Below are 72,089 nucleotides of genomic sequence, written 5' to 3'. Positions count from 1 at the left end.
TATATGAGGACGGGATATGGGGTTGGGATATGATAATAATATATGAGGACGGGATATGGGGTTGGGATATGATAACAATATATGAGGACGGAATATGGGGTTGGGATATGATAACAATATATGAGGACGGGATATGGGGTTGGGATATGATAACAATATATGAGGACAGGATATGGGGTCGGGATATGATAACAATATATGAGGACGGGATATGGGGTTGGGATATGATAAAAATATATGAGGACGGGATATGGGGTCGGGATATGATAATAATATATGAGGTCGGGATATGGGGTCGGGATATGATAACAATATATAAGGACAGGATATGGGGTCGGGATATGATAATAATATATGAGGACGGGATATGGGGTTGGGATATGATAATATATGAGGACAGGATATGGGGTTGGGATATGATAACAATATATGAGGACGGGATATGAGGTTGGGATATGATAACAATATATGAGGACGGGATATGGGGTCGGGATATCATAACAATATATGAGGACGGGATATGAGGTTGGGATATGATAACAATATATGAGGACGGAATATGGGGTTGGGATATGATAACAATATATGAGGACGGGATATGGGGTTGGGATATGATAACAATATATGAGGACGGGATATGGGGTCGGGATATGATAATAATATATGAGGACGGGATATGGGGTTGGGATATGATAACAATATATGAGGACGGGATATGGGGTCGGGATATGATAAAAATATATGAGGACAGGATATGAGGTTGGGATATGATAATAATATATGAGGACGGGATATGGGGTTGGGATATGATAACAATATATGAGGACGGGATATGGGGTTGGGATATGATAATAATATATGAGGACGGGATATGGGGTTGGGATATGATAACAATATATGAGGACAGGATATAGGGTTGGGATATGATAATAATATATGAGGACGGGATATGGGGTCGGGATATGATAACAATATATGAGGACGGGATATGGGGTTGGGATATGATAACAATATATGAGGACGGGATATGGGGTCGGGATATGATAATAATATATGAGGACAGGATATGAGGTTGGGATATGATAATAATATATGAGGACGGGATATGGGGTTGGGATATGATAACAATATATGAGGACGGGATATGGGGTTGGGATATGATAACAATATATGAGGACGGGATATGGGGTTGGGATATGATAACAATATATGAGGACGGGATATGGGGTCGGGATATGATAACAATATATGAGGACAGGATATGGGGTCGGGATATGATAACAATATATGAGGACAGGATATGGGGTCGGGATATGATAATAATATATGAGGACGGGATATGGGGTCGGGATATGATAATAATATATGAGGACAGGATATGGGGTCGGGATATGATAACAATATATGAGGACGGGATATGGGGTCGGGATATGATAATAATATATGAGGACAGGATATGGGGTCGGGATATGATAACAATATATGAGGACAGGATATGGGGTCGGGATATGATAACAATATATGAGGACGGGATATGGGGTTGGGATATGATAACAATATATGAGGACGGGATATGCGGTTGGGATATGATAACAATATTTGAGGACGGGATATGGGGTTGGGATATGATAACAATATATGAGGACGGGATATGGGGTCGGGATATGTTAACAATATATGAGGACGGGATATGGGGTTGGGATATGATAACAATATATGAGGACGGGATATGGGGTCGGGATATGATAACAATATATGAGGACGGGATATGGGGTTGGGATATGATAACAATATATGAGGTCGGGATATGGGGTTGGGATATGATAATAATATATGAGGACGGGACAGGGGGACGGGATATGATAACAATATATGAGGATGGGATATGGGGTTGGGATATGATAACAATATATGAGGACGGGATATGAGGTCGGGATATGATAATATATGAGGACGGGATATGGGGTCGGGATATGATAACAATATATGAGGACGGGATATGGGGTCGGGATATGATAACAATATATGAGGACAGGATATGGGGTTGGGATATGATAATATATGAGGACAGGATATGGGGTCGGGATTTGATAACAATATATGACGACGGGATATGGGGTTGGGATATGATAACAATATATGAGGACGGGATATGGGGTTGGGATATGATAATAATATATGAGGACGGGATATGGGGTTGGGATATGATAATAATATATGAGGACGGGATATGGGGTCGGGATATGATAATAATATATGAGGATGGGATATGGTGTTGGGATATGATAACAATATATGAGGACGGGATATGGGGTTGGGATATGATAACAATATATGAGGACGGGATATGGGGTCGGGATATGATAACAATATATGAGGACGGGATATGGGGTTGGGATATGATAATAATATATGAGGATGGGATATGGGGTTGGGATATGATAACAATATATGAGGACGGGATATGGGGTTGGGATATGATAACAATATATGAGAACGGGATATGGGGTCGGGATATGATAACAATATATGAGGACGGGATATGGGGTCGGGATATGATAATAATATATGAGGACGGGATATGGGGTCGGGATATGATAATAATATATGAGGACGGGATATGGGGTTGGGATATGATAACAATATATGAGGACGGGATATGGGGTTGGGATATGATAATATATGAGGACAGGATATGGGGTCGGGATATGATAATAATATATGAGGACGGGATATGGGGTCGGGATATGATAACAATATATGAGGACGGGATATGGGGTCGGGATATGATAACAATATATGAGGACGGGATATGGGGTCGGGATATGATAATAATATATGAGGACAGGATATGAGGTTGGGATATGATAATAATATATGAGGACGGGATATGGGGTTGGGATATGATAACAATATATGAGGACGGGATATGGGGTTGGGATATGATAACAATATATGAGGACGGGATATGGGGTTGGGATATGATAACAATATATGAGGACGGGATATGGGGTCGGGATATGATAACAATATATGAGGACAGGATATGGGGTCGGGATATGATAACAATATATGAGGACAGGATATGGGGTCGGGATATGATAATAATATATGAGGACGGGATATGGGGTCGGGATATGATAATAATATATGAGGACAGGATATGGGGTCGGGATATGATAACAATATATGAGGACGGGATATGGGGTCGGGATATGATAATAATATATGAGGACAGGATATGGGGTCGGGATATGATAACAATATATGAGGACAGGATATGGGGTCGGGATATGATAACAATATATGAGGACGGGATATGGGGTTGGGATATGATAACAATATATGAGGACGGGATATGCGGTTGGGATATGATAACAATATTTGAGGACGGGATATGGGGTTGGGATATGATAACAATATATGAGGACGGGATATGGGGTCGGGATATGTTAACAATATATGAGGACGGGATATGGGGTTGGGATATGATAACAATATATGAGGACGGGATATGGGGTCGGGATATGATAACAATATATGAGGACGGGATATGGGGTTGGGATATGATAACAATATATGAGGTCGGGATATGGGGTTGGGATATGATAATAATATATGAGGACGGGACAGGGGGACGGGATATGATAACAATATATGAGGATGGGATATGGGGTTGGGATATGATAACAATATATGAGGACGGGATATGAGGTCGGGATATGATAATATATGAGGACGGGATATGGGGTCGGGATATGATAACAATATATGAGGACGGGATATGGGGTCGGGATATGATAACAATATATGAGGACAGGATATGAGGTTGGGATATGATAATAATATATGAGGACGGGATATGGGGTTGGGATATGATAATATATGAGGACAGGATATGGGGTCGGGATTTGATAACAATATATGACGACGGGATATGGTGTTGGGATATGATAACAATATATGAGGACGGGATATGGGGTTGGGATATGATAACAATATATGAGGACGGGATATGGGGTCGGGATATGATAACAATATATGAGGACGGGATATGGGGTTGGGATATGATAATAATATATGAGGATGGGATATGGGGTTGGGATATGATAACAATATATGAGGACGGGATATGGGGTTGGGATATGATAACAATATATGAGAACGGGATATGGGGTCGGGATATGATAACAATATATGAGGACGGGATATGGGGTCGGGATATGATAATAATATATGAGGACGGGATATGGGGTCGGGATATGATAATAATATATGAGGACGGGATATGGGGTTGGGATATGATAACAATATATGAGGACGGGATATGGGGTTGGGATATGATAATATATGAGGACAGGATATGGGGTTGGGATATGATAATAATATATGAGGATGGGATATGGGGTTGGGATATGATAACAATATATGAGGACGGGATATGGGGTTGGGATATGATAACAATATATGAGAACGGGATATGGGGTCGGGATATGATAACAATATATGAGGACGGGATATGGGGTCGGGATATGATAATAATATATGAGGACGGGATATGGGGTCGGGATATGATAATAATATATGAGGACGGGATATGGGGTTGGGATATGATAACAATATATGAGGACAGGATATGGGGTCGGGATATGATAACAATATATGAGGACGGGATATGGGGTTGGGATATGATAAAAATATATGAGGACGGGATATGGGGTCGGGATATGATAATAATATATGAGGTCGGGATATGGGGTCGGGATATGATAACAATATATAAGGACAGGATATGGGGTCGGGATATGATAATAATATATGAGGACGGGATATGGGGTTGGGATATGATAATATATGAGGACAGGATATGGGGTTGGGATATGATAACAATATATGAGGACGGGATATGAGGTTGGGATATGATAACAATATATGAGGACGGGATATGGGGTCGGGATATCATAACAATATATGAGGACGGGATATGAGGTTGGGATATGATAACAATATATGAGGACGGAATATGGGGTTGGGATATGATAACAATATATGAGGACGGGATATGGGGTTGGGATATGATAACAATATATGAGGACGGGATATGGGGTCGGGATATGATAATAATATATGAGGACGGGATATGGGGTTGGGATATGATAACAATATATGAGGACGGGATATGGGGTCGGGATATGATAAAAATATATGAGGACAGGATATGAGGTTGGGATATGATAATAATATATGAGGACGGGATATGGGGTTGGGATATGATAACAATATATGAGGACGGGATATGGGGTTGGGATATGATAATAATATATGAGGACGGGATATGGGGTTGGGATATGATAACAATATATGAGGACAGGATATAGGGTTGGGATATGATAATAATATATGAGGACGGGATATGGGGTCGGGATATGATAACAATATATGAGGACGGGATATGGGGTTGGGATATGATAACAATATATGAGGACGGGATATGGGGTCGGGATATGATAATAATATATGAGGACAGGATATGAGGTTGGGATATGATAATAATATATGAGGACGGGATATGGGGTTGGGATATGATAACAATATATGAGGACGGGATATGGGGTTGGGATATGATAACAATATATGAGGACGGGATATGGGGTTGGGATATGATAACAATATATGAGGACGGGATATGGGGTCGGGATATGATAACAATATATGAGGACAGGATATGGGGTCGGGATATGATAACAATATATGAGGACAGGATATGGGGTCGGGATATGATAATAATATATGAGGACGGGATATGGGGTCGGGATATGATAATAATATATGAGGACAGGATATGGGGTCGGGATATGATAACAATATATGAGGACGGGATATGGGGTCGGGATATGATAATAATATATGAGGACAGGATATGGGGTCGGGATATGATAACAATATATGAGGACAGGATATGGGGTCGGGATATGATAACAATATATGAGGACGGGATATGGGGTTGGGATATGATAACAATATATGAGGACGGGATATGCGGTTGGGATATGATAACAATATTTGAGGACGGGATATGGGGTTGGGATATGATAACAATATATGAGGACGGGATATGGGGTCGGGATATGTTAACAATATATGAGGACGGGATATGGGGTTGGGATATGATAACAATATATGAGGACGGGATATGGGGTCGGGATATGATAACAATATATGAGGACGGGATATGGGGTTGGGATATGATAACAATATATGAGGTCGGGATATGGGGTTGGGATATGATAATAATATATGAGGACGGGACAGGGGGACGGGATATGATAACAATATATGAGGATGGGATATGGGGTTGGGATATGATAACAATATATGAGGACGGGATATGAGGTCGGGATATGATAATATATGAGGACGGGATATGGGGTCGGGATATGATAACAATATATGAGGACGGGATATGGGGTCGGGATATGATAACAATATATGAGGACAGGATATGGGGTTGGGATATGATAATATATGAGGACAGGATATGGGGTCGGGATTTGATAACAATATATGACGACGGGATATGGGGTTGGGATATGATAACAATATATGAGGACGGGATATGGGGTTGGGATATGATAATAATATATGAGGACGGGATATGGGGTTGGGATATGATAATAATATATGAGGACGGGATATGGGGTCGGGATATGATAATAATATATGAGGATGGGATATGGTGTTGGGATATGATAACAATATATGAGGACGGGATATGGGGTTGGGATATGATAACAATATATGAGGACGGGATATGGGGTCGGGATATGATAACAATATATGAGGACGGGATATGGGGTTGGGATATGATAATAATATATGAGGATGGGATATGGGGTTGGGATATGATAACAATATATGAGGACGGGATATGGGGTTGGGATATGATAACAATATATGAGAACGGGATATGGGGTCGGGATATGATAACAATATATGAGGACGGGATATGGGGTCGGGATATGATAATAATATATGAGGACGGGATATGGGGTCGGGATATGATAATAATATATGAGGACGGGATATGGGGTTGGGATATGATAACAATATATGAGGACGGGATATGGGGTTGGGATATGATAATATATGAGGACAGGATATGGGGTCGGGATATGATAATAATATATGAGGACGGGATATGGGGTCGGAATATGATAACAATATATGAGGACGGGATATGGGGTCGGGATATGATAACAATATATGAGGACGGGATATGGGGTTGGGATATGATAACAATATATGAGGACGGGATATGGGGTCGGGATATGATAATAATATATGAGGACAGGATATGAGGTTGGGATATGATAATAATATATGAGGACGGGATATGGGGTTGGGATATGATAACAATATATGAGGACGGGATATGGGGTTGGGATATGATAACAATATATGAGGACGGGATATGGGGTTGGGATATGATAACAATATATGAGGACGGGATATGGGGTCGGGATATGATAACAATATATGAGGACAGGATATGGGGTCGGGATATGATAACAATATATGAGGACAGGATATGGGGTCGGGATATGATAATAATATATGAGGACGGGATATGGGGTCGGGATATGATAATAATATATGAGGACAGGATATGGGGTCGGGATATGATAACAATATATGAGGACGGGATATGGGGTCGGGATATGATAATAATATATGAGGACAGGATATGGGGTCGGGATATGATAACAATATATGAGGACAGGATATGGGGTCGGGATATGATAACAATATATGAGGACGGGATATGGGGTTGGGATATGATAACAATATATGAGGACGGGATATGCGGTTGGGATATGATAACAATATTTGAGGACGGGATATGGGGTTGGGATATGATAACAATATATGAGGACGGGATATGGGGTCGGGATATGTTAACAATATATGAGGACGGGATATGGGGTTGGGATATGATAACAATATATGAGGACGGGATATGGGGTCGGGATATGATAACAATATATGAGGACGGGATATGGGGTTGGGATATGATAACAATATATGAGGTCGGGATATGGGGTTGGGATATGATAATAATATATGAGGACGGGACAGGGGGACGGGATATGATAACAATATATGAGGATGGGATATGGGGTTGGGATATGATAACAATATATGAGGACGGGATATGAGGTCGGGATATGATAATATATGAGGACGGGATATGGGGTCGGGATATGATAACAATATATGAGGACGGGATATGGGGTCGGGATATGATAACAATATATGAGGACAGGATATGAGGTTGGGATATGATAATAATATATGAGGACGGGATATGGGGTTGGGATATGATAATATATGAGGACAGGATATGGGGTCGGGATTTGATAACAATATATGACGACGGGATATGGTGTTGGGATATGATAACAATATATGAGGACGGGATATGGGGTTGGGATATGATAACAATATATGAGGACGGGATATGGGGTCGGGATATGATAACAATATATGAGGACGGGATATGGGGTTGGGATATGATAATAATATATGAGGATGGGATATGGGGTTGGGATATGATAACAATATATGAGGACGGGATATGGGGTTGGGATATGATAACAATATATGAGAACGGGATATGGGGTCGGGATATGATAACAATATATGAGGACGGGATATGGGGTCGGGATATGATAATAATATATGAGGACGGGATATGGGGTCGGGATATGATAATAATATATGAGGACGGGATATGGGGTTGGGATATGATAACAATATATGAGGACGGGATATGGGGTTGGGATATGATAATATATGAGGACAGGATATGGGGTTGGGATATGATAATAATATATGAGGATGGGATATGGGGTTGGGATATGATAACAATATATGAGGACGGGATATGGGGTTGGGATATGATAACAATATATGAGAACGGGATATGGGGTCGGGATATGATAACAATATATGAGGACGGGATATGGGGTCGGGATATGATAATAATATATGAGGACGGGATATGGGGTCGGGATATGATAATAATATATGAGGACGGGATATGGGGTTGGGATATGATAATAATATATGAGGACGGGATATGGGGTCGGGATATGATAATATATGAGGACGGGATATGGGGTCGGGATATGATAATAATATATGAGGACGGGATATGGGGTCGGGATATGATAACAATATATGAGGACGGGATATGGGGTCGGGATATGATAACAATATATGAGGACGGGATATGGGGTCGGGATATGATAACAATATATGAGGACGGGATATGAGGTCGGGATATGATAACAATATATGAGGACGGGATATGGGGTCGGGATATGATAACAATATATGAGGACGGGATATGGGGTTGGGATATGATAACAATATATGAGGACGGGATATGGGGTTGGGATATGATAACAATATATGAGGACGGGATATGGGGTCGGGATATGATAACAATATATGAGGACAGGATATGGGGTCGGGATATGATAACAATATATGAGGACGGGATATGGGGTCGGGATATGATAACAATATATGAGGACAGGATATGGGGTCGGGATATGATAACAATATATGAGGACGGGATATGGGGTCGGGATATGATAATAATATATGAGGACAGGATATGGGGTCGGGATATGATAACAATATATGAGGTCAGGATATGGGGTCGGGATATGATAACAATATATGAGGACGGGATATGGGGTTGGGATATGATAACAATATATGAGGACGGGATATGCGGTTGGGATATGATAACAATATTTGAGGACGGGATATGGGGTTGGGATATGATAACAATATATGAGGACGGGATATGGGGTCGGGATATGTTAACAATATATGAGGACGGGATATGGGGTTGGGATATGATAACAATATATGAGGACGGGATATGGGGTCGGGATATGATAACAATATATGAGGACGGGATATGGGGTTGGGATATGATAACAATATATGAGGACGGGATATGGGGTTGGGATATGATAACAATATATGAGGACGGGATATGGGGTTGGGATATGATATTAATATATGAGGACAGGATATGGGGTTGGGATATGATAATAATATATGAGGATGGGATATGGGGTTGGGATATGATAACAATATATGAGGACGGGATATGAGGTCGGGATATGATAATATATGAGGACGGGATATGGGGTCGGGATATGATAACAATATATGAGGACAGGATATGAGGTTGGGATATGATAACAATATATGAGGACGGGATATGGGGTCGGGATATGATAACAATATATGAGGACGGGATATGGGGTCGGGATATGATAACAATATATGAGGACGGGATATGTGGTTGGGATATGATAATATATGAGGACGGGATATGGGGTCGGGATATGATAACAATATATGAGGTCAGGATATGGGGACGGGATATGATAACAATATATGAGGACGGGATATGGGGTTGGGATATGATAACAATATATGAGGATGGGATATGAGGTTGGGATATGATAACAATATATAAGGACGGAATATGAGGTCGGGATATGATAACAATATATGAGGACGGGATATGGGGTCGGGATATGATAACAATATATGAGGACGGGATATGGGGTTGGGATATGATAACAATATATGAGGACGGGATATGGGGTCGGGATATGATAACAATTATATGAGGACGGGATATGAGGTCGGGATATGATAATATATGAGGACGGGATATGGGGTCGGGATATGATAACAATATATGAGGACGGGATATGGGGTCGGGATATGATAACAATATATGAGGACGGGATATGGGGTTGGGATATGATAACAATATATGAGGACAGGATATGAGGTTGGGATATGATAACAATATATGAGGACGGGATATGGGGTCGGGATATGATAACAATATATGAGGACGGGATATGGGGGGTCGGGATATGATAACAATATATGAGGACGGGATATGTGGTTGGGATATGATAATATATGAGGACGGGATATGGGGGTCGGGATATGATAACAATATATGAGGTCAGGATATGGGGACGGGATATGATAACAATATATGAGGACGGGATATGGGGTTGGGATATGATAACAATATATGAGGATGGGATATGAGGTTGGGATATGATAACAATATATGAGGACGGGATATGGGGTCGGGATATGATAACAATATATGAGGACGGGATATGGGGTCGGGATATGATAATAATATATGAGGATGGGATATGGAGTTGGGATATGATAATATATGAGGACGGGATATGGGGTTGGGATATTGATAACAATATATGAGGACGGGATATGGGGTCGGGATATGATAACAATATATGAGGACGGGATATGGGGTCGGGATATGATAACAATATATGAGGACGGGATATGGGGTTGGGATATGATAATAATATATGAGGTCGGGATATGATAACAATATATGAGGACGGGATATGGGGTCGGGGATATGATAACAATATAGGAGGACGGGATATGGGGTCGGGATATCATAACAATATATGAGGACGGGGATATGAGGTTGGGATATGATAACAATATATGAGGACGGGATATGGGGTTGGGATATGATAACAATATATGAGGACGGGATATGGGGTTGGGATATGATAACAATATATGAGGACGGAATATGGGGTCGGGATATGATAATAATATATGAGGACGGGATATGGGGGTTGGGATATGATAACAATATATGAGGACGGGATATGGGGTCGGGATATGATAACAATATATGAGGACAGGATATGGGGTCGGGATATGATAACAATATATGAGGGACAGGGATATGGGGTCGGGATATGATAACAATTTATGAGGACGGGATATGGGGTCGGGATATGATAACAATATATGATGACGGGATATGGGGTCGGGATATGATAATAATATATGAGGACGGGATATGGGGTTGGGATATGATAACAATATATGAGGACAGGATATGAGGTTGGGATATGATAATAATATATGAGGACGGGATATGGGGTTGGGATATGATAACAATCTATGAGGACGGGATATGGGGTTGGGATATGATAACAATATATGAGGACGGAATATGGGGTTGGGATATGATAACAATATATGAGGACGGGATATGGGGTCGGGATATGATAACAATATATGAGGACAGGATATGGGGTCGGGATATGATAACAATATATGAGGACAGGATATGGGGTCGGGATATGATAACAATATATGAGGACAGGATATGGGGTCGGGATATGATAACAATATATGAGGACGGGATATGGGGTCGGGATATGATAATAATATATGAGGACAGGATATGGGGTCGGGATATGATAACAATATATGAGGACAGGATATGGAGTCGGGATATGATAACAATATATGAGGACGGGATATGGGGTTGGGATATGATAACAATATATGAGGGACGGGATATGCGGTTGGGATATGATAACAATATTTGAGGACGGGATATGGGGTTGGGATATGATAACAATATATGAGGACGGGATATGGGGTTGGGATATGATAACAATATATGAGGACGGAATATGGGGTTGGGATATGATAACAATATATGAGGACGGGATATGGGGTCGGGATATGATAACAATATATGAGGACAGGATATGGGGTCGGGATATGATAACAATATATGAGGACAGGATATGGGGTCGGGATATGATAACAATATATGAGGGACAGGATATGGGGTCGGGATATGATAACAATATATGAGGACGGGATATGGGGTCGGGATATGGATAATAATATATGAGGGACAGGATATGGGGTCGGGATATGATAACAATATATGAGGACAGGATATGGAGTCGGGATATGATAACAATATATGAGGGACGGGATATGGGGGTTGGGATATGATAACAATATATGAGGACGGGATATGGGGTCGGGATCTGATAACAATATATGAGGACGGGATATGGGGTTGGGATATGATAACAATATATGAGGACAGGGGATATGGGGTCGGGATATGATAACAATATATGAGGACGGGATATTGGGGTCGGGATATGATAACAATATATGAGGACGGGATATGGGGTCGGGATATGTTAACAATATATGAGGACGGGATATGGAGTTGGGATATGATAACAATATATGAGGACGGGATATGGGGTTGGGATATGATAACAATATATGAGGATGGGATATGGGGTTGGGATATGATAACAATATATGAGGACGGGATATGAGGGTCGGGATATGATAATATATGAGGACGGGATATGGGGGTCGGGATATGATAACAATATATGAGGACAGGATATGAGGTTGTGATATGATAACAATATATGAGGACGGGATATGGGGTCGGGATATGATAACAATATATTGAGGACGGGATATGGGGTCGGGATATGATAACAATATATGAGGACGGGATATGGGGTCGGGATATGATAACAATATATGAGGACGGGATATGTGGTTGGGATATGATAATATATGAGGACGGGATATGGGGTCGGGATATGATAACAATATATGAGGTCAGGATATGGGGACGGGATATGATAACAATATATGAGGACGGGATATGGGGTCGGGATATGATAACAATATATGAGGACAGGATATGAGGTTGTGATATGATAACAATATATGAGGACGGGATATGGGGTCGGGATATGATAACAATATATGAGGACGGGATATGGGGTCGGGATATGATAACAATATATGAGGACGGGATATGTGGTTGGGATATGATAATATATGAGGACGGGATAATGGGGTCGGGATATGATAACAATATATGAGGTCAGGATATGGGGACGGGATATGATAACAATATATGAGGACGGGATATGGGGTCGGGATATGATAATATATGAGGACAGGATATGGGGGTCGGGATATGATAACAATATATGAGGACGGAATATGAGGTCGGGATATGATAACAATATATGAGGACGGGATATGGGGTGGGATATGATAACAATATATGAGGACAGGATATGGGGTGGGATATGATAACAATATATGAGGACAGGATATGGGGGGTGGGATATGATAACAATATATGAGGACGGGATATGGGGTGGGGATATGATAACAATATATGAGGACGGGATATGGGGGTCGGGATATGATAACAATATATTGAGGACAGGATATGGGGGTGGGATATGATAACAATATATGAGGACGGGATATGGGGTTGGGATATGATAACAATATATGAGGTCGGGATATGGGGTTGGGATATGATATCAATATATGAGGACGGGGATATGGGGTCGGGATATGATAACAATATATGAGGTCGGGATATGGGGTTGGGATATGATAACAATATATGAGGTCGGGATATGGGGGTCAGGATATGATAACAATATATGAGGACGGGATATGGGGTTGGGATATGATAATAATATATGAGGACGGGGATATGGGGTCGGGATATGATAACAATATATGAGGACGGGATATGGGGGTCGGGATATGATAACAATATATGAGGACGGGATATGGGGTCGGGGATATGATAATAATATATGAGGACAGGGATATGGGGTCGGGATATGCTAACAATATATGAGGACGGGATATGGGGTTGGGATATGATAATAATATATGAGGAGGGGATATGAGGTTGGGATATGATAACAATATATGAGGACGGGATTATGGGGGTTGGGATATGATAATAATATATGAGGACGGGATATGGGGTCGGGATATGATAACAATATATGAGGACGGGATATGGGGTTGGGATATGATAATAATATATGAGGACGGGGATATGAGGTTGTGGGATATGATAACAATATATGAGGACGGGATATGGGGTTGGGATATGATAATAATATATGAGGACGGGATATGGGGTCGGGATATGATAACAATATATGAGGACGGGATATGGGGTTGGGATATGATAATAATATATGAGGACGGGATATGAGGTTGGGATATGATAACAATATATGAGGGACGGGATATGGGGGTTGGGATATGATAATAATATATGAGGACGGGATATGGGGTCGGGATATGATAACAATATATGAGGACGGGATATGGGGTTGGGATATGATAACAATATATGAGGACGGGATATGGGGTTGGGATATGATAACAATATATGAGGACGGGATATGGGGTCGGGATATGATAACAATATATGAGGACGGGATATGGGGTTGGGATATGATAACAATATATGAGGACGGGATATGGGGTTGGGATATGATAATAATATATGAGGACGGGATATGGGGTTGGGATATGATAACAATATATGAGGGACGGGATATGGGGTTGGGATATGATAATATATGAGGACGGGATATGGGGTTGGGATATGATAACAATATATGAGGACAGGATATGGGGTCGGGATATGATAATAATATATGAGGACGGGATATGGGGTCGGGATATGATAACAATATATGAGGACTGGGGATATGGGGGTCGGGATATGATAACAATATATGAGGACTGGATATGGGGTCGGGATATGATAATAATATATGAGGACGGGATATGGGGTCGGGATTTGATAACAATATATGAGGACGGGATATGGGGTCGGGATATGATAATAATATATGAGGACGGGATATGGGGTCGGGATATGATAACAATATATGAGGGACGGGATATGGGGTTGGGATATGATAACAATATATGAGGACGGGATATGGGGGTCGGGATATGATAACAATATATGAGGACGGGATATGGGGTCGGGATATGATAATAATATATGAGGACAGGATATGGGGGTCGGGATATGATAACAATATATGAGGACAGGATATGGGGTCGGGATATGATAATAATATATGAGGACGGGGATATGGGGTTGGGATATGATAACAATATATGAGGACGGGGATATGGGGGTCGGGATATGATAACAATATATGAGGGACGGGATATGGGGTTGGGATATGATAACAATATATGAGGACGGGATATGGGGTCGGGATATGATAACAATATATGAGGACGGGATATGGGGTCGGGATATGATAATAATATATGAGGACAGGATATGGGGTTCGGGATATGATAACAATATATGAGGACAGGATATGGGGTCGGGATATGATAACAATATATGAGGACGGGATATGGGGTCATCTTCCAGCTACAGTAATGTTGTATATATCATTGTACGCTGTGGGATTTCATGCAGATTATACACACGTAATTAATAATAAGCGCATTATGATATTAATAACAATACGTAATAGATCGGCAGCATCTTGCCCATTTATACCGTACATGATGGGGACACGGAAGGATTCACAATTTATACCATAGAACATGGAAGTGCAGGAATGAGATGTCTGCGGAAGGAATTCTCTGATAGACACGTTCTGACCATTTACTCTGGATACACGAATTCCAACAGGTATGAACATCCGACGAGAATTATTATGTCATTATTGAAGCTTTACAAACATCCCCGGCTCATTCCACACGAGTCCTGAGCAAATCACCTGATTACTTTTATGTATATATAGATGTTTTCTTTTATGTATATATAGGTTTTCTTTTTGTATATATATGTTTTCTTTTATGTGTATATATATATATGTTTTCTTTTATGTGTATATATATGTTTTCTTTTATGTGTATATATATGTTTTCTTTTATGTATATATATGTTTTCTTTTATGTATATATAGGGTTTTCTTTTATGTGTGTATATATATATATATATATATATATTTTTTTTTTTTCTTTTATGTATATATAGGTTTTCTTTTATGTGTATATAAATGTTTTCTTTTATGTATATATAGGTTTTCTTTTATGCATATAAATGTTTTCTTTTATGTATATATATATATATGTTTTCTTTTATGTATATAGAGGTTTTCTTTTATGTATATATAGGTTTTCTTTTATGTGTATATATATGTTTTCTTTTATGTATATATAGGTTTTCTTTTATGTATATATATAGGTTTTATTTTATGTGTATATATATGTTTTCTTTTATGTATATATAGGTTTTCTTTTATGTATATATATAGGTTTTCTTTTATGTGTATATATATGTTTTCTTTTATGTATATATATATGTTTTCTTTTATGTATATATAGGTTTTCTTTAATGTATATAAATGTTTTCTTTTATGAATATATAGGATTTATTTTATGCACATTATTGTAGATCTTGTAGTCAATCTGTCCCTTGGAGGGTGAAGAGTTAATAGGAGAGAAGGTGGAGATTTCTCCCATGTACTAGTATATAAACCCTCCCCTGTGGACAGATCGACATCACCGAAGAAGAGCGTATGCACTCAAAACGCGTCTGTTGGTATGGTCGGTTTTACCTGTGCCCAGTGATCTTCAATAAAGCTTTTGTACCGCAATGCTGGATCATCGTTTTTCTATTTCTAGAGGAGGCCAGTGAGCATGCTCTATGAGAGAGGAGGAGGGAGCCAGTGAGCATGCTCTGTGAGAGGGAGGAGGAGACCAGTGAGCATGCTCTGTGAGAGGGGGAGTAGGCCAGTGAGCATGCTCTGTGAGAGGGAGGAGGAGGCCAGTGAGTATGCTCTGTGAGAGGGAGGAGGAGGCCAGTGAGTATGCTCTGTGAGAGGGAGGAGGAGGCCAGTGAGTATGCTCTGTGAGAGAGGAGGAGGGAGCCAGTGAGCATGCTCTGTGAGAGAGGAGGAGGGAGCCAGTGAGCATGCTCTGTGAGAGGGGAGGAGGCCAGTGAGCATGCTCTGTGAGAGGGAGCTGTGACCTCTCCTACCATGAAAGGTGCATCCTCTAATGATAATGAGATGACCGACCCCCGCTTTTTAATGATATTTAGATGACTCTGCTGACTCCTCCCTCTAATTATAATGAGATGACTGCTGACCCTACTCCCTAATTATAATGAAATGACTGCTGATCCCGCCCCCTAATTATAATGAGATGACTCTGCTGACCCCACCCCCTAATTATAATGAGATGACTGCTGACCCTACTCCCTAATTATAATGAGATGACTCTGCTGATCCCGCCCCCTAATTATAATGAGATGACTCTGCTGACCCCACCCCCTTATTATAATGAGATGACTGCTGACCCTACTCCCTAATTATAATGAGTTGACTCTGCTGACCCCTCCCTCTAATTATAATGAGATGACTCTGCTGACCCCGCCCCCTAATTATAATGAGATCACTCTGCTGACCCCGCCCCCTAATTATAATGAGATGACTCTGCTGACCCCCACCCCCTAATTATAATGAGATGACTCTGCTGACCCTGCCCCCTAATTATAATGAGATGACTCTGCTGACCCTGCCCCCTAATTATAATGAGATGACTCTGCTGACCCCTCCCTCTAATTATAATGAGATGACTCTGCTGACCCCGCCCCCTAATTATAATGAGATGACTCTGCTGACCCCACCCCCTAATTATAATGAGATGACTCTGCTGACCCCGCCCCCTAATTATAATGAGATGACTCTGCTGACCCCTCCCTCTAATTATAATGAGATGACTCTGCTGACCCCCGCCCCCTAATTATAATGAGATGACTCTGCTGACCCCGCCCCCTAATTATAATGAGATGACTCTGCTGACCCCGCCCCCTAATTATAATGAGATGACTCTGCTGACCCCGCCCTCTAAGTATAATGAGATGACTCTGCTGACCCCGCCCCCTAATTATAATGAGATGACTCTGCTGACCCTGCTCCCTAATTATAATGAGATGACTCTGCTGACCCCACCCCTAATTATAATGAGATGACTCTGCTGACCCCACCCCTAATTATAATGAGATGACTCTGCTGACCCCGCCCCCTAATTATAATGAGATGACTCTGCTGACCCTGCTCCCTAATTATAATGAGATGACTTCTGCTGACTCCACCCCCTAATTATAATGAGATGACTCTGCTGACCTACTCCCTAATTATAATGAGATGACTCTGCTGACCCCGCCCCCTAATTATAATGAGATGACTCTGCTGACCCCTGCCCCCTAATTATAATGAGATGACTCTGCTGACCCTGCTCCCTAATTATAATGAGATGACTCTGCTGACCCCACCCCCTAATTATAATGAGATGACTCTGCTGACCCCACCCCATAATTATAATGAGATGACTCTGCTGACCCCACCCCATAATTATAATGAGATGACTCTGCTGACCCTACTCCCTAATTATGAGGTGACTCTGCTGACCCCACCCCCTAATCATAATGAGATGACTCTGCTGACCCTACTCCCTAATTATAATGAGATGACTCTGCTGACCCTGCCCCCTAATTATAATGAGATGACTCTGCTGACCCTGCCCCCTAATTATAATGAGATGACTCTGCTGACCCTGCCCCCTAATTATAATGAGATGACTCTGCTGACCCTGCCCCCTAATTATAATGAGATGACTCTGCTGACCCTGCCCCCTAATTATAATGAGATGACTCTGCTGACCCTGCCCCCTAATTATAATGAGATGACTCTGCTGACCCCGCCCTGTAATGATAATGGGCGGGGCAGTCTAGTGCAGGGTTCTGAGGATTCTCGGGTTCTCTCTGTGTCTCCAGATTACGTCTTATGAGTCCGAGATTGGGAAACTGAAGGAGGAATTGATGCAGGAAATCCACCAACTGGAGGCCCAGAAGGACGAGGCCATAAAGGAGGCCTCTGAATGCTCGGAGCAGCACATGGAGCAGCTGAGGCGTCAGCTCATGGGTGAGTCCGGGGCCCCAGGGTGAATCCACAATATAGTGGCCCTCATTTACTAAGAAAATCGGGTTGTAAGTCTATGTTGCTTTCTTACCCGACTGCTTTTTTCCCCTGGTATTTATTATTATGTTGCTTTTTTCCCCTGGTATTTATTATTATGTTGCTTTTTTCCCCTGGTATTTATTATTATGTTGCTTTTTTCCCCTGGTATTTATTATTATGTTGCTTTTTTCCCCTGGTATTTATTATTATGTTGCTTTTTTTCCCTGGTATTTATTATTATGTTGCTTTTTTTCCCTGGTATTTATTATTATGTCGCATCTTGTTTGTCGCTCGTGGGTTTTGTTGGTTTTGGTTTCCAACTCCTCTGAGCTGTCGGGAAAAAATCCACAACAATTCAACAAATTTGGGTTGGAAACCTTAATAAATACGTGGGAAAGCTCAGAAATGTCGGGTTACGCCCCTTTTTCGGGTTTGGGAGAATCCACATCGGGTCCGTCGGGAAAAAATGTCGCATAGTGTCGCAGACTGGCGCAGGATGTCTGCGACATGGCGCAGACAAAGATGCGACAAAAAAAAACGACAAAACAAGTCAGGTTTAGAATAGTAAATGAGGGACAATGTGATTGTGGTGGGCGGTCCCGGTCCTGCAGGCTATTGTCCAGATCCCGGTCCTGCAGGCTATTGTACGGGTCCGGATCCTGCAGGCTATTGTCCAGATCCCGGTCCCGCAGGCTATTGTCCAGATCCGGTCCTGCAGGCTATTGTCCAGATCCCGGTCCTGCAGGCTATTGTCCAGATCCCGGTCCCGCAAGCTATTGTCCAGATCCCGGTCCTGCAGGCTATTGTCCAGATCCCGGTCCCGCAAGCTATTGTCCAGATCCGGTCCTGCAGGCTATTGTCCAGATCCCGGTCCCGCAGGCTATTGTCCAGATCCGGTCCTGCAGGCTATTGTCCAGATCCCGGTCCTGCAGGCTATTGTCCAGATCCCGGTCCTGCAGGCTATTGTCCAGATCCCAGTCCTGCAGGCTATTGTCCAGATCCCGGTCCTGCAGGCTATTGTCCAGATCCGATCCTGCAGGCTATTGTCCAGATCCCGATCCTGCAGGCTATTGTCCAGATCCCGATCCTGCAGGCTATTGTACGGGTCCGGATCCTGCAGGCTATTGTCCAGATCCCGGTCCCGCAGGCTATTGTCCAGATCCGGTCCTGCAGGCTATTGTCCAGATCCCGGTCCTGCAGGCTATTGTCCAGATCCCGGTCCTGCAGGCTATTGTCCAGATCCCGATCCTGCAGGCTATTGTCCAGATCCCGGTCCTGCAGGCTATTGTCCAGATCCCGGTCCTGCAGGCTATTGTCCAGATCCCGGTCCCGCAGGCTATTGTCCAGATCCGGTCCTGCAGGCTATTGTCCACATCCCGGTCCTGCAGGCTATTGTCCAGATCCTGGTCCTGCAGGCTATTGTCCAGATCCCGGTCCCGCAGACTATTGTCCAGATCCGGTCCTGCAGGCTATTGTCCAGATCCCGGTCCTGCAGGCTATTGTCCAGATCCGATCCTGCAGGCTATTGTCCAGATCCCGGTCCTGCAGGCTATTGTCCAGATCCCGTTCCCGCAGGCTATTGTCCAGATCCCGGTCCTGCAGGCTATTGTCCAGATCCGGTCCTGCAGGCTATTGTCCAGATCCGATCCTGCAGGCTATTGTCCAGATCCCGGCCCCGCAGGCTATTGTCCAGATCCCGGTCCTGCAGGCTATTGTCCAGATCCCGGTCCTGCAGGCTATTGTACGGGTCCCGGTCCTGCAGGCTATTGTCCAGATCCCGATCCTGCAGGCTATTGTCCAGATCCCGGTCCTGCAGGCTATTGTCCAGATCCCGGTCCCGCAGGCTATTGTACGGGTCCCGGTCCTGCAGGCTATTGTCCAGATCCCGGTCCCGCAGGCTATTGTACGGGTCCCGGTCCTGCAGGCTATTGTCCAGATCCCGGTCCCGCAGGCTATTGTCCAGATCCCGGTCCTGCAGGCTATTGTCCAGATCCGATCCTGCAGGCTATTGTCCAGATCCCGGTCCTGCAGGCTATTGTCCAGATCCCGGTCCTGCAGGCTATTGTACGGGTCCGGATCCTGCAGGCTATTGTCCAGATCCCGGTCCTGCAGGCTATTGTCCAGATCCCGGTCCTGCAGGCTATTGTCCAGATCCGGTCCTGCAGGCTATTGTCCAGATCCCGGTCCTGCAGGCTATTGTCCAGATCCCGGTCCTGCAGGCTATTGTCCAGATCCGATCCTGCAGGCTATTGTCCAGATCCCGGTCCTGCAGGCTATTGTCCAGATCCCGGTCCTGCAGGCTATTGTACGGGTCCGGATCCTGCAGGCTATTGTCCAGATCCCGGTCCTGCAGGCTATTGTCCAGATCCGATCCTGCAGGCTATTGTCCAGATCCCGGTCCTGCAGGCTATTGTCCAGATCCCGGTCCCGCAGGCTATTGTCCAGATCCCGGTCCTGCAGGCTATTGTCCAGATCCCGGTCCTGCAGGCTATTGTACGGGTCCGGATCCTGCAGGCTATTGTCCAAATCCCGGTCCTGCAGGCTATTGTCCAGATCCCGGTCCTGCAGGCTATTGTCCAGATCCCGGTCCCGCAGGCTATTGTCCAGATCCCGGTCCTGCTGGCTATTGTCCAGATCCCGGTCCCGCAGGCTATTGTACGGGTCCCGGTCCTGCAGGCTATTGTCCAGATCCCGGTCCTGCAGGCTATTGTCCAGATCCCGGTCCCGCAGGCTATTGTCCAGATCCCGGTCCCGCAGGCTATTGTACGGGTCCCGGTCCTGCAGGCTATTGTCCAGATCCCGGTCCCGCAGGCTATTGTACGGGTCCCGGTCCCGCAGGCTATTGTCCAGATCCCGGTCCTGCAGGCTATTGTCCAGATCCCGGTCCCGCAGGCTATTGTCCAGATCCCGGTCCCGCAGGCTATTGTCCAGATCCCGGTCCCGCAGGCTATTGTCCAGATCCCGGTCCTGCAGGCTATTGTCCAGATCCCGGTCCCGCAGGCTATTGTACGGGTCCCGGTCCTGCAGGCTATTGTCCAGATCCCGGTCCCGCAGGCTATTGTACGGGTCCCGGTCCCGCAGGCTATTGTCCAGATCCCGATCCTGCAGGCTATTGTCCAGATCCCGGTCCTGCAGGCTATTGTCCAGATCCCGGTCCTGCAGGCTATTGTCCAGATCCCGGTCCTGCAGGCTATTGTCCAGATCCCGGTCCCGCAGGCTATTGTCCAGATCCCGGTCCCGCAGGCTATTGTCCAGATCCCGGTCCTGCAGGCTATTGTCCAGATCCCGGTCCCGCAGGCTATTGTACGGGTCCCGGTCCTGCAGGCTATTGTCCAGATCCCGGTCCCGCAGGCTATTGTACGGGTCCCGGTCCCGCAGGCTATTGTCCAGATCCCGATCCTGCAGGCTATTGTCCAGATCCCGGTCCTGCAGGCTATTGTCCAGATCCCGGTCCTGCAGGCTATTGTCCAGATCCCGGTCCCGCAGGCTATTGTACGGGTCCCGGTCCTGCAGGCTATTGTCCAGATCCCGGTCCCGCAGGCTATTGTACGGGTCCCGGTCCCGCAGGCTATTGTCCAGATCCCGATCCTGCAGGCTATTGTCCAGATCCCGGTCCTGCAGGCTATTGTCCAGATCCCGGTCCTGCAGGCTATTGTCCAGATCCCGGTCCTGCAGGCTATTGTCCAGATCCCGGTCCCGCAGGCTATTGTCCAGATCCCGTTCCCGCAGGCTATTGTCCAGATCCCGGTCCCGCAGGCTATTGTCCTGATCCCGGTCCTGCAGGCTATTGTCCAGATCCCGGTCCTGCAGGCTATTGTCCAGATCCCGGTCCTGCAGGCTATTGTCCAGATCCGATCCTGCAGGCTATTGTCCAGATCCCGGTCCTGCAGGCTATTGTCCAGATCCTGGTCCTGCAGGCTATTGTCCAGATCCCGGTCCCACGGGCTATTGCACGGGTCCCGGCCCCGCAGGCTATAGAAACATAGAATGTGTCGGCAGATAAGAACCATTTGGCCCAATAATCTGAATCCTATCAATAGTCCCTGGCCTTATCTTATATGAAGGATAGTCTTATACCTATCTCTATCTTATATGAAGGATAGCCTTATACCTATCTCTATCTTATATGAAGGATAGCCTTATACCTATCCCTATCTTATATGAAGGATAGCCTTATACCTATCTCTATCTTATATGAAGCATAGTCTTATACCTATCTCTATCTTATATGAAGGATAGCCTTATACCTATCTCTATCTTATATGAAGCATAGTCTTATACCTATCTCTATCTTATATGAAGGATAGCCTTATACCTATCTCTATCTTATATGAAGGATAGCCTTATACCTGTCCCTATCTTATATGAAGGAGCCTTATACCTATCTCTATCTTATATGAAGGATAGCCTTATACCTATCTCTATCTAATATGAAGGATAGTCTTATACCTATCTCTATCTTATATGAAGGATAGCCTTATACCTATCCCTATCTTATATGAAGAATAGTCTTATACCTATCCCTATCTTATATGAAGGATAGCCTTATACCTATCCCTATCTTATATGAAGGATAGCCTTATACCTATCTCTATCTTATATGAAGGATAGCCTTATACCTATCCCTATCTTATATGAAGGATAGCCTTATACCTATCTCTATCTTATATGAAGCATAGTCTTATACCTATCTCTATCTTATATGAAGGATAGCCTTATACCTATCTCTATCTTATATGAAGGATAGCCTTATACCTGTCCCTATCTTATATGAAGGAGCCTTATACCTATCTCTATCTTATATGAAGGATAGCCTTATACCTATCTCTATCTAATATGAAGGATAGTCTTATACCTATCTCTATCTTATATGAAGGATAGCCTTATACCTATCCCTATCTTATATGAAGAATAGTCTTATACCTATCCCTATCTTATATGAAGGATAGCCTTATACCTATCCCTATCTTATATGAAGGATAGCCTTATACCTATCCCTATCTGATATGAAGGATAGCCTCATACCTATCTCTATCTTATATGAAGGATAGCCTTATACCCATCCCTATCTTATATGAAGGATAGTCTTATACCTATCTCTATCTTATATGAAGGATAGTCTTATACCTATCTCTATCTTATATGAAGGATAGTCTTATACCTATCTCTATCTTATATGAAGGATAGCCTTATACCTATCTCTATCTTATATGAAGGATAGTCTTATACCTATCTCTATCTTATATGAAGGATAGTCTTATACCTATCTCTATCTTATATGAAGGATAGTCTTATACCTATCTCTATCTTATATGAAGGATATCCTTATACCTATCCCTATCTTATATGAAGGATAGCCTTATACCTATCTCTATCTTATATGAAGCATAGTCTTATACCTATCTCTATCTTATATGAAGGATAGCCTTATACCTATCCCTATCTTATATGAAGGATAGTCTTATACCTATCTCTATCTTATATGAAGGATAGCCTTATACCTATCTCTATCTTATATGAAGGATAGCCTTATACCTATCTCTATCTTATATGAAGGATAGCCTTATACCTATCCCTATCTTATATGAAGGATAGCCTTATACCTATCTCTATCTTATATGAAGCATAGTCTTATACCTATCTCTATCTTATATGAAGGATAGCCTTATACCTATCTCTATCTTATATGAAGGATAGCCTTATACCTGTCCCTATCTTATATGAAGGAGCCTTATACCTATCTCTATCTTATATGAAGGATAGCCTTATACCTATCTCTATCTAATATGAAGGATAGTCTTATACCTATCTCTATCTTATATGAAGGATAGCCTTATACCTATCCCTATCTTATATGAAGAATAGTCTTATACCTATCCCTATCTTATATGAAGGATAGCCTTATACCTATCCCTATCTTATATGAAGGATAGCCTTATACCTATCCCTATCTGATATGAAGGATAGCCTCATACCTATCTCTATCTTATATGAAGGATAGCCTTATACCTATCTCTATCTTATATGAAGGATAGCCTTATACCTATCTCTATCTTATATAAAGGATAGCCTTATACCTATCTCTATCTTATATGAAGGATAGCCTTATACCTATCTCTATCTTATATGAAGGATAGCCTTATACCTATCTCTATCTTATATGAAGGATAGCCTTATACCTATCTCTATCTTATATGAAGGATAGCCTTATACCTATCTCTATCTTATATGAAGGATAGCCTTATACCTATCTCTATCTTATATGAAGGATAGCCTTATTCCTATCCCTCAAGGAAAACACTTCTTAGTCCTCAGGGTCTTATCATCTGTGGTGATTGTGCAATAGACATTCGACACTAAGTCATAAAAACTGCCAACTAGTATTATATAATCTACTATTTAATATGTTAATAAAATAAGATGAAATGAGATAAATAGATATAGATACAATATCTGGAAATCTGCCCCCACAGGGCCCTTCATCAGGACAGCATTCCTGGACAGGGCCCTTCATCAGGACAGCATTCCTGGACAGGGCCCTTCATCAGGACAGCATTCCTGGACTGGGCCCTTCATCAGGACAGCATTCCTGGACTGGGCCCTTCATCAGGACAGCATTCCTGGACAGGGCCCTTCATCAGGACAGCATTCCTGGACAGGGCCCTTCATCAGGACAGCATTCCTGGACAGGGCCCTTCATCAGGACAGCATTCCTGGACAGGGCCCTTCATCAGGACAGCATTCCTGGACAGGGCCCTTCATCAGGACAGCATTCCTGGACAGGGCCCTTCATCAGGACAACATTCCTGGACAGGGCCCTTCATCAGGACAACATTCCTGGACAGGGCCCTTGTGGTTAATAGGCTGACTCCAGAATCCAGAAGACCATTATCAGTATAATAGAAATAATGAAATATACAGATAAAATGCAAATACTAAAAATTCACTCCACATTGTACGGGTCCCCGTTCCCGCAGGCCATTGTACGGGTCCCCGTTCCCGCAGGCCATTGTACGGGTCCCCGTTCCCGCAGGCCATTGTACGGGTCCAAGGCTCATCCTCTTTGGTCTGGTTGTGGTCTCAGTGTTGAGGATATGTGTGTTTATCAGGTTTCTATCGCCTCTTCCCCATGCTCATCCTGAGCTTCCTCATGCAGTTGTGTCCATATCCTACAATGTGCAGGGATGCAGAGCCGCCTGGCGTCACTCCAGCCCGTCCTGAAGAATATGAAGAGCAACTACAACAGTCTGAGGAGTCAAGTGAGGAACTTCTCTCAATTCTATGAGGCGTCCATCAGAGAGGCCCGAAGACAGGTGAGGAGGGAGAGACGGGTGAGGAGAGAGAGAGAAGGGTGAGGAGAGAGAGAGAGACGGGTGAGGAGCAGGAGAGAGACGGGTGAGGAGCAGGAGAGAGACGGGTGAGGAGCAGGAGAGAGACGGGTGAGGAGAGAAGGACGGGTGAGGAGAGAAGGACGGGTGAGGAGAGAAGGACGGGTGAGGAGAGAAGGACGGGTGAGGAGAGAAGGACTGGTGAGGAGAGAAGGACGGGTGAGGAGAGAAGGACGGGTGAGGAGAGAAGGACGGGTGAGGAGAGGGACGGGTGAGGAGAGAAGGACGGGTGAGGAGAGAAGGTCGGGTGAGGAGAGGGACGGGTGAGGAGAGAAGGACGGGTGAGGCGAGAAGGACGGGTGAGGCGAGAAGGACGGGTGAGGAGAGAAGGACGGGTGAGGAGAGAAGGACGGGTGAGGAGAGGGACGGGTGAGGAGAGAGGGACGGGTGAGGAGAGAGGGACGGGTGAGGAGAGAAGGACGGGTGAGGAGAGAAGGACGGGTGAGGAGAGAAGGACGGGTGAGGAGAGAAGGACGGGTGAGGAGAGAAGGACGGGTGAGGAGAGAGGGACGGGTGAGGAGAGAGGGACGGGTGAGGAGAAAGGGACGGGTGAGGAGAGAGGGACGGGTGAGGAGAGAGGGACGGGTGAGGAGAGAGGGACGGGTGAGGAGAGAAGGACGGGTGAGGAGAGAAGGACGGGTGAGGAGAGAGGGACGGGTGAGGAGAGAGGGACGGGTGAGGAGAGAGGGACGGGTGAGGAGAGAGGGACGGGTGAGGAGAGGGACGGGTGAGGAGAGAAGGACGGGTGAGGAGAGGGACGGGTGAGGAGAGAGGGACGGGTGAGGAGAGAGGGACGGGTGAGGAGAGAAGGACGGGCGAGGCGAGAGGGACGGGCGAGGAGCAGTATAAAGCAGCAGAGGGACAGTCAGGTTCTGTCTTCTCTGCAGATCTGCGATGCCGTCACGGATGTTTCTGAAGCCAACAAGGATCTTCTGCTAAAATACCAAAGAGAAATGCAGCTGCGCAAGAAATACCACAACCAGCTGGTGGAGCTGAAGGGTGAGCGCACGTGTTCCCCGGGCCCCCGAGGTGTCCTCAGGGCCCCCAGTACAGAGATGACTGGGTCTCCTCTCCCTAATTAGGAAACATCCGTGTGCTGTGCAGAGTGCGGCCGCACGTGGACACCGGAGAGGAGGACGGTTCTGGAGCCTCCACCATCATCACCGATGTCAACGACGACACCAAACTCTCCCTACACTATAAGGGCAAGGACAGGAACTTCGAGCTGGACAAAATCTTCTTACCGCACACCACACAGGAGGAGGTCAGATCTGCCGAGGATTGTACGTCCAGTTTGGGGCATACAGAATGTGACGGAAGATTGTCTGCTGGTTATAGAGAGATCAGATTGTCTGCTGGTTGTAGAGAGATCAGATTGTCTGCGGGTTATAGAGAGATCAGATTGTCTGCTGGTTGTAGAGAGATCAGATTGTCTGCTGGTTATAGAAAGATCAAATTATCTGCTGGTTATAGAGAGATCAGATTGTCTGCTGGTTATAGAGATATCAGATTGTCTGCGGGTTATAGAGAGATCAAATTATCTGCGGGTTATAGAGAGATCAGATTGTCTGCTGGTTGTAGAGAGATCAGATTGTCTGCTGGTTATAGAAAGATCAAATTATCTGCTGGTTATAGAGAGATCAGATTGTCTGCTGGTTGTAGAGAGATCAGATTGTCTGCTGGTTATAGAAAGATCAAATTATCTGCTGGTTATAGAGAGATCAGATTGCCTGCTGGTTGTAGAGAGATCAGATTGTCTGCTGGTTGTAGAAAGATCAGATTGTCTGCTGGTTGTAGAGAGATCAGATTGTCTGCTGGTTATAGAGAGATCAGATTGTCTGCTGGTTATAGAGAGATCAGATTGTCTGCTGGTTATAGAGAGATCAGATTGTCTGCTGGTTATAGAGATATCAGATTGTCTGCTGGTTATAGAGAGATCAGATTGTCTGCTGGTTATAGAGAGATCGGATTGTCTGCGGGTAATAGAGAGATCAAATTATCTGCGGGTTATAGAGAGATCAGATTGGCTGCTGGTTATAGAGAGATCAGATTGTCTGCTGGTTATAGAGAGATCAGATGGTCTGCTGGTTATAGAGAGATCAGATTGTCTGCTGGTTATAGAGAGTTCAGATTGTCTGCTGGTTATAGAAAGATCAGATTGTCTGCTGGTTATAGAGATATCAGATTATCTGCGGGTTATAGAAAGATCAGATTGTCTGCTGGTTATAGAGAGATCGGATTGTCTGCTGGTTATAGAAAGATCAGATTGTCTGCTGGTTATAGAGAGATCAGATTGTCTGCTGGTTATAGAAAGATCAGATTGTCTGCTGGTTATAGAGAGATCGGATTGTCTGCTGGTTATAGAGAGATCAGATTGTCTGCTGTTATAGAGAGATCAGATTGTCTGCTGGTTATAGAAAGATCAGATTTCTGCTGGTTGTAGAGAGATCAGATTGTCTGCTGGTTATAGAGAGATCAGATTGTCTGCTGGTTATAGAGAGATCAGATTGTCTGCTGGTTATAGAGAGATCAGATTGTCTGCTGGTTATAGAGATATCAGATTGTCTGCTGGTTATAGAGAGATCAGATTGTCTGCTGGTTATAGAGAGATCGGATTGTCTGCGGGTAATAGAGAGATCAAATTATCTGCGGGTTATAGAGAGATCAGATTGGCTGCTGGTTATAGAGAGATCAGATTGTCTGCTGGTTATAGAGAGATCAGATGGTCTGCTGGTTATAGAGAGATCAGATTGTCTGCTGGTTATAGAGAGTTCAGATTGTCTGCTGGTTATAGAAAGATCAGATTGTCTGCTGGTTATAGAGATATCAGATTATCTGCGGGTTATAGAAAGATCAGATTGTCTGCTGGTTATAGAGAGATCGGATTGTCTGCTGGTTATAGAAAGATCAGATTGTCTGCTGGTTATAGAGAGATCAGATTGTCTGCTGGTTATAGAAAGATCAGATTGTCTGCTGGTTATAGAGAGATCGGATTGTCTGCTGGTTATAGAGAGATCAGATTGTCTGCTGTTATAGAGAGATCAGATTGTCTGCTGGTTATAGAAAGATCAGATTTCTGCTGGTTGTAGAGAGATCAGATTTCTGCTGGTTGTAGAGAGATCAGATTGTCTGCTGGTTATAGAGAGATCTGATTGTCTTATGGTTGATCTGATTGGCCATTTTTTCTCTGCTGTGATGTCACATGTTCCTCCCTCCAGGTCTTCCAGGAGATTGAGCCGGTGGTCATGTCCTGCATCAATGGATACAACGTCTGCATCTTTGCTTATGGTCAGACTGGATCTGGCAAGACGTACACCATGGAGGTAATCACCATAACCTCGGATCAGTGGGAGGAGGGAACTATACACATTTAGGCAGGATGGGTGATCAGGTGACCTGACAGATCTATGATGGCCGACTGGTTAGAGGAGAAGAAGCCGCTCCAGGTGACCTCCTCTCTGAGTGTTCTGGGCCCCATAAGGAGGAGCCCAGAACACCCTAACCCTGTGAGATCTTGTACAATCTGCAGGGTCAGGAGATCAGGTTCTGTGAGATCTTGTACAATCTGTAGGGCCTTGTATTCATGGTTCTGTCTGTGGGGTCTTCAGGATTGGGGGGGGGGTGTCAGGAGGTCAGGTTCTGTGAGATCTTGTACAATCTGTAGGGTCTTGTATTCATGGTTCTGTCTGTGGGGTCTTAAGGATGGGGGGGGGTGAGGAGGTAAGGCTCTGTGAGATCTTGTACAATCTGTAGGGTCTTGTATTCATGGTTCTGTCTGTGGGGTCTTCAAGATGGGGGAGGGAGGTGTCAGGAGGTCAGGTTCTGTGAGATATTGTACAATCTGTAGGGTCTTGTATTCATGGTTCTGTCTGTGGGGTCTTAAGGATTGGGGGGGGGGGTGTGAGGAGGTCAGACTCTGTGAGATCTTGTACAATCTGTAGGGTCTTGTATTCATGGTTCTACCTGTGGGGTCTTCAGGATGGAGGGGGGGGGGGTCAGGTTCTGTGAGATCTTGCACAATCTGTAGGGTCTTGTATTCATGGTTCTACCTGTGTGGTCTTCGGGATGGAAGGGGGTCAGGAGGTCAGGTTCTGTGAGATCTTGTGCAATCTGTAGGGTCTCATACTCATGGTTCTACCTGTGGGGTCTTCATGATGGGGTGGGGGTGTCAGGAGATTCGCTTCTGTGAGATCTTGTACAATCTGTAGGGTCTTATACGCATGGTTCTGTCTGTGGGGTCTTCAGGATGGGGGGGGGGTGTCAGGTGGTAAGGTTCTGTGAGTTCTTAAACTCATGGTTCTACCATTGGGGTCTTCAGGATTGGGGAGGGGGGGTGAGGAGGTCAGGTTCTGTGAGGTCTTGTACAATCTCTAGGGTCTTGTACTCATGGTTCTACCTGTGGGGTCTTCAGGGTGGAGGGGGGGGGGGTCAGGAGGTCAGGTTCTGTGAGATCTTGTACAATCTGTAGGGTCTTGTATTCATGTTTCTACCTGTGGGGTCTTCAGGATTGGGGGGGGGGGGGTGTCAGGAGGTCAGGTTCTGTGAGATCTTGTACAATCTGTAGGGTCTTGTATTCATGTTTCTACCTGTGGGGTCTTCAGGATTGGGGGGGGGGTGTCAGGAGGTCAGGTTCTGTGAGATCTTGTACAATCTGAAGGGTCTTGTATTCATGTTTCTACCTGTGGGGTCTTCAGGATTGGGGGGGGGGGGGGTGTCAGGAGGTCAGGTTCTGTGAGATCTTGTACAATCTGTAGGGTCTTATACTCATGGTTCTACCTGTGGGGTCTTCAGGATTGGGGGGGGGGGGTGTCAGGAGGTCTGGTTCTGTGAGGTCTTGTACAATCTGTAGGGTCTTATACTCATGGTTCTACCTGTGGGGTCTTCAGGATGGAGGGGGGGGGGTCAGGTTCTGTGAGGTCTTATACAATCTCTAGTGTCTCATACTCTTGGTTCTACCTGTGGGGTCTTCAGGATGGAGGGGGTCAGGAGGTCAGGTCCTGTGAGATCTTGTACAATCTGTAGGGTCTTGTATTCATGGTTGTACCTGTGGGGTCTTCAGTATTGGGGGGGGGGGGGGGTCAGGAGGTCAGGTTCTGTGAGGTCTTATAAAATCTGTAGGGTCTCATACTCATGGTTCTACCTGTTGGGTCTTCAGGATGGAGGGGGGGGGGGGGTCAGGTTCTGTGAGGTCTTATACAATCTGTAGGGTCTCATACTCATGGTTCTGTCTGTGGGGTCTTCAGTATTTGGGGGGGGGGGGTGTCAGGAGGTCAGGTTCTGTGAGGTCTTATACAATCTGTAGGGTCTCATACTCATGGTTCTACCTGTGGGGTCTTCAGGATGGAGGGGGGGGGGGGGTCAGGAGGTCAGGTTCTGTGAGTTCTTGTACAATCTGTAGGGTCTTATACTTATGGTTCTGTCTGTGGGGTCTTCAGTATTGGGGGGGGGGTGTCAGGAAGTCAGGTTCTGTGAGGTCTTATACAATCTGTAGGGTCTTATACTCATGGTTCTACCTGTGGGGTCTTCAGTATTGGGGGGGGGGGGGTCAGGAGGTCAGGTTCTGTGAGGTCTTGTACTCATGGTTCTGTCTGTGGGGTCTTCAGGATGGAGGGGGGGTGTGTCAGGAGGTCAGGTTCTGTGAGATCTTGTACAATCTGTAGGGTCTTATACTTATGGTTCTACCTGTGGGGTCTTCAGTATTTGGGGGGGGGGGGGTCAGGAGGTCAGGTTCTGTGAGGTCTTGTACAATCTGTAGGGTCTTATACTTATGGTTCTACCTGTGGGGTCTTCAGTATTGGGGGGGGGGGGGGTCAGGAGGTCAGGTTCTGTGAGGTCTTATAGAATCTCTAGTGTCTCATACTCTTGGTTCTACCTGTGGGGTCTTCAGGATGGAGGGGGTCAGGAGGTCAGGTTCTGTGAGGTCTTGTACAATCTGTTGGGTCTTATACTTATGGATCTACCTGTGGGGTCTTCAGTATCGGGGGGGGGGGGGGGTCAGGAGGTCAGGTTCTGTGAGGTCTTGTACAATCTGTAGGGTCTTTTACTTATGGTTCTGTCTGTGGGGTCTTCAGTATTTGGGGGGGGGGGTGTCAGGAGGTCAGGTTCTGTGAGGTCTTATACAATCTTTAGGGTCTTATACTTATGGTTCTGTCTGTGGGGTCTTCAGTATTTGGGGGGGGGGGTGTCAGGAGGTCAGGTTCTGTGAGGTCTTATACAATCTGTAGGGTCTCATACTCATGGCTCTACCTGTGGGGTCTTCAGGATGGAGGCGGGGGGCGGGGGTCAGGTCCTGTGAGATCTTGTACAAGCTGTAAGGTCTTGTATTCATGGTTGTACCTGTGGGGTCTTCAGTATTGGGGGGGGGGGTCAGGAGGTCAGGTTCTGTGAGGTCTTGTACTCATGGTTCTGTCTGTGGGGTCTTCAGTATTTGGGGGGGGGGTGTCAGGAGGTCAGGTTCTGTGAGGTCTTATACAATCTGTAGGGTCTCATACTCATGGTTTTACCTGTGGGGTCTTCAGGATGGAGGGCGGGGGCGGGGGTCAGGTCCTGTGAGATCTTGTACAATCTGCAAGGTCTTGTATTCATGGTTGTACCTGTGGGGTCTTCAGTATTGGGGGGGGGGGTCAGGAGGTCAGGTTCTGTGAGGTCTTGTACTCATGGTTCTGTCTGTGGGGTCTTCAGTATTTGGGGGGGGTGTCAGGAGGTCAGGTTCTGTGAGGTCTTATACAATCTGTAGGGTCTCATACTCATGGTTCTACCTGTGAGGTCTTCAGGATGGAGGGGGGAGGGGTCAGGAGGTCAGGTTCTGTGAGGTCTTGTACAATCTGTAGGGTCTTATACTTATGGTTCTGTCTATGGGGTCTTCAGTATTGGGGGGGGGGGTGTCAGGAAGTCAGGTTCTGTGAGGTCTTATACAATCTGTAGGGTCTCATACTCATGGTTCTACCTGTGGGGTCTTCAGTATTGGGGGGGGTCAGGAGGTCAGGTTCTGTGAGGTCTCGTACTCATGGTTCTGTCTGTGGGGTCTTCAGGATGGAGGGGGGGGTGTCAGGAGGTCAGGTTCTGTGAGATCTTGTACAATCTGTAGGGTCTTATACTCATGGCTCTACCTGTGGGGTCTTCAGGATGGAGGGGGGGGGGGTCAGGTTCTGTGAGGTCTTATACAATCTGTAGGGTCTCATACTCATGGTTCTGTCTGTGAGGTCTTCAGTATTTGGGGGGGGGGGTGTCAGGAGGTCAGGTTCTATGAGGTCTTGTACTCATGGTTCTGTCTGTGGGGTCTTCAGGATGGAGGGGGGGTGTCAGGAGGTCAGGTTCTGTGAGATCTTGTACAATCTGTAGGGTCTTATACTTATGGTTCTGTCTGTGGGGTCTTCAGTATTAGGGGGGGTGTCAGGAGGTCAGGTTCTGTGAGGTCTTATACAATCTGTAGGGTCTCATACTCATGGTTCTGTCTATGGGGTCTTCAGTATTTGGGGGGGGGGGGTGTCAGGAGGTCAGGTTCTGTGAGGTCTTGTACTCATGGTTCTGTCTGTGGGGTCTTCAGTATTTGGGGGGGGGGTGTCAGGAGGTCAGGTTCTGTGAGGTCTTATAAAATCTGTAGGGTCTCATACTCATGGTTCTACCTGTGGGGTCTTCAGGATGGAGGGGGGGGGGTCAGGTTCTGTGAGGTCTTATACAATCTGTAGGGTCTCATACTCATGGTTCTGTCTGTGAGGTCTTCAGTATTTGGGGGGGGGTGTCAGGAGGTCAGGTTCTATGAGGTCTTGTACTCATGGTTCTGTCTGTGGGGTCTTCAGGATGGAGGGGGGGGGGGGGTGTCAGGAGGTCAGGTTCTGTGAGATCTTGTACAATCTGTAGGGTCTTATACTTATGGTTCTGTCTGTGGGGTCTTCAGTATTAGGGGGGGTGTCAGGAGGTCAGGTTCTGTGAGGTCTTATACAATCTGTAGGGTCTCATACTCATGGTTCTGTCTATGGGGTCTTCAGTATTTGGGGGGGGGGGGGTGTCAGGAGGTCAGGTTCTGTGAGGTCTTGTACTCATGGTTCTGTCTGTGGGGTCTTCAGGATGGAGGGGGGGTGTCAGGAGGTCAGGTTCTGTGAGGTCTTGTACAATCTGTAGGGTCTTATACTCATGGTTCTACCTGTGGGGTCTTCAGGATGGAGGGGGGGGGGGGTCAGGTCATGTGAGATCTTGTACAATCTGTAGGGTCTTGTATTCATGGTTGTACCTGTGGGGTCTTCAGTATTGGGGGGGGGGGGGGGTCAGGATGTCAGGTTCTGTGAGGTCTTGTACTCATGGTTCTGTCTGTGGGGTCTTCAGTATTTGGGGGGGGGTGTCAGGAGGTCAGGATCTGTGAGGTCTTGTACAATCTGTAGGGTCTTATACTTATGGTTCTACCTGTGGGGTCTTCAGTATTGGGGGGGGGTCAGGAGGTCAGGTTCTGTGAGGTCTTATACAATCTCTAGGGTCTCATACTCTTGGTTCTACCTATGGGGTCTTCAGGATGGAGGGGGGGGGGTCAGGTTCTGTGAGGTCTTATACAATCTGTAGGGTCTCATACTCATGGTTCTGTCTGTGGGTCTTCAGTATTTGGGGGGGGGGGTGTCAGGAGGTCAGGTTCTGTGAGGTCTTGTACAATCTGTAGGGTCTTATACTTATGGTTCTACCTGTGGGGTCTTCAGTATTGGGGGGGGGGGGGTCAGGAGGTCAGGTTCTGTGAGGTCTTATACAATCTCTAGGGTCTCATACTCTTGGTTCTACCTATGGGGTCTTCAGGATGGAGGGGGTCAGGAGGTCAGGTTCTGTGAGGTCTTGTACAATCTGTAGGGTCTCATACTCATGGTTCTGTCTGTGGGGTCTTCAGTATTTGGGGGGGGGTGTCAGGAGGTCAGGTTCTGTGAGGTCTTATACAATCTGTAGGGTCTTATACTTATGGATCTGTCTGTGGGGTCTTCGGTATTTGGGGGGGGGGGTGTCAGGAGGTCAGGTTCTGTGAGGTCTTATACAATCTGTAGGGTCTTATACTTATGGTTCTACCTGTGGGGTCTTCAGTATTGGGGGGGGGTCAAGAGGTCAGGTTCTGTGAGGTCTTATACAATCTGTAGGGTCTTATACTCATGGTTCTGTCTGTGGGGTCTTCAGTATTGGGGGGGGGTCAGGAGGTCAGGTTCTGTGAGGTCTTATACAATCTGTAGGGACTCATACTCTTGGTTCTGTCTGTGGGGTCTTCAGTATTTGGGGGGGGGGGTCAGGAGGTCAGGTTCTGTGAGGTCTTATACAATCTCTAGGGTCTCATACTCATGGTTCTACCTGTGAGGTCTTCAGGATGGAGGGGGGAGGGGTCAGGAGGTCAGGTTCTGTGAGGTCTTGTACAATCTGTAGGGTCTTATACTTATGGTTCTGTCTATGGGGTCTTCAGTATTGGGGGGGGGGTGTCAGGAAGTCAGGTTCTGTGAGGTCTTATACAATCTGTAGGGTCTCATACTCATGCTTCTACCTGTGGGGTCTTCAGTATTGGGGGGGGTCAGGAGGTCAGGTTCTGTGAGGTCTCGTACTCATGGTTCTGTCTGTGGGGTCTTCAGGATGGAGGGGGGGTGTCAGGAGGTCAGGTTCTGTGAGATCTTGTACAATCTGTAGGGTCTTATACTCATGGCTCTACCTGTGGGGTCTTCAGGATGGAGGGGGGGGGGGTCAGGTTCTGTGAGGTCTTATACAATCTGTAGGGTCTCATACTCATGGTTCTGTCTGTGAGGTCTTCAGTATTTGGGGGGGGGGTGTCAGGAGGTCAGGTTCTATGAGGTCTTGCACTCATGGTTCTGTCTGTGGGGTCTTCAGGATGGAGGGGGGGTGTCAGGAGGTCAGGTTCTGTGAGATCTTGTACAATCTGTAGGGTCTTATACTTATGGTTCTGTCTGTGGGGTCTTCAGTATTAGGGGGGGTGTCAGGAGGTCAGGTTCTGTGAGGTCTTATACAATCTGTAGGGTCTCATACTCATGGTTCTGTCTATGGGGTCTTCAGTATTTGGGGGGGGGTGTCAGGAGGTCAGGTTCTGTGAGGTCTTGTACTCATGGTTCTGTCTGTGGGGTCTTCAGTATTTGGGGGGGGTGTCAGGAGGTCAGGTTCTGTGAGGTCTTATAAAATCTGTAGGGTCTCATACTCATGGTTCTACCTGTGGGGTCTTCAGGATGGAGGGGGGGGGGTCAGGTTCTGTGAGGTCTTGTACTCATGGTTCTGTCTGTGGGGTCTTCAGTATTTGGGGGGGGGGGTGTCAGGAGGTCAGGTTCTGTGAGGTCTTATACAATCTTTAGGGTCTTATACTTATGGTTCTGTCTGTGGGGTCTTCAGTATTTGGGGGGGGGGGTGTCAGGAGGTCAGGTTCTGTGAGGTCTTATACAATCTGTAGGGTCTCATACTCTTGGTTCTACCTGTGGGGTCTTTGGTCAGGGGATGACTTTTTAGCCTGACATCTCTGGGGTTGATGTGACTGGAGTGGTCACCTCGTACTTCCCTCTGCCTCCTTGTCTCATCAGGGCACAGCGGAGAACCCGGGCATCAACCAGCAGGCCCTGTGTGCCCTCTACCAGGAGATGGAGGCCAGGCGAGGTCTGTGGAGCTACAGTGTCAGCCTCAGTATGGTGGAGATCTACAATGAGGTCATCAGGTAAGTCAGCTCCACCCACCTACCACAATCCTCTCTGCTCCGGACTACACCCCCCATCATCCGCCTTCTCCAACCCTCATCATGTCCTGGGTTATTGCTGCCCCCTCTATACTGTCTGCAGAGATCTTCTCTCCAAGGACCCCCAGGAGAAGCTGGACATCAAGCTGAACCCGGACGGCAGCGGTCAGCTCCACCTGCCCGGACTGACCAGGAAGGAGGTCAAGAGCCTCCGGCACATCAGAAAGGTAAGGAGGCCTATATCCTCCATGTCAGCTGATCACAGAGGATACTGGAGTAACCAGGCTGATGGACCAGGGAGCTGACGCTCTAATACTCTCAATACTCTCACAGATCCTGTCACTGGGGAAAAGAAACAGAGCAACATTCTGCACTAACATGAATGAGAGGAGCTCCCGATCCCACGCCTTACTCACCATCACCATAACCGGGCAGGAGCTGAGCTCTGGAGCTGTTACTACAGGTACTCATTGTTATATCATTACTTCTGGTACTCACCATTACTACAAGTACTTCCTTGTATATCATTACTTCAGGTATTTATTATTATATCATTGCTACTGGTACTCTCCATTATACAATTGCTACCGGTACCCACCATTACTAAAAGTACTTATATCATTACTTCAGGTACTTATTATATCATTACTACAGGTATTCACCATTATAACATTGCTACAGGTACTCACCATTACTACAAGTACTCACTATTATATCATTACTTCAGGTACTCACCATGATACCACTGCTACAGGTACTCACCATTACTACATATACTCATTATTATATAATTTCTACAGGTACTCACCATTATATAATTACTACAGGTATTCACCATTATAACATTGCTACAGGTACTCACCATTACTACAAGTACTTCCTTGTATATCATTACTTCAGGTATTTATTATTATATCATTGCTACTGGTACTCTCCATTATACAATTGCTACCGGTACCCACCATTACTAAAAGTACTTATATCATTACTTCAGATACTTATTATATCATTACTACAGGTATTCACCATTAGAACATTGCTACAGGTACTCACCATTACTACAAGTACTTACTATTATATCATTACTTCAGGTACTCACCATTATACCTCTGCTACAGGTACTCACCATTACTACATATACTCATTATTATATAATTTCTACAGGTACTCACCATTATATAATTACTACAGGTATTCACCATGATACCACTGCTACAGGTACTCACCATTATATAATTACTACAGGTATTCACCATGATACCACTGCTACAGGTACTCACCATTATATAATTACTACAGGTATTCACCATGATACCACTGCTACAGGTACTCACCATTACTACACATACTCATTATTATATAATTTCTACAGGTACTCACCATTATATAATTACTACAGGTATTCACCATGATACCACTGCTACAGGTACTCACCATTATATAATTACTACAGGTATTCACCATGATACCACTGCTACAGGTACTCACCATTATATAATTACTACAGGTATTCACCATGATACCACTGCTACAGGTACTCACCATTACTACACATACTCATTATTATATAATTTCTACAGGTACTCACCATTATATAATTACTACAGGTATTCACCATGATACCACTGCTACAGGTACTCACCATTATATAATTACTACAGGTATTCACCATGATACCACTGCTACAGGTACTCACCATTACTACACATACTCATTATTATATAATTTCTATAGGTACTCATCATTATATAATTACTACAGGTATTCACCATGATACCACTGCTACAGGTACTCACCATTATATAATTACTACAGGTATTCACCATGATACCACTGCTACAGGTACTCACCATTACTACACATACTCATTATTATATAATTTCTACAAGTACTCGCCATTATATTATTACTACAGGTATTCACCATGATACCACTGCTACAGGTACTCACCATTATATAATTACTACAGGTATTCACCATGATACCACTGCTACAGGTACTCACCATTATATAATTACTACAGGTATTCACCATGATACCACTGCTACAGGTACTCACCATTACTACACATACTCATTATTATATAATTTCTACAGGTACTCACCATTATATAATTACTACAGGTATTCACCATGATACCACTGCTACAGGTACTCACCATTATATAATTACTACAGGTATTCACCATGATACCACTGCTACAGGTACTCACCATTACTACACATACTCATTATTATATAATTTCTATAGGTACTCATCATTATATAATTACTACAGGTATTCACCATGATACCACTGCTACAGGTACTCACCATTATATAATTACTACAGGTATTCACCATGATACCACTGCTACAGGTACTCACCATTACTACACATACTCATTATTATATAATTTCTACAAGTACTCGCCATTATATTATCACTACAGGTATTCACCATGATACCACTGCTACAGGTACTCACCATTATATAATTACTACAGGTATTCACCATGATACCACTGCTACAGGTACTCACCATTATATAATTACTACAGGTATTCACCATGATACCACTGCTACAGGTACTCACCATTACTACAGGTACTCATTATTATAACATTACTACAAGTACTTATTATTATATTATTACAGGTACTCACCATTACTATGGCTACTCAGTATTATATCATTACTTGAGGTACTTATTATATCATTACAACAGGTACTTACCATTACTACAGGTACTCATTATTATATCATCACTACAAGTAATCACCATTATATCATTGCAACAGGTACTCTCCATTACTATAGGTACTCATTATTATAACATTACTACAAGTACGTATTATTATATCATTACAACAGGTACTCACCAATACTACAAGTACTCATTATATCATTACTACAATACCTCTTCATTATACCATTACTACAAGTACTCATTATTACATTATTACTACAGGTACTTATTATTATATTACTAGTTACTCATTATTGCATTATTACTACAGGTACTTATTATTATATTACTAGTTACTCATTATTATATAATTTCTACAGGTACTGTTCATTATATTACTACTACAGGTACTCATTATTATATTATTACTACAGGTACTCATTATTATATGATTACTACAGGTACTACTCATCATACCATTACTACAGGCACTCACCATTACTACAAGTACTCATTATTATACCGTGGGCCCTCAAGATACAATATTAATTGGTTCCAGGACGACCATCGTATGTTGAAACTATTGTATGTTGAGACCAGAACTCTATGGAAACCTGGTAATTGGTTCTTAAGCCCCAAAATGTCATCCAAAATAGAAAAAAGTGAGGATTAAATCACTGTCTATGTAGAGGACAGGAGCTTCTTCAGGGACCTGTACAGTACATGCAGTGTCCCAAAAAAAGTAAAATGGAGTCGCCCTCACCTGGTGCCCAAAGGAGCAGCTAACCCTGGTACAGGTAAAGAGTACAGAACATGTAATACCTCCCTGTACTGTAGGGGGCGCTACCAGACACCAGTCACTGCATACACTTCAGTAATCCAGGTAAAGAGTACAGAACATGTAATACCTCCCTGTACTGTAGGGGGCGATACTAGACACCAGTCAGTGCATACACTTCAGTAATACAGATAAAGAGTACAGAACATGTAATACCTCCCTGTACTGTAGGGGGCGCTACCAGACACCAGTCAGTACATACACTTCAGTAATACAGGTAAAGTGTACAGAACATGTAATACCTCCCTGTACTGTAGGGGACGCTACCAGACACCAGTCAGTGCATACACTTCAGTAATACAGGTAAAGAGTACAGAACATGTAATACCTCCCTGTACTGTAGGGGGCGCTACCAGACACCAATCAGTGCATACACTTCAGTAATACAGGTAAAGAGTACAGAACATGTAATACCTCCCTGTACTGTAGGGGGCGCTACCAGACACCAGTCAGTGCATACACTTCAGCAATACAGGTAAAGAGTACAGAACATGTAATACCTCCCTGTACTGTAGGGGACGCTACCAGACACCAGTCAGTGCATACACTTCAGTAATACAGGTAAAGAGTACAGAACATGTAATACCTCCCTGTACTGTAGGGGGCGCTACCAGACACCAATCAGTGCATACACTTCAGTAATACAGGTGAAGAGTACAGAACATGTAATACCACCCTGTACTGTAGGGGGCGCTACCAGACACCAGTCAGTGTATACACTTCAGTAATACAGGTAAAGAGTACAGAACATGTAATACCTCCCTGTACTATAGGGGGCGCTACCAGACACTAGTCAGTGTATACACTTCAGTAATACAGGTAAAGAGTACAAAACATGTAATACCTCCCTGTACTGTAGGGGGCGCTACCAGACACCAGTCAGTGCATACACTTCAGTAATACAGGTGAAGAGTACAGAACATGTAATACCTCCCTGTACTGTAGGGGGCACTACCAGACACCAGTCAGTGCATACACTTCAGTAATACAGGTAAAGAGTACAGAACAAGTAATACCTCCCTGTACTGTTGGGGGCGCTACCAGACACCAGTCAGTGCATACACTTCAGTAATACAGGTAAAGAGTACAGAACATGTAATACCTCCCTGTACTTGTAGGGGGCGCTACCAGACACCAGTCAGTGCATACACTTCAGCAATACAGGTAAAGAGTACAGAACATGTAATACCTCCCTGTACTGTAGGGGGCGCTACCAGACACCAGTCAGTGCATACACTTCAGTAATACAGGTAAAGAGTACAGAACATGTAATGCCTCCCTGTACTGTAGGGGGCACTACCAGACACCAGTCAGTGCATACACTTCAGTAATACAGGTAAAGAGTACAGAACATGTAATACCTCCCTGTACTGTAGGGGGCGCTACCAGACACCAGTTACTGCATACACTTCAGTAATACAGGTAAAGAGTACAGAACATGTAATACCTCCCTCTACTGTAGGGGGCGCTACCAGACACCAGTTACTGCATACACTTCAGTAATACAGGTAAAGAGTACAGAACATGTAATACCTCCCTGTACTGTAGGAGGCGCTAACAGACACCAGTCAGTACATACACTTCAGTAATACAGGTAAAGAGTTGTTACGCCGAGCGCTCCGGGTCCCTGCTCCTCCCCGGAGCGCTCGCGGCATCTCTCTCCCTGCAGCGCCCCGGTCAGACCCGCTGACCGGGAGCGCTGCACTGACATTGCCGGCGGGGATGCGATTCGCATAGCGGGACGCGCCCGCTCGCGAATCGCATCCCAAGTCACTTACCCGTCCCGGTCCCCGGCTGTCAGGTTCTGGCGCGCGTGGCTCCGGCCTCTAGGGCACGCGCACGCCAGCTCTCTAAGATTTAAAGGGCCAGTGCATCAATGATTGGTGCCTGGCCCAATCAGCCTAATTAGCTTCCACCTGCTCCCTGGCTATATCACATCACTTCCCCTGCACTTCCTTGCCGGATCTTGTTGCCTTGTGCCAGAGAAAGCGTTTAGTGTTGTCCAAAGCCTGTGTTCCAGATCTTCTGCTATCCTCATTGACTACGAACCTTGCCGCCTGCCCCGACCTTCTGCTACATCTGACCTTGCCTCTGCCTAGTCCTTCTGTCCCACGCCTTCTCAGCAGTCAGAGAGGTTGAGCCGTTGCCGGTGAATACGACCTGGTTGCTACCGCCGCAGCAAGACCATCCCGCTTTGCGGCGGGCTCTGGTGAATACCAGTAACAACCTAGAACCGGTCCACCGGTACGGTCCACGCCAATCCCTCGCTGACACAGAGGATCCACATCCAGCCTGCCTAATCGTAACAGTAGATCCGGCCATGGATCCCGCTGAGGTGCCGCTGCCAAGTCTCGCTGACCTCTCCATGGTGGTCGCTCAGCAATCGCAGCAAATTGCCCAACAAGGACAGCAGCTGTCGCAGTTGACCGCCACGTTACAGCAACTTCTGCCACTGCTACAGCAGCAACCATCTCCTCCGCCAGCTCCTGCACTTCCTCTGCAGCGAGTGGCCGCTCCTAGCCTCCGCTTGTCCCTGCCGGACAAATTTGATGGGGACTCTAGACTCTGCCGTGGATTTTTGTCTCAGTGTTCCCTACATATGGAGATGTTGTCGGACCTATTTCCTACAGAACGATCTAAGGTGGCGTTCGTAGTGAGTCTTCTGTCTGGAAAGGCTTTGTCTTGGGCCACACCACTCTGGGACCGCAATGATCCTGCCACAGCCACAGTCCAGTCCTTCTTCTCTGAAGTCCGTAGTGTCTTTGAAGAACCAGCCCGAGCTTCTTCTGCCGAGACTGCCCTGCTGAACCTGGTCCAGGGTAATTCTTCAGTAGGCGAGTACGCCATCCAATTTCGTACTCTCGCTTCCGAATTATCTTGGAATAACGAGGCCCTCTGCGCGACCTTTAAAAAAGGCCTATCCAGTAACATCAAGGATGTGCTGGCCGCACAAGAGATTCCTGACAACCTGCAAGAACTTATCCATTTGGCCACCCGCATTGACATGCGTTTTTCTGAGAGACACCAGGAGCTCCGCCAGGAAAAAGACCTTGATCTCTGGGCACCTCTCTCACAGTATCCTTTGCAATCTACGCCTGGGCCTCCCGCCGAGGAGGCTATGCAAGTGGATCGGTCTCGCCTGACCCAGGAAGAGAGGACTCGCCGTAGGGAGAAAAATCTATGTCTGTACTGCGCCAGTACCGAACATTTCTTGGTGGATTGCCCTATCCGTCCTCCACGCCTGGGAAACGCACGCACGCACCCAGCTCACGTGGGCCTGGCGTCCCTTGGTACGAAGTCTGCTTCTCCACGTCTCACTGTGCCCGTGCGGATTTCTCCTTCTGCCAACTCCTCCTTCTCAGCCATGGCCTTCTTGGACTCTGGTTCTTCTGGAAATTTTATTCTGGACTCTTTGGTGAATAAGTTCTGCATCCCGGTGACCCGTCTCGTCAAGCCGCTCTACATTTCTTCGGGCAACGGAGTGAAGTTGGACTGTACTGTGCGTTACCGCACAGAACCCCTCTTAATGTGCATTGGACCCCATCACGAAAAGATTGAATTTTTCGTCCTTCCCAACTGCACCTCTGAAGTCCTCCTCGGTCTTCCATGGCTCCAGCATCATTCTCCCACCCTTGACTGGACCACCGGGGAGATCAAGAATTGGGGTTCTGCTTGCCACAAGAAATGCCTCACGTCTGCTCTCAGTCCCGTCTGTCGGGCCTCAGTGTCTCCTCCTGTGCCTGGTCTCCCCAAGGCCTATCAGGACTGTGCCGTGCCTCCTCATAGCCCCCGTTCTGGTGACACTCTGCCCTGTGATAAGCTTCACCCTCTGCCCCCCCTCCCCATTCCCACTTCTTCTGAACTACCTGCCGCTGGGATAGCTACCCAGGACTTCATTTTTCAGAAGGAGACTCAAGAGGCGCCCTCTATGTTCTCGTCTCTTTTGAAGGGACAAGGAGACAAAAAGAGGGGGAGACCTAAGGGGGGGGGGGGTACTGTTACGCCGAGCGCTCCGGGTCCCTGCTCCTCCCCGGAGCACTCGCGGCGTCTCTCTCTGCAGCGCCCCGGTCAGACCCGCTGACCGGGAGCGCTGCACTGACATTGCCGGCGGGGATGCGATTCGCATAGCAGGACGCGCCCGCTCGTGAATCGCATCCCAAGTCACTTACCCGTTCCGGTCCCCGGCTGTCAGGTTCTGGCGCGTGCATCTCCGCTCTCTAAGATTTAAAGGGCCAGTGCACCAATGATTGGTGCCTGGCCCAATCAGCCTAATTAGCTTCCACCTGCTCCCTGGCTATATCACATCACTTCCCCTGCACTTCCTTGCCGGATCTTCTTGCCTTGTGCCAGTGAAAGCGTTTAGTGTTGTCCAAAGCCTGTGTTCCAGATCTCCTGTTCTCCTCATTGACTACGATCCTTGCCGCCTGCCCCGACCTTCTGCTACGTCTGACCTTGCCTCTGCCTAGTCCTTCTGTCCCACGCCTTCTCAGCAGTCAGCGAGGTTGAGCCGTTGCGGGTTGATACGACCTGGTTGCTACCGCCGCAGCAAGACCATCCCGCTTTGCGGCGGGCTCTGGTGAATACCAGTAGCAACTTAGAACCGGTCCACCGACACGGTCCACGCCAATCCCTCTCTGACACAGAGGATCCACATCCAGCCTGCCGAATTGTAACAAGAGTACAGAACATGTAATACCTCCCTGTACTGTAGGAGGCGCTACCAGACACCAGTCAGTGCATACATTTCAGTAATACAAGTAAAGAGTACAGATCATGTAATACCTCCTCGTACTGTAGGGGGAGCTACCAGACACCAGTCAGTGTATACACTTCAGTAATACAGGTAAAGAGTACAGAACATGTAATACCTCCCTGTACTGTAGGGGGCGCTACCAGACACCAGTCAGTGCATGTACTTCCGTAATACAGGTAAAGAGTACAGAACATGTAATACCTCCCTGTACTGTAGGGGGCGCTACCAGACACAAGTCAGTGCATACACTTCATTAATACAGGTAAAGAGTACAGAACATGTAATACCTCCCTGTACTGTAGGGGGCGCTACCAGATACCAGTCAGTGCATACACTTCAGTAATACAGGTAAAGAGTACAAAACATTTAATACCTCCCTGTACTGTAGGGGGCACTACCAGACACCAGTCAGTGCATGTACTTCAGTAATACAGGTAAAGAGTACAGAACATGTAATACCTCCCTGTACTGTAGGGGGCGCTACCAGACACAAGTCAGTGCATACACTTCATTAATACAGGTAAAGAGTACAGAACATGTAATACCTCCCTGTACTGTAGGGGGCGCTACCAGACACCAGTCAGTACATACACTTCAGTAATACAGGTAAAAAGTACAGAACATGTAATATCTCCTTGTACTGTAGGGGGCGCTATCAGACACCAGTCAGTACATACACTTCAGTAATACAGGTAAAGAGTACAGAACATGTAATACCTCCTTGTACTGTAGGGGGGCACTACCAGACACCAGTCAGTGCATACACTTCAGTAATACAGGTAAAGAGTACAAAACATGTAATACCTCCCTGTACTGTAGGGGGCGCTATCAGACACCAGTCAGTACATACACTTCAGTAATACAGGTAAAGAGTACAGAACATGTAATACCTCCTTGTACTGTAGGGGGGCACTACCAGACACCAGTCAGTGCATACACTTCAGTAATACAGGTAAAGAGTACAGAACATGTAATACCTCCCTGTACTGTAGGGGGCGCTATCAGACACCAGTCAGTACATACACTTCAGTAATACAGGTAAAGAGTACAGAACATGTAATACCTCCTTGTACTGTAGGGGGGCACTACCAGACACCAGTCAGTGCATGTACTTCAGTAATACAGGTAAAGAGTACAGAACATGTAATGCCTCCCTGTACTGTAGGGGGCACTACCAGACACCAGTCAGTGAATACACTTCAGTAATACAGGTAAAGAGTACAGAACATGTAATGCTTCCCTGTACTGTAGGGGGGCGCTACCAGACACCAGTCAGTGCATACACTTCAGTAATACAGGTAAAGAGTACAGAACATGTAATACCTCCCTGTATTGTAGGGGGCGCTACCAGACACCAGTAAGTACATACACTTCAGTAATACAGGTAAAGAGTACAGAACATGTAATACCTCCTTGTACTGTAGGGGGCGCTACCAGACACCAGTCAGTGCATACACTTCAGTAATACAGGTAAAGAGTACAGAACATGTAATACCTCCCTGTACTGTAGGAGGCATTACCAGACACCAGTCACTGCATATGCTTCAGTAATACAGGTAAAGAGTACAGAACATGTAATACCTCCCTGTACTGTAGGGGACGCTACCAGTCAGTCAGTGCATACACTTCAGTAATACAGGTAAAGAGTACAGAACATGTAATACTTCCCTGTACTGTAGGGGGGCGCTACCAGACACCAGTCAGTGCATACACTTCAGTAATACAGGTAAAGAGTACAGAACATGTAATGCCTCCCTGTACTGTAGGGGGCGCTACCAGATACCAGTCAGTGCATACACTTCAGTAATACAGGTAAAGATTACAAAACATTTAATACCTCCCTGTACTGTAGGGGGCACTACCAGACACCAGTCAGTGCATACACTTCAGTAATACAGGTAAAGAGTACAAAACATGTAATACCTCCCTGTACTGTAGGGGGCACTATCAGACACCAGTCAGTGCATACACTTCAGTAATACAGGTAAAGCGTACAGAACATGTAATACCTCCCTGTACTGTAGGGGGCGCTACCAGACACCAGTCAGTGCATACACTTCAGTAATACAGGGGTTTTACCAGTGACTGCCTATTCTGATTGGTCGGTTCTTCCAGCCATTGTCACGTTTCACAGATCTGGACTGTCTGTACATCGTATGTTGAGTCTGGTTTCAAGTTACAATGGTCCAGAAAAGACCATTGTATGTTGAAAATATTGTAAGTTGAGGGATCACTGTATTGCTATAGGCGCTCACAATTACTACTATTATCTATTAGATCTTTCTATGGTTTGTTGCTTTTCTTTCTCATATCCAAGTCTAACCATGTTTCACCTTTGAGCCCATTACCTCATTACCCCGCAGCATAGTCCCTGGGGGTCACCTGGTTGACACACCTCTATGGTTGTGTGGTGGCCACTAGGGAGAATGTTATGCTGGGTGTAGTAGTCCCTGATGTTTGTGTCATGTGATCTTCTGTGACCCACAACCTATGTCCGTGATGCTGTTCCTGCACAGGGAGGAGATGTCTGACACAACCTGTAATCTTCCCTAAGCTCCTCCCACATTTCCAATGACTTAGAGACGCCGCAGCTCTGCTACAACTGTGGAGTCAGCAGAGGAGATTGGGTCACTGTCCCTTTAATTATTGCTTTTATATCTTTGTTGGTAAAGTTAGTTATCCTTGGGTGCTTTAAGCTCGTGTACGTGAAATGTCTACGGCAGACGTGTGCGGGTTCTCAAGTCCAAAACACTGAACGAGGATCCTCACCGGTTGGTTTACCATGGTGCTCTTGGTAATCTGTGACCAGAGAAGACCCCTGATGTAGCTGACAGCACGGACCCATGTTTGGGCCCAATATAAAGATCTGTGTATTGCAGAGAGGCCCTTGTACAACTTTTCCTCCTCCCTTGAAAAGACAAATATTTCCCTGTTGGGGACTGAAATGTCGTAGATCGTATCCTGTAAACATCGACTGGACCACGGATTAGGAAGAGCAATGTAATTGTAGACTAGACAGGTGACATGTCACTGTGTCCCCTCAATAAGAGCAAAGCTGAGGGAAACACGTGGCCAGACTACTCAGTTACCCAGGAGACAGAGGCTGGACTAGTGACTTTCCCCTGCAATTATTGGTTAGGAGAGGACATGTGACCAAATGACTACTCAGCTGTGTACATTACATGCAGCAATGTGAGAGATATTAACCCTTAGCATTCTTTAAGACCTCAGCATATGCATAAAATTAAGCGCAATGCACATATAGGATTGGTCTATGCTCTTAGTGACCGCAGTCATGTGACATCTTCTACTTTTAGGGAAGCTAAACCTGGTGGACCTGGCGGGATCTGAACGGGTGTGGAAGTCCGGGGCGGAGGGCGAACGTCTGAAGGAGGCACAGAATATAAATAAGTCTCTGCTTGCCCTGGGGGAAGTCATTCAGGCCCTTAGAGCCAAGCAAGGTCACATCCCCTTCAGGAACTCCAAGCTCACCTACCTGCTGCAGGACTCACTGGGCAAGGGCAACAAGACGGTCATGATGGTGCAGGTGCTGCCAGCTGTCACTGACTACTGGTGCATGCTGGGAAACGTCACTGAGGACTGGCGCATGCTGGGAAACGTCACTGAGGACTGGTGCATGCTGGGAAACGTCACTGAGGACTGGCGCATGCTGGGAAACGTCACTGAGGACTAATGCATGCTGGGAGACGTCACTGAGGACCAGTGCATGCTGGGAGACCTCACTGAGTACAGGTGCATGCTGGGATATGTCACTGAGGACTGGTGCATGCTGGGAAACGTCACTGAGGACTGGTGCATGCTGGGAAACTTCACTGAGGACTGGCGCATGCTGGGAAACGTCACTGAGGACTGGCGCATGCTGGGAAACGTCACTGAGGACTGGCGCATGCTGGGAAACGTCACTGAGGACTGGTGCATGCTGGGAGACGTCACTGAGGACCGGTGCATGCTGGGAAACGTCTCTGAGGACTGGTGCATGCTGGGAAACGTCTCTGAGGACTGGTGCATGCTGGGAAACATCACTGAGGACTGGTGCATGCTGGGAGACGTCACTGAGGACTGGTGCATGCTGGGAGAGATGTCACTGAGTACAGGTGCATGCCGGGAGACGTCACTGAAGACTGGTGCATGCTGGGAGACGTCACTGAAGACTGGTGCATGCTGGGAGAGACCTCACTGAGTACAGGTGCATGCTGGGAGATGTCACTGAGGACTGGTGCATGCTGGGAAACGTCACTGAGCACTGGTGCATGCCGGGAGACATCACTGAGTACAGGTGCATGCCGGGAGACATCACTGAGGACTGGTGCATGCTGGGAGACGTCACTGAGTAAAGGGGCATGCCGGGAAACGTCACTGAGGACTGGTGCATGCCGGGAGACATCACTGAGGATTGGTGCATGCCGGGAGACATCACTGAGTACAGGTGCATGCCGGGAGACGTCACTGAGGACTGGTGCATGCTGGGAGACGTCACTGAGTACAGGGGCATGCCGGGAAACGTCACTGAGGACTGGTGCATGCCGGGAGACATCACTGAGGATTGGTGCATGCCGGGAGACATCACTGAGTACAGGTGCATGCCGGGAGACATCACTGAGGACTGGTGCATGCCGGGAGACGTCACTGAGGACTGGTGCATGCCGGGAGACATCACTGAGGACTGGTGCATGCTGGGAGACGTCACTGAGTAAAGGGGCATGCCGGGAAACGTCACTGAGGACTGGTGCATGCCGGGAGACATCACTGAGGATTGGTGCATGCCGGGAGACGTCACTGAGGACCGGTGCATGCTGGGAGACGTCACTGAGTACAGGGGCATGTCGGGAAACGCCACTGAGGACTGGTGCATGCCGGGAGACATCACTCAGGATTGGTGCATGCCGGGAGACATCACTGAGTACAGGTGCATGCCGGGAGACGTCACTCAGTACAGGTGCATGCCGGGAGACGTCACTGAGGACTGGTGCATGCCGGGAGACGTCACTGAGGACTGGTGCATGCCGGGAGACGTCACTGAGGACTGGTGCATGCCGGGAGAAGTCACTGAGGACTGGTGCATTCCGGGAGACGTCACTGAGGACTGGTGCATTCCGGGAGACGTCACTGAGGACAGGTGCATGCCGGGAGACGTCACTGAGTACAGGGGCATGGCGGGAGACGTCACTGAGTACAGGTGCATGCCGGGAGACGTCACTGAGTACAGGTGCATGCCGGGAGACGTCACTGAGTACAGGTGCATGCCGGGAGACGTCACTGAGTACAGGTGCATGCCGGGAGACGTCACTGAGTACAGGTGCATGCCGGGAGACGTCACTGAGGACTGGTGCATGCGGGGAGACGTCACTGAGGACTGGTGCATGCCGGGAGACGTCACTGAGGACTGGTGCATGCCGGGAAACGTCACTGAGTACAGGTGCATGCCGGGAGACGTCACTGAGTACAGGTGCATGCCGGGAGACGTCACTGAGGACTGGTGCATGCCGGGAGACGTCACTGAGTACAGGTGCATGCCGGGAGACGTCACTGAGAACTGGTGCATGCCGGGAGACGTCACTGAGGACTGTGGTGCATGCTGGGAGACGTCACTGTGCAGAAGTGCATGCTGGGAAAGATCACTGTACAGCAATGTATAGTATACACAACAAAGCAGGGTGTGTGTAGGGTAGTGTACACAGCAGAGCAGGATATATAGTGGGGTATATATGTAGGGTAGTGTACACACCTGGGTATACAGCACAGTATACAGCAGAGCAGGGTTAATAGCGGTGTATATGTAGGGTAGTGTACACACCTGGGTATACAGCACAGTATACAGCAGAGCAGTGTATATAGCGGTATATATGTAGGGTAGTGTACACACCTGGGTATACAGCAGAGCAGGGTATATAGCGGTGTATATGTAGAGTAGTGTACACACCAGGGTATACAGCACAGTTTACAGCATAACAGGGTATATAGCGGGGTATATGTAGGGTAGTGTAAACACCGGGGTATACAGCAGAGCAGGGTATATAGCGGGTATATGTAGGGTATTGTACACACCTGGATATACAGCACAGTATACAGCAGAGCAGGGTATATAGCAGTGTACATGTAGAGTAGTGTACACATCAGGGTATACAGCACAGTATACAGCATAACAGGGTATATAGCGGGGTATATGGGAAACGTCTCTGAGGACTGGTGCATGCTGGGAAACGTCTCTGAGGACTGGTGCATGCTGGGAAACATCACTGAGGACTGGTGCATGCTGGGAGACGTCACTGAGGACTGGTGCATGCTGGGAGAGATGTCACTGAGTACAGGTGCATGCCGGGAGACGTCACTGAAGACTGGTGCATGCTGGGAGACGTCACTGAAGACTGGTGCATGCTGGGAGAGACCTCACTGAGTACAGGTGCATGCTGGGAGATGTCACTGAGGACTGGTGCATGCTGGGAAACGTCACTGAGCACTGGTGCATGCCGGGAGACATCACTGAGTACAGGTGCATGCCGGGAGACATCACTGAGGACTGGTGCATGCTGGGAGACGTCACTGAGTAAAGGGGCATGCCAGGAAACGTCACTGAGGACTGGTGCATGCCGGGAGACATCACTGAGGATTGGTGCATGCCGGGAGACATCACTGAGTACAGGTGCATGCCGGGAGACGTCACTGAGGACTGGTGCATGCTGGGAGACGTCACTGAGTACAGGGGCATGCCGGGAAACGTCACTGAGGACTGGTGCATGCCGGGAGACATCACTGAGGATTGGTGCATGCCGGGAGACATCACTGAGTACAGGTGCATGCCGGGAGACATCACTGAGGACTGGTGCATGCCGGGAGACGTCACTGAGGACTGGTGCATGCCGGGAGACATCACTGAGGACTGGTGCATGCTGGGAGACGTCACTGAGTAAAGGGGCATGCCGGGAAACGTCACTGAGGACTGGTGCATGCCGGGAGACGTCACTGAGGATTGGTGCATGCCGGGAGACGTCACTGAGGACCGGTGCATGCTGGGAGACGTCACTGAGTACAGGGGCATGTCGGGAAACGTCACTGAGGACTGGTGCATGCCGGGAGACATCACTCAGGATTGGTGCATGCCGGGAGACATCACTGAGTATAGGTGCATGCCGGGAGACGTCACTCAGTACAGGTGCATGCCGGGAGACATCACTGAGGACTGGTGCATGCCGGGAGACGTCACTGAGGACTGGTGCATGCCGGGAGACGTCACTGAGGACTGGTGCATGCCGGGAGAAGTCACTGAGGACTGGTGCATTCCGGGAGACGTCACTGAGGACTGGTGCATTCCGGGAGACGTCACTGAGGACAGGTGCATGCCGGGAGACGTCACTGAGTACAGGGGCATGCCGGGAGACGTCACTGAGTACAGGTGCATGCCGGGAGACGTCACTGAGTACAGGTGCATGCCGGGAGACGTCACTGAGTACAGGTGCATGCCGGGAGACGTCACTGAGTACAGGTGCATGCCGGGAGACGTCACTGAGGACTGGTGCATGCGGGGAGACATCACTGAGGACTGGTGCATGCCGGGAGACGTCACTGAGGACTGGTGCATGCCGGGAAAACGTCACTGAGTACAGGTGCATGCCGGGAGACGTCACTGAGGACTGGTGCATGCCGGGAGACGTCACTGAGTACAGGTGCATGTCGGGAGACGTCACTGAGAACTGGTGCATGCCGGGAGACGTCACTGAGGACTGGTGCATGCCGGGAGACGTCACTGTGCAGAAGTGCATGCTGGGAAAGATCACTGTACAGCAATGTATAGTATACACAACAAAGCAGGGTGTGTGTAGGGTAGTGTACACAGCAGAGCAGGATATATAGTGGGGTATATATGTAGGGTAGTGTACACACCTGGGTATACAGCACAGTATACAGCAGAGCAGGGTTAATAGCGGTGTATATGTAGGGTAGTGTACACACCTGGGTATACAGCACAGTATACAGCAGAGCAGTGTATATAGCGGTATATATGTAGGGTAGTGTACACACCTGGGTATACAGCACAGTATACAGCAGAGCAGGGTATATAGCGGTGTATATGTAGAGTAGTGTACACACCAGGGTATACAGCACAGTTTACAGCATAACAGAGTATATAGCGGGGTATATGTAGGGTAGTGTACACACCGGGGTATACAGCAGAGCAGGGTATATAGCGGTGTATATGTAGGGTATTGTACACACCAGGGTATACAGCACAATATACAGCAGAGCAGGGTATATAGCGGGGTATATGTAGGGTATTGTACACACCATGGTATACAGCAGAGCAGGGTATATAGGGGGGTATATGTAGGGTATTGTACACACCATGGTATACAGTAGAGCAGGGTATATAGCGGGGTATATGTAGGGTATTGTACACACCATGGTATACAGCACAGTATACAGCAGAGCAGGGTATATAGCGGAGTATATGTAGGGTAGTATACACACCGGGGTATACAGCACAGTATACAGCAGAGTAGGGTATATAGTGGGGTATATGTAGAGTAGTGTACACACCGGGGTATACAGCAGAGCAGGGTATATAGCGGGGTATATGTAGGGTATTGTACACACCATGGTATACAGCACAGTATACAGCAGAGCAGGGTATATAGCGGGGTATATGTAGGGTATTGTACACACCATGGTATACAGCACAGTATACAGCAGAGAAGGGTATATAGCGGAGTATATGTAGGGTAGTATACACACCGGGGTATACAGCACAGTATACAGCAGAGTAGGGTATATAGCGGGGTATATGTAGGGTAGTGTACACACCGGGGAATACAGCACAGTATACAGCAGAGCAGGGTATATAGCGGGTATATGTAGGGTAGTGTACACACCATGGTATACAGCACAGTATACAGCAGAGCAGGGTATATAGCGGGAATATGTGGGATAGTGTACACACCATGGTATACAGCACAGTATACAGCAGAGTAGGGTATATAGCGGGGTATATGTAGAGTAGTGTACACACCATGGTATACAGCACAGTATACAGTAGAGTAGGGTATATAGCGGGGTATATGTAGGGTATTTTACACACCATGGTATACAGCACAGTATACAGCAGAGTAGGGTATATAGCGGGGTATATGTAGGGTAGTGTACACACCGGTGAATACAGCACATTATACAGCAGAGTAGGGTATATAGCGGGGTATATGTAGGGTATTGTACACACCATGGTATACAGTAGAGCAGGGTATATAGCGGGGTATATGTAGGGTATTGTACACACCATGGTATACAGCACAGTATACAGCAGAGCAGGGTATATAGCGGGTATATGTAGGGTAGTGTACACACCATGGTATACAGCACAGTATAGAGCAGAGCAGGGTATATAGCGGGGTATATGTAGGGTATTGTACACACCGGGGTATACAGCACAGTATACAGCAGAGCAGGGTATATAGCGGGGTATATGTAGTGAAGTGTACACACCTGGATATACAGCACAGTATACAGCAGAGCAGGGTATATAGCGGTGTATATGTAGGGTATTGTGCACACTGGGGTATACAGCACAGTATACAGCAGAGCAGGGTATATAGCGGGGTATATGTAGAGTAGTGTACACACCAGGGTATACAGCACAGTATACAGCAGAGTAGGGTATATAGCGGGGTATATGTAGAGTAGTGTACACACCGGGGTATACAGCACAGTATACAACAGAGCAGGGTATATAGCGGGTATATGTAGGGTAGGGTACACACCTGGATATACAGCACAGTATACAGCAGAGCAGGGTATATAGCGGGTATATGTAGGGTAGTGTACACACCAGGGTATACAGCACAGTATACAGCAGAGCAGGGTATATGTAGGGTAGTGTACACACCAGGGTATACAGCAGAGCAGGGTATATAGCGGGGTATATGTAGGGTAGTGTACACACCTGGATATACAGCACAGTATACAGCAGAGCAGGGTATATAGCGGGTATATGTAGGGTATTGTACACACCAGGGTATACAGTATACAGCAGAGCAGGGTATATAGCAGGTATATGTAGGGTAGTGTACACACCAGGGTATACAGCACAGTATACAGCAGAATAGGGTATATAGCGGGTATATGTAGGTTATTGTATACAGCACAGTATACAGCAGAGCAGGGTATATAGCGGGGTATATGTAGAGTAGTGTACACACCTGGATATACAGCACAGTATACAGCAGAGCAGGGTATATAGCGGGTATATGTAGGGTAGTGTACACACCAGGGTATACAGCACAGTATACAACAGAGCAGGGTATATGTAGGGTAGTGTACACACCAGGATATACAGCACAGTATACAGCAGAGCAGGGTATATAGCGGGGTATATGTAGGGTAGTGTACACACCTGGATATACAGCACAGTATACAGCAGAGCAGGGTATATAGCGGGTATATGTAAAGTATTGTACACACCAGGGTATACAGCACAGTATACAGCAGAGCAGGGTATATAGCGGGTATATGTAGGGTAGTGTACACACCAGGGTATACAGCACAGTATACAGCAGAATAGGGTATATAGCGGGTATATGTAGGTTATTGTATACAGCACAGTATACAGCAGAGCAGGGTATATAGCGGGTATATGTAGGGTAGTGTACACACCAGGGTATACAGCACAGTATACAGCAGAGCAGGTTATATAGCGGGTATATGTAGGGTAGTGTACACACCAGGGTATACAGCACAGTATACAGCACAATAGGGTATATAGCGGGTATATGAAGGTTATTGTATACAGCACAGTATACAGCAGAGCAGGGTATATAGCAGGTATATGTAGGTTATTGTATACAGCACAGTATACAGCAGAGCAGGGTATATAGCGGGTATATGTAGGGTATTGTATACAGCACAGTATACAGCAGAGCAGGGTATATAGCGGGTATATGTAGGGTAGTGTACACACCAGGGTATACAGCACAGTATACAGCAGAGCAGGGTATATAGCGGGTATATGAAGGTTATTGTATACAGCACAGTATACAGCAGAGCAGGGTATATAGCGGGTATATGTAGGGTATTGTATACAGCACAGTATACAGCTGACGTGTTCCCTCCCCGTATACAGGTGTCGTCCCTGGAGAGTAATATTGGGGAGACTGTCTGCTCCCTGAACTTCGCCCAGCGGGTCTGTAAGGTGGAGCTTGGTCCGGCCTCCCGGAGGATGGATGGCGGCAGAGCGGAGGTTTGAGCGCCGCCTGCACCGTGGTAACTGCTGGATGCCGCTACATGACCGATACATCTCCCCCGGACTGGTCCCATAATACACCTGGCATTAACCCTTTTTATGCACTGCCACCCTGAGGATGAACGATGCTGCTGGATTGCTGCTACCCCTCCTCCAGACTCCTCTGTCCTCCTCCTCCCACCAGACTCCTCTGTCCTCTCCTCCTCCTCCAGACTCCTCTGTCCTCCTCCTCCCACCAGACTCCTCTGTCCTCTCCTCCTCCCACCAGACTCCTCTGTCCTCTCCTCCTCCTCCAGACTCCTCTGTCCTCTCCTCCTCCTCCAGACTCCTCTGTCCTCTCCTCCTCCTCCAGACTCCTCTGTCCTCTCCTCCTCCCACCAGACTCCTCTGTCCTCTCCTCCTCCCACCAGACTCCTCTGTCCTCTCCTCCTCCTCCAGACTCCTCTGTCCTCTCCTCCTCCTCCAGACTCCTCTGTCCTCTCCTCCTACTCCAGACTCCTCTGTCCTCTCCTCCTCCTCCAGACTCATCTGTCCTCTCCTTCTCCTCCAGACTCCTCTGTCCTCTCCTCCTCCTCCAGACTCCTCTGTCCTCTCCTCCTCCTCCAGACTCCTCTGTCCTCTCCTCCTCCCTCCAAACTCCTCTGTCCTCTCCTCCTCCCACCAGACTCCTTTGTCTCCTCCTCCCACCAGACACCTCTGTCTCCTCCTTCCTCCAAACTCCTGTGTCCTCTCCTCCTCCCTCCAGACTCCTGTCTCCTCCTCCCTCCAGACTCCTGTCTCCTCCTCCCTCAAGAATCCTCTGTCCTCTCCTCCTCCTCCTCCAGATTCCTTCTCTTACTCCAGACTTCTCTGTCCTCCGCCTCCCGACCCCTCCGCCTCCTTATACTCCAGACTTCTCTGTCCTCTCCTCCTCCTCCAGATTCCTCTTACTCCAGACTTCTCTGTCCTCCTCCCGACCCCTCCTCCTCCTTATACTCCAGACTTCTCTGTCCTCCTCCTCCCGACCCCTCCTCCTCCTTATACTCCAGACTTCTCTGTCCTCCTCCTCCCGACCCCTCCTCCTACTTATACTCCAGACTTCTCTGTCCCCACCTCAAGCATCATACATTGGGCCCCGCTGTCTTCTTGTGGGGCAGGTGCCATATATGGAGTCCTGCTATCTACGTGTGGTGGGGAAACGCGTCATACAATGGGCCTCACTGTCATGGGCCCCGCAGTACACGTGTGAGGGAGACATCATCACACCATGGGCCCCGCAGTACACGTGTGAGGGAGACATCATCACACCATGGGCCCCGCAGTACACATGTGGGGGAGACATAATCACACCATGGGCCCCACAGTACACGTGTGGAGGAGACCTCATCACACCATGGGCCCCGCAGTACACGTGTGAGGGAGACATCATCACACCATGGGCCCCGCAGTACACGTGTGAGGGAGACATTATCACACCATGGGCCCCGCAGTACACGTGTGAGGGAGACATCATCACACCATGGGCCCCGCAGTACACGTGTGAGGGAGACCTCATCACACCATGGGCCCCGCAGTACACGTGTGAGGGAGACCTCATCACACCATGGGCCCCGCAGTACACGTGTGGAGGAGACATCATCACACCATGGGCCCCGCAGTACACGTGTGAGGGAGACATCATCACACCATGGGCCCCGCAGTACACGTGTGAGGGAGACATCATCACACCATGGGCCCCGCAGTACACGTGTGAGGGAGACATCATCACACCATGGGCCCCGCGGTACACGTGTGAGGGAGACCTCATCACACCATGGGCCCCGCAGTACACGTGTGAGGGAGACATCATCACACCATGGGCCCCGCAGTACACGTGTGGGGGAGACATCATCACACCATGGGCCCCGTAGTACACGTGTGGAGGAGACATCATCACACCATGGGCCCCGCAGTACACGTGTGAGGGAGACATCATCACACCATGGGCCCCGCAGTACACGTGTGAGGGAGACATCATCACACCATGGGCCCCGCAGTACACGTGTGAGGGAGACATCATCACACCATGGGCCCCGCAGTACACGTGTGGGGGAGACATCATCACACCATGGGCCCCGCAGTACACGTGTGAGGGAGACCTCATCACACCATGGGCCCCGCAGTACATGTGTCAGGGAGACATCATCACACCATGGGCCCCGCAGTACACGTGTGAGGGAGACATCATCACACCATGGGCCCCGCAGTACACGTGTGAGGGAGACATCATCACACCATGGGCTCCGCGGTACACGTGTGAGGGAGACATCATCACACCATTGACCCCGCAGTACACGTGTGAGGGAGACATCATCACACCATGGGCCCCGCAGTACACGTGTGGGGGAGACATCATCACACCATGGGCCCCGCAGTACACGTGTGGGGGAGACATCATCACACCATGGGCCCCGCAGTACACGTGTGGAGGAGACATCATCACACCATGGGCCCCGCGGTACACGTGTGGAGGAGACATCATCACACCATGGGCCCCGCAGTACACGTGTGGGGGAGACATCATCACACCATGGGCCCCGCAGTACACGTGTGGGGGAGACATCATCACACCATGGGCCCCGCAGTACACGTGTGAGGGAGACATCATCACACCATGGGCCCCACAGTACACGTGTGAGGGAGACATCATCACACCATGGGCCCCGCAGTACACGTGTGGAGGAGACATCATCACACCATGGGCCCCGCAGTACACGTGTGGAGGAGACATCATCACACCATGGGCCCCGCAGTACACGTGTGAGGGAGACATCATCACACCATGGGCCCCGCAGTACACGTGTGGAGGAGACATCATCACACCATGGGCCCCGCAGTACACGTGTGGAGGAGACATCATCACACCATGGGTCCCCCAGTACACGTGTGGAGGAGACCTCATCACACCATGGGCCCCGCAGTACACGTGTGGGGGAGACATCATCACACCATGGGCCCCGCAGTACACGTGTGGAGGAGACCTCATCACACCATGGGCCCCGCAGTACACATGTGGAGGAGACATCATCACACCATGGGCCCCGCAGTACACGTGTGAGGGAGACATCATCACACCATGGGCCCCGCAGTACACGTGTGGGGGAGACATCATCACACCATGGGCCCCGCAGTACACGTGTGGGGGAGACCTCATCACACCATGGGCCCCGCAGTACACGTGTGAGGGAGACATCATCACACCATGGGCCCCGCAGTACACGTGTGAGGGAGACATCATCACACCATGGGCCCCGCAGTACACGTGTGGGGGAGACATCATCACACCATGGGCCCCGCGGTACATGTGTGAGGGAGACATCATCACACCATGGGCCCCGCAGTACACGTGTGAGGGAGACATCATCACACCATGGGCCCCGCAGTACACGTGTGGGGGAGACATCATCACACCATGGGCCCCGCGGTACACGTGTGAGGGAGACATCATCACACCATGGGCCCCGCAGTACACGTGTGAGGGAGACATCATCACACCATGGGCCCCGCAGTACACGTGTGAGGGAGACATCATCACACCATGGGCCCCGCAGTACACGTGTGAGGGAGACATCATCACACCATGGGCCCCGCAGTACACGTGTGAGGGAGACATCATCACACCATGGGCCCCGCAGTACACGTGTGGGGGAGACATCATCACACCATGGGCCCCACAGTACACGTGTGGAGGAGACATCATCACACCATGGGCCCCGCAGTACACGTGTGGGGGAGACATCATCACACCATGGGCCCCGCAGTACACGTGTGGGGGAGACCTCATCACACCATGGGCCCCGCAGTACACGTGTGGGGGAGACCTCATCACACCATGGGCCCCGCAGTACACGTGTGAGGGAGACATCATCACACCATGGGCCCCGCAGTACACGTGTGGGGGAGACATCATCACACCATGGGCCCCGCAGTACACGTGTGGAGGAGACATCATCACACCATGGGCCCCACAGTACACGTGTGGAGGAGACATCATCACACCATGGGCCCCACAGTACACGTGTGGAGGAGACCTCATCACACCATGGGCCCCGCAGTACACGTGTGGGGGAGACATCATCACACCATGGGCCCCGCAGTACACGTGTGGAGGAGACATCATCACACCATGGGCCCCGCAGTACACGTGTGAGGGAGACGTCATCACACCATGGGCCCCGCAGTACACGTGTGAGGGAAACATCATCACACCATGGGCCCCGCAGTACACGTGTGAGGGAGACATCATCACACCATGGGCCCCGCAGTACACGTGTGGAGGAGACATCATCACACCATGGGCCCCGCAGTACACGTGTGGGGGAGACCTCATCACACCATGGGCCCCGCAGTACACGTGTGAGGGAGACATCATCACACCATGGGCCCCACAGTACACGTGTGGAGGAGACATCATCACACCATGGGCCCCGCAGTACACGTGTGAGGGAGACATCATCACACCATGGGCCCCGCAGTACACGTGTGGAGGAGACATCATCACACCATGGGCCCCACAGTACACGTGTGAGGGAGACATCATCACACCATGGGCCCCGCGGTACACGTGTGAGGGAGACATCATCACACCATGGGCCCCGCAGTACACGTGTGGGGGAGACATCATCACACCATGGGCCCCGCGGTACATGTGTGAGGGAGACATCATCACACCATGGGCCCCGCAGTACACGTGTGAGGGAGACATCATCACACCATGGGCCCCGCGGTACACGTGTGGGGGAGACATCATCACACCATGGGCCCCGCGGTACACGTGTGAGGGAGACATCATCACACCATGGGCCCCGCAGTACACGTGTGAGGGAGACATCATCACACCATGGGCCCCGCAGTACACGTGTGAGGGAGACATCATCACACCATGGGCCCCGCAGTACATGTGTCAGGGAGACATCATCACACCATGGGCCCCGCAGTACACGTGTGGAGGAGACATCATCACACCATGGGCCCCGCAGTACACGTGTGAGGGAGACATCATCACACCATGGGCCCCGCAGTACACGTGTGAGGGAGACATCATCACACCATGGGCCCCGCAGTACACGTGTGGAGGAGACATCATCACACCATGGGCCCCGCAGTACATGTGTGAGGGAGACATCATCACACCATGGGCCCCGCAGTACACGTGTGAGGGAGACATCATCACACCATGGGCCCCGCAGTACACGTGTGAGGGAGACATCATCACACCATGGGCCCCGCAGTACACGTGTGGAGGAGACATCATCACACCATGGGCCCCGCAGTACACGTGTGGAGGAGACATCATCACACCATGGGCCCCACAGTACACGTGTGGAGGAGACATCATCACACCATGGGCCCCGCAGTACACGTGTGAGGGAGACATCATCACACCATGGGTCCCGCAGTACACGTGTGAGGGAGACATCATCACACCATGGGCCCCGCAGTACACGTGTGGAGGAGACATCATCACACCATGGGCCCCACAGTACACGTGTGAGGGAGACATCATCACACCATGGGCCCCGCAGTACACGTGTGGGGGAGACATCATCACACCATGGGCCCCGCAGTACACGTGTGGGGGAGACCTCATCACACCATGGGCCCCGCAGTACACGTGTGAGGGAGACATCATCACACCATGGGCCCCGCAGTACACGTGTGAGGGAGACATCATCACACCATGGGCCCCGCAGTACACGTGTGGGGGAGACATCATCACACCATGGGCCCCGCGGTACATGTGTGAGGGAGACATCATCACACCATGGGCCCCGCAGTACACGTGTGAGGGAGACATCATCACACCATGGGCCCCGCAGTACACGTGTGGGGGAGACATCATCACACCATGGGCCCCGCGGTACACGTGTGAGGGAGACATCATCACACCATGGGCCCCGCAGTACACGTGTGAGGGAGACATCATCACACCATGGGCCCCGCAGTACACGTGTGAGGGAGACATCATCACACCATGGGCCCCGCAGTACACGTGTGAGGGAGACATCATCACACCATGGGCCCCGCAGTACACGTGTGAGGGAGACATCATCACACCATGGGCCCCGCAGTACACGTGTGGGGGAGACATCATCACACCATGGGCCCCACAGTACACGTGTGGAGGAGACATCATCACACCATGGGCCCCGCAGTACACGTGTGGGGGAGACATCATCACACCATGGGCCCCGCAGTACACGTGTGGGGGAGACCTCATCACACCATGGGCCCCGCAGTACACGTGTGGGGGAGACCTCATCACACCATGGGCCCCGCAGTACACGTGTGAGGGAGACATCATCACACCATGGGCCCCGCAGTACACGTGTGAGGGAGACATCATCACACCATGGGCCCCGCAGTACACATGTGGGGGAGACATAATCACACCATGGGCCCCACAGTACACGTGTGGAGGAGACCTCATCACACCATGGGCCCCGCAGTACACGTGTGAGGGAGACATCATCACACCATGGGCCCCGCAGTACACGTGTGAGGGAGACATTATCACACCATGGGCCCCGCAGTACACGTGTGAGGGAGACATCATCACACCATGGGCCCCGCAGTACACGTGTGAGGGAGACCTCATCACACCATGGGCCCCGCAGTACACGTGTGAGGGAGACCTCATCACACCATGGGCCCCGCAGTACACGTGTGGAGGAGACATCATCACACCATGGGCCCCGCAGTACACGTGTGAGGGAGACATCATCACACCATGGGCCCCGCAGTACACGTGTGAGGGAGACATCATCACACCATGGGCCCCGCAGTACACGTGTGAGGGAGACATCATCACACCATGGGCCCCGCGGTACACGTGTGAGGGAGACCTCATCACACCATGGGCCCCGCAGTACACGTGTGAGGGAGACATCATCACACCATGGGCCCCGCAGTACACGTGTGGGGGAGACATCATCACACCATGGGCCCCGCAGTACACGTGTGGAGGAGACATCATCACACCATGGGCCCCGCAGTACACGTGTGAGGGAGACATCATCACACCATGGGCCCCGCAGTACACGTGTGAGGGAGACATCATCACACCATGGGCCCCGCAGTACACGTGTGAGGGAGACATCATCACACCATGGGCCCCGCAGTACACGTGTGGGGGAGACATCATCACACCATGGGCCCCGCAGTACACGTGTGAGGGAGACCTCATCACACCATGGGCCCCGCAGTACATGTGTCAGGGAGACATCATCACACCATGGGCCCCGCAGTACACGTGTGAGGGAGACATCATCACACCATGGGCCCCGCAGTACACGTGTGAGGGAGACATCATCACACCATGGGCTCCGCGGTACACGTGTGAGGGAGACATCATCACACCATTGACCCCGCAGTACACGTGTGGGGGAGACATCATCACACCATGGGCCCCACAGTACACGTGTGGGGGAGACATCATCACACCATGGGCCCCGCAGTACACGTGTGGGGGAGACATCATCACACCATGGGCCCCGCAGTACACGTGTGGGGGAGACATCATCACACCATGGGCCCCGCAGTACACGTGTGGAGGAGACATCATCACACCATGGGCCCCGCGGTACACGTGTGGAGGAGACATCATCACACCATGGGCCCCGCAGTACACGTGTGGGGGAGACATCATCACACCATGGGCCCCGCAGTACACGTGTGGAGGAGACATCATCACACCATGGGCCCCGCGGTACACGTGTGGAGGAGACATCATCACACCATGGGCCCCGCAGTACACGTGTGGGGGAGACATCATCACACCATGGGCCCCGCAGTACACGTGTGGGGGAGACATCATCACACCATGGGCCCCGCAGTACACGTGTGAGGGAGACATCATCACACCATGGGCCCCACAGTACACGTGTGAGGGAGACATCATCACACCATGGGCCCCGCAGTACACGTGTGGAGGAGACATCATCACACCATGGGCCCCGCAGTACACGTGTGGAGGAGACATCATCACACCATGGGCCCCGCAGTACACGTGTGAGGGAGACATCATCACACCATGGGCCCCGCAGTACACGTGTGGAGGAGACATCATCACACCATGGGCCCCGCAGTACACGTGTGGAGGAGACATCATCACACCATGGGTCCCCCAGTACACGTGTGGAGGAGACCTCATCACACCATGGGCCCCGCAGTACACGTGTGGGGGAGACATCATCACACCATGGGCCCCGCAGTACACGTGTGGAGGAGACCTCATCACACCATGGGCCCCGCAGTACACATGTGGAGGAGACATCATCACACCATGGGCCCCGCAGTACACGTGTGAGGGAGACATCATCACACCATGGGCCCCGCAGTACACGTGTGGGGGAGACATCATCACACCATGGGCCCCGCAGTACACGTGTGGGGGAGACCTCATCACACCATGGGCCCCGCAGTACACGTGTGAGGGAGACATCATCACACCATGGGCCCCGCAGTACACGTGTGAGGGAGACATCATCACACCATGGGCCCCGCAGTACACGTGTGGGGGAGACATCATCACACCATGGGCCCCGCGGTACATGTGTGAGGGAGACATCATCACACCATGGGCCCCGCAGTACACGTGTGAGGGAGACATCATCACACCATGGGCCCCGCAGTACACGTGTGGGGGAGACATCATCACACCATGGGCCCCGCGGTACACGTGTGAGGGAGACATCATCACACCATGGGCCCCGCAGTACACGTGTGAGGGAGACATCATCACACCATGGGCCCCGCAGTACACGTGTGAGGGAGACATCATCACACCATGGGCCCCGCAGTACACGTGTGAGGGAGACATCATCACACCATGGGCCCCGCAGTACACGTGTGAGGGAGACATCATCACACCATGGGCCCCGCAGTACACGTGTGGGGGAGACATCATCACACCATGGGCCCCACAGTACACGTGTGGAGGAGACATCATCACACCATGGGCCCCGCAGTACACGTGTGGGGGAGACATCATCACACCATGGGCCCCGCAGTACACGTGTGGGGGAGACCTCATCACACCATGGGCCCCGCAGTACACGTGTGGGGGAGACCTCATCACACCATGGGCCCCGCAGTACACGTGTGAGGGAGACATCATCACACCATGGGCCCCGCAGTACACGTGTGGGGGAGACATCATCACACCATGGGCCCCGCAGTACACGTGTGGAGGAGACATCATCACACCATGGGCCCCACAGTACACGTGTGGAGGAGACATCATCACACCATGGGCCCCACAGTACACGTGTGGAGGAGACCTCATCACACCATGGGCCCCGCAGTACACGTGTGGGGGAGACATCATCACACCATGGGCCCCGCAGTACACGTGTGGAGGAGACATCATCACACCATGGGCCCCGCAGTACACGTGTGAGGGAGACGTCATCACACCATGGGCCCCGCAGTACACGTGTGAGGGAAACATCATCACACCATGGGCCCCGCAGTACACGTGTGAGGGAGACATCATCACACCATGGGCCCCGCAGTACACGTGTGGAGGAGACATCATCACACCATGGGCCCCGCAGTACACGTGTGGGGGAGACCTCATCACACCATGGGCCCCGCAGTACACGTGTGAGGGAGACATCATCACACCATGGGCCCCACAGTACACGTGTGGAGGAGACATCATCACACCATGGGCCCCGCAGTACACGTGTGAGGGAGACATCATCACACCATGGGCCCCGCAGTACACGTGTGGAGGAGACATCATCACACCATGGGCCCCACAGTACACGTGTGAGGGAGACATCATCACACCATGGGCCCCGCGGTACACGTGTGAGGGAGACATCATCACACCATGGGCCCCGCAGTACACGTGTGGGGGAGACATCATCACACCATGGGCCCCGCGGTACATGTGTGAGGGAGACATCATCACACCATGGGCCCCGCAGTACACGTGTGAGGGAGACATCATCACACCATGGGCCCCGCGGTACACGTGTGGGGGAGACATCATCACACCATGGGCCCCGCGGTACACGTGTGAGGGAGACATCATCACACCATGGGCCCCGCAGTACACGTGTGAGGGAGACATCATCACACCATGGGCCCCGCAGTACACGTGTGAGGGAGACATCATCACACCATGGGCCCCGCAGTACATGTGTCAGGGAGACATCATCACACCATGGGCCCCGCAGTACACGTGTGGAGGAGACATCATCACACCATGGGCCCCGCAGTACACGTGTGAGGGAGACATCATCACACCATGGGCCCCGCAGTACACGTGTGAGGGAGACATCATCACACCATGGGCCCCGCAGTACACGTGTGGAGGAGACATCATCACACCATGGGCCCCGCAGTACATGTGTGAGGGAGACATCATCACACCATGGGCCCCGCAGTACACGTGTGAGGGAGACATCATCACACCATGGGCCCCGCAGTACACGTGTGAGGGAGACATCATCACACCATGGGCCCCGCAGTACACGTGTGGAGGAGACATCATCACACCATGGGCCCCGCAGTACACGTGTGGAGGAGACATCATCACACCATGGGCCCCACAGTACACGTGTGGAGGAGACATCATCACACCATGGGCCCCGCAGTACACGTGTGAGGGAGACATCATCACACCATGGGTCCCGCAGTACACGTGTGAGGGAGACATCATCACACCATGGGCCCCGCAGTACACGTGTGGAGGAGACATCATCACACCATGGGCCCCACAGTACACGTGTGAGGGAGACATCATCACACCATGGGCCCCGCAGTACACGTGTGGGGGAGACATCATCACACCATGGGCCCCGCAGTACACGTGTGGGGGAGACCTCATCACACCATGGGCCCCGCAGTACACGTGTGAGGGAGACATCATCACACCATGGGCCCCGCAGTACACGTGTGAGGGAGACATCATCACACCATGGGCCCCGCAGTACACGTGTGGGGGAGACATCATCACACCATGGGCCCCGCGGTACATGTGTGAGGGAGACATCATCACACCATGGGCCCCGCAGTACACGTGTGAGGGAGACATCATCACACCATGGGCCCCGCAGTACACGTGTGGGGGAGACATCATCACACCATGGGCCCCGCGGTACACGTGTGAGGGAGACATCATCACACCATGGGCCCCGCAGTACACGTGTGAGGGAGACATCATCACACCATGGGCCCCGCAGTACACGTGTGAGGGAGACATCATCACACCATGGGCCCCGCAGTACACGTGTGAGGGAGACATCATCACACCATGGGCCCCGCAGTACACGTGTGAGGGAGACATCATCACACCATGGGCCCCGCAGTACACGTGTGGGGGAGACATCATCACACCATGGGCCCCACAGTACACGTGTGGAGGAGACATCATCACACCATGGGCCCCGCAGTACACGTGTGGGGGAGACATCATCACACCATGGGCCCCGCAGTACACGTGTGGGGGAGACCTCATCACACCATGGGCCCCGCAGTACACGTGTGGGGGAGACCTCATCACACCATGGGCCCCGCAGTACACGTGTGAGGGAGACATCATCACACCATGGGCCCCGCAGTACACGTGTGGGGGAGACATCATCACACCATGGGCCCCGCAGTACACGTGTGGAGGAGACATCATCACACCATGGGCCCCACAGTACACGTGTGGAGGAGACATCATCACACCATGGGCCCCACAGTACACGTGTGGAGGAGACCTCATCACACCATGGGCCCCGCAGTACACGTGTGGGGGAGACATCATCACACCATGGGCCCCGCAGTACACGTGTGGAGGAGACATCATCACACCATGGGCCCCGCAGTACACGTGTGAGGGAGACGTCATCACACCATGGGCCCCGCAGTACACGTGTGAGGGAGACATCATCACACCATGGGCCCCGCAGTACACGTGTGGGGGAGACCTCATCACACCATGGGCCCCGCAGTACACGTGTGAGGGAAACATCATCACACCATGGGCCCCGCAGTACACGTGTGAGGGAGACATCATCACACCATGGGCCCCGCAGTACACGTGTGGAGGAGACATCATCACACCATGGGCCCCGCAGTACACGTGTGAGGGAGACATCATCACACCATGGGCCCCGCAGTACACGTGTGGGGGAGACCTCATCACACCATGGGCCCCGCAGTACACGTGTGAGGGAGACATCATCACACCATGGGCCCCACAGTACACGTGTGGAGGAGACATCATCACACCATGGGCCCCGCAGTACACGTGTGAGGGAGACATCATCACACCATGGGCCCCGCAGTACACGTGTGGAGGAGACATCATCACACCATGGGCCCCACAGTACACGTGTGAGGGAGACATCATCACACCATGGGCCCCGCGGTACACGTGTGAGGGAGACATCATCACACCATGGGCCCCGCAGTACACGTGTGGGGGAGACATCATCACACCATGGGCCCCGCGGTACATGTGTGAGGGAGACATCATCACACCATGGGCCCCGCAGTACACGTGTGAGGGAGACATCATCACACCATGGGCCCCGCGGTACACGTGTGGGGGAGACATCATCACACCATGGGCCCCGCGGTACACGTGTGAGGGAGACATCATCACACCATGGGCCCCGCAGTACACGTGTGAGGGAGACATCATCACACCATGGGCCCCGCAGTACACGTGTGAGGGAGACATCATCACACCATGGGCCCCGCAGTACATGTGTCAGGGAGACATCATCACACCATGGGCCCCGCAGTACACGTGTGGAGGAGACATCATCACACCATGGGCCCCGCAGTACACGTGTGAGGGAGACATCATCACACCATGGGCCCCGCAGTACACGTGTGAGGGAGACATCATCACACCATGGGCCCCGCAGTACACGTGTGGAGGAGACATCATCACACCATGGGCCCCGCAGTACATGTGTGAGGGAGACATCATCACACCATGGGCCCCGCAGTACACGTGTGAGGGAGACATCATCACACCATGGGCCCCGCAGTACACGTGTGAGGGAGACATCATCACACCATGGGCCCCGCAGTACACGTGTGAGGGAGACATCATCACACCATGGGCCCCGCAGTACACGTGTGGAGGAGACATCATCACACCATGGGCCCCGCAGTACACGTGTGGAGGAGACATCATCACACCATGGGCCCCACAGTACACGTGTGGAGGAGACATCATCACACCATGGGCCCCGCAGTACACGTGTGAGGGAGACATCATCACACCATGGGTCCCGCAGTACACGTGTGAGGGAGACATCATCACACCATGGGCCCCGCAGTACACGTGTGGAGGAGACATCATCACACCATGGGCCCCACAGTACACGTGTGAGGGAGACATCATCACACCATGGGCCCCGCAGTACACGTGTGGGGGAGACATCATCACACCATGGGCCCCGCAGTACACGTGTGGAGGAGACATCATCACACCATGGGCCCCGCAGTACACGTGTGAGGGAGACATCATCACACCATGGGCCCCGCAGTACACGTGTGAGGGAGACATCATCACACCATGGGCTCCGCAGTACACGTGTGAGGGAGACATCATCACACCATGGGCCCCGCAGTACACGTGTGAGGGAGACATCATCACACCATGGGCCCCGCAGTACACGTGTGGGGGAGACATCATCACACCATGGGCCCTGCGGTACACGTGTGGGGGAGACATCATCACACCATGGGCCCCGCAGTACACGTGTGAGGGAGACATCATCACACCATGGGCCCCGCGGTACACGTGTGAGGGAGACATCATCACACCATGGGCCCCACAGTACACGTGTGGAGGAGACATCATCACACCATGGGCCCCACAGTACACGTGTGGAGGAGACATCATCACACCATGGGCCCCGCAGTACACGTGTGGGGGAGACATCATCACACCATGGGCCCCACAGTACACGTGTGGAGGAGACATCATCACACCATGGGCCCCGCAGTACACGTGTGGAGGAGACATCATCACACCATGGGCCCCGCAGTACACGTGTGGGGGAGACATCATCACACCATGGGCCCCGCAGTACACGTGTGGAGGAGACATCATCACACCATGGGCCCCGCAGTACACGTGTGAGGGAGACATCATCACACCATGGGCCCCGCAGTACACGTGTGGGGGAGACATCATCACACCATGGGCCCCGCAGTACACGTGTGAGGGAGACATCATCACACCATGGGCCCCGCAGTACACGTGTGGGGGAGGAGTCACTGATGTCTTTAATAACGAGCAGCAAGCAATCAGATAAGGCGATTGTCGCTACAAGAGGCGGATCCTTCCAACGCGGCTGATGTGAGACCCCGCCCCTCAACATGTCACCTGATGAGTAGGCCGGACAGTTAACCCTGAGAGGTGCTATATATTAACTCTATAGGTGCTGAGCACATGCAATAATTAACCCTTATGCTGTTAGGAGCCGCAATAGATCTAAACTGCACTGATAGGGAGAGAATGTGACAGGGGGGGCACAGTGGGCGAGGGTAATGGAGGGGGGCACAGTGGGCGAGGGTAATGGAGGGGGGCACAGTGGGCGAGGGTAATGGAGGGGGGCGCAGTGGGCGAGGGTAATGGAGGGGGCACAGTGGGCGAGGGTAATGGAGGGGGCACAGTGGGCGAGGGTAATGGAGGGGGCACAGTGGGCGAGGGTAATGGAGGGGGCCGCAGTGGGCGAGGGTAATGGAGGG

General features: G+C 49.1%; 2 protein-coding genes across 3 annotated transcripts; both read left to right on the top strand.

The window, feature by feature from the left end:
- The first annotated feature begins 19,604 nt into the window (after nt 1–19,604).
- LOC130330281 (kinesin-like protein KIFC3) lies at nt 19,605–57,374 on the top strand. Its single transcript, XM_056553575.1, has 10 exons — nt 19,605–19,748; nt 26,941–27,097; nt 28,060–28,171; nt 28,255–28,436; nt 30,391–30,495; nt 37,705–37,835; nt 37,957–38,080; nt 38,187–38,316; nt 49,429–49,658; nt 57,237–57,374. The coding sequence occupies exons 1-10, from the start codon at nt 19,705–19,707 to the stop codon at nt 57,357–57,359; spliced, it is 1,338 nt and encodes a 445-aa protein (XP_056409550.1). The 5' UTR covers nt 19,605–19,704; the 3' UTR covers nt 57,360–57,374.
- Nucleotides 57,375–57,554: 180 nt separating this feature from the next.
- Nucleotides 57,555–59,748, top strand: LOC130330279 (DNA-directed RNA polymerase II subunit RPB1-like). 2 transcript variants are annotated; one of them, XM_056553574.1, is made up of 2 exons: nt 57,555–58,348; nt 58,445–59,748. In XM_056553574.1, exon 2 carries the CDS (start codon nt 58,502–58,504, stop codon nt 59,243–59,245), a length of 744 nt encoding a protein of 247 aa, XP_056409549.1. In that variant the 5' UTR covers nt 57,555–58,348; nt 58,445–58,501; the 3' UTR covers nt 59,246–59,748. The 2 variants fall into 2 exon arrangements, with proteins under 2 accessions (XP_056409549.1, XP_056409548.1); XM_056553573.1 differs by having other exon boundaries at nt 57,555–58,357; nt 58,422–59,730.
- The last annotated feature ends 12,341 nt before the right edge of the window (nt 59,749–72,089 follow it).

This window comes from Hyla sarda, unplaced genomic scaffold (genome assembly GCF_029499605.1).
Source record: "Hyla sarda isolate aHylSar1 unplaced genomic scaffold, aHylSar1.hap1 scaffold_331, whole genome shotgun sequence".
In the NCBI taxonomy this organism is placed as follows: Eukaryota; Metazoa; Chordata; class Amphibia; order Anura; family Hylidae; genus Hyla; species Hyla sarda.
The sequence above is the reverse complement of the archived record's forward strand: the minus strand, read 5'-3'. Positions and strand labels throughout refer to the sequence as shown.

Coding starts and splice junctions, on each gene's coding strand:
- LOC130330281 (XM_056553575.1), top strand. CDS start 19,705: ATGCTCGGAGCAGCACATGGAGCAGCTGAGGCGTCAGCTCATGG. Junction 37,836..37,956: donor ATCTACAATGAGGTCATCAG/GTAAGTCAGCTC, acceptor TACTGTCTGCAG/AGATCTTCTCTCCAAGGACC. Junction 49,659..57,236: donor AGACGGTCATGATGGTGCAG/GTGCTGCCAGCT, acceptor CCCCGTATACAG/GTGTCGTCCCTGGAGAGTAA.
- LOC130330279 (XM_056553574.1), top strand. CDS start 58,502: ATGGAGTCCTGCTATCTACGTGTGGTGGGGAAACGCGTCATACAATGG.